Raw genomic sequence first — 72089 nt, forward strand, 5'->3', positions numbered from 1 at the left:
AAAGCATGAAAACCACCAAAACCCTAAACATACCTAAACATAAAACATGAAATAATTTACATAATAAGCAATAATAACCCAAAATTCTAAACGAACACAAACAATAATAACATAAAGTAACCTAAACCTATAAAAAGAAAACCTAAACAATATTAATATGATAAATCTAAACTCTAAATAAATATACAAAACTATAAATATGAAAATATAACAATAATAATGTAATAACAATAATACAACAATATTATACACACCCTAAATAATAAAAAGAACATGCGACAACAATATTAAATAACATAACAATGAATATGACTATAAAATCTTAAATGATACAACAATAATAATTTTAAACCTACAATAACCAAAAAAAATAATGATACAAAAATATTCAAAAACAATTAATCAAAAACCCTAATTAAATATAAACAATAAAGATGAATAATATAATAAAAATACAAATACAATAAATCAAAAACCCTGAAAAACATTACAATACAATAACAATATTCTAAAATCCAAGATTAAAAAAAAAAAAAACTAACACGATAACAATAATCTAAACAATAAACATGAATAAAAAAATAATAAAAATATTAAATGATACTATAGCAATAAATCAATATGCAAAATGTGTGTGTTTGTGGGTGTATGTGAGATGCATGAGGGTGCACAGTGTAAGGAAGTGTGTGTGCTGCGTGTGCGTTGTGTGGGAGTATCGTGAGTGGTGGGTGCTCACGGCTGCGGATTGAAGTTGGCCAGAGAACTGGACGAGGCCGGAGAGCTGGGGCTGGAGATGGCCGGAGAACTGGACGAGGCTGGCGAGCTTGTGAGGCGCGTCAGTTCTGCCGTGAAGGATGCTCACGGCTGTGGGTCTGCGGTTGCTGTAGCTGCTATAGGTCGCAATGGTCGTGGGGGCCAGATGCCGGAGCTGAGGCCGGAGCCGTGGTGGTGCGTGGGTATTGGATCTCCTGCGGTTGCTGTAGCTACTATAGGTCGCAATGGTCGTGAGGGCCAGATGCCGGAGCTGAGGCCAGAGCCGTGGTGGTGCGTGGGTATTGGATCTCCTGCGGCCGTGCGTTCAGCGGCTGTGAGGTGGGGGAAAAGGTTGGGTTATGTTCTGGTAAAGGAGAGGAAGAAGCTGGCGGTGGGGAGGCTGGTCGTGCTGAACGAAAGTGTGGTGGCTGCGGGCTGTGAAAGGTGTATGAAGATGGAGAGTGAGGGTAGCCGGCTGCCGTGAATGGAGATGGAGAGGGAGAGGGGGAGAGAGAGAGAGTCGCGTGAAAGAGAGAAGAAGCCCAGCGGTCGTGCCTTGTGCTCATGCTCCCTTTCATAAGCCAAAGAGTCCCTAAGAGAACCCTAATGAACGTGTGTGTGCCGCAGCCCTTGTATTTAACTAACTTGCATGGGCTGCATGGGTCCAAAAATGATTTTTTCTGTCGCTTTTATTCCTCTAAAAATAAAGAAAAAATCTGGTAAGAAGTGAAATTAAACTCCCAAGAATAGAAGGGCATGGAATCGATAAAAATGACTCAATTAAAAAAAATAAAAGGAGCTCCAAAAACCGAGATTAACTCAAGACTCAATCAGATCCTTCCATTCCCGGGATACAAAGTCAACTTCTTATTACGCATGATTTTTTCAAAAAGATCTGGTTAAAATTGGGGTGTCTACAATTATAAGTGATGTTTTTAGGGTAATTAATTATTTTATTTAGTATTATTTGAGTTAAGGGAAGGTTTATCTTAAGCTATTGCATTTTTTGCCATCACTTCCATAACTCTCTTCCCCAACAGTATACGCATAAGGGTAGAGTTGTAAATGAAAGAAAAATTGTCTACATGTCTGAAATTTTTGTTTGTATAGCATTTTACTAAAATTCATAAAAATTAATAGCATGTATGGTTTTCATTTTGATTGATTGGCCCATCTCCACCTCCAATTTTATCAGTATTTACTGTCTAGCGTAGCTAATTTTCTTCTCAATTGCTCATTGGCAATGAAACAAATTTTCAATTACTATAAAGTTTGCTTATTACTAATCTTTCACCTAATATCTACTAATTTAAACATCATCTATTCACTAAAAGTATTGTTTTAAGTAGTTAAACACTCATATTTAATTGCTATGTTTTGAAAATCTGTACCACATTATTTACAACAGTAACTACTAAAAATGTAAATCCTATCCTCTATTTTGTGCCTCTCATTTGTGCTAAGATATGCTTAACATAGTTATGATTTCTACAATCTCTAACTAAAACTAATTAGTATAATTGCTTTATATTGAGAGTGATGGTGGGCAAGGTAAATGGTGGAGACGATATCCAAATTATGGCAAGTTCCACTCAATCATATGTCATCCTACCGAAAGTACATTGATTTTAGAGATAAAATTTTAATTCTCACATGAGAAAAGAGGATTTGATGCAACTCAATGAAGTAGAGGTAACTTTTTTCATTGCTATTGTCACTTTTGATGAAGTACAAAGTGAAACCCCTATTATTGTCCTTCAAAATTCTGCAACAATTTAATTAACTGATGGAGCATTATTAGGCATAATTTAAAGGGGATCTTGAAAGTCTACTTTTGGTTATAATAAAGGGCAAGGATGATATTGTTGTTCTCCTTCGATGAAATTTACGTGCCTTTCGGCATAGTACTAAGAATAAGAAGACTTATTGGAACCAAGACTCAAAATTATATCGTAAGATGAAATTCACGAAGAAAATCATTCAAACCACTTAAATTTTTTTCAAAAGACAAAAAAATGCAGTCTTTCTTGAAAGGAAGAATGTATAGATCCCTTTGCACAAATTCAAGATGTCACGCCCTGTGAAATTCTACCGCTCTGATACCAAAATATAACAATCTAGTACCTGAGGTGGGCACTAGGTACACCTATCCATGACTCATCCCACACAACACAACAAAAATAAAAATAAAATACTCCAAATACAATACGAGAGTTCTACCAACACTACAAAAAATAAGTTTATTAGTGAATAATCAAAATTATCACTAATAATCACAAAACTGCCACTAATAGTATTAGTGACGGTTTTCCAAGTATTAGTGACAGTTTTGAAATAGTTGTCATAATTGCGGTTACTAATAATTATTAGTGACGAATTTTAAAATTCATCACTACTAATAGAGTATTAGTGATGGATTATAACTGTCACTATAAATTCTACGTTGACTCCATTCAAAATCGTCACTAATAGTAAACTAGTAGTAACACAGTTCAAAAGCATCACTAATTTTAGAGTAATAGTGATGAATATAGAATTTGTGTCTACTAATCTGCTATTTGTGACGATTTTGAACTTCGTCACTACTAGTTCAATATTAGTGACGATTTTAAAATTCGTCACTACAATTATATTATTAGTGACGAGTTTAAAATTCGTCACTACTACCCTGATAGTAGTGACGGTTTTGAAATTCGTCACCAATACTTAAAAATGGCATTTATTAGTCACGATTTTGAAACCGTCACTAATAATTTAAAATTATTATTATTTTTTTAATCATTAATTCTTGTAAAAATCTGTAATTACATTTTCGCATACATAACATTAAACCATAATTACAAAAAAAAAATTCATAAATTATTAAAAATTCTAATTCAAATACAAATACATTATTGAAATTCAATTAGAATACAGAAATTTCATATGTTCAAATAATAAAAAAATTCAAAATTCAAATTCAAATATGAATACATTATTCAAATTCAAATTAAAATAAAGAAATTCCATTTGTTAGGATAAAAAAGTATTAAAAAAATAATCAAAAGCTGCACCTGACTGTAGTGCATGGCATCGTACTAATGTTGTGACAATAGCAAACCCTACAAATTAAGAATTATAAAAAATGTTAGTATATGATTTTTGAACATATATGTATATGTATTATAAGTATCAATGATTTGATAGTAAAATAATCAAACATTCGAAAATAGTTAAAAAAAAATGATACAATTTGATGATAACAGTCATGTTATCATAATTATCTCTATACATGGTTTTATTTGGAAAAATTTTAACGAAATTTCGGCAGCATGTTTTCTGTAAATTGGACATTTTCCCATAAAACTTGTACCTAAAATTTGGTTGCTTTCAGCAAATAAATCATTTCAATCATGCAACAATCTAAATCCACTACCAGCATACAATTCATAATATACTGCATCAACCATGCAGTTGGCGTTCAACACAAGCATGTATTCCAGTAGTTCAATTTACAATTCATATAACATAATACCATCGTCTCTTATATTGTAGAAAACATAATAATAAAACTTACAATTCCTTTTACTTCTCCACATTTGATTAGATTTCTCACAAGACCACGGATATCACGTTAAGCTGAGAAATTCACCACCCCAACGTTCAATCTTTACTGTCTCCACTAGTTTCTAAAACAAAGCACAAAGAATATTGTGAGATCAGTTGAACTAAGATCCTAACATGACAAAGTATAAGAAGAAGCACCTTATTGTTGCGAGGAGGAGCCACGTTTGTAAATTGGACATTTTCCCATAAAACTTGTACGTGAAACCTGATTGTTTTCGGCAAATAAATCATTTCAAGTATGCAAAATGTAGAGACTCGGAAAATTAAATTAATAAAGTAATAAAAGAAATGAAAGAGAAGGAAAAGGGGAATTTTAAAAGGGAGAAAAATAAGGCTTCGTTGACGAACCTAGGGTTTTCATTGATGAATGTCCCATAAATTTCAGCAACGAAGAACATGTGTCTCGTCAATGAGAGATTGCCGAGAGAGTTAGGGAATTTCAGGTTCATCAACAAAATATCCTCCCTGTCGACGAAGTTCCTTTATTGGTTCGTCGACAAACCACTTAAATTCGTCGACGAATGCTGGGGTATAAATATGCAAATTCGTCATTTCAGCTTGCATTCTCTCTCTCTCTCTCTCTCTCTCTCTCTCTCTCTCTAGATTCACAAAACCCTCTCCTTCTCTCTTCGTTTTCAATTTCGTTAGAGCCTAGATTGACAATCGAGAACTGTCACGGGGTTCCTGGGAAGATTCTCTAAGAATATACTTTAAGAATTTTTAAGTTAACTTGGAGTATATGGAGTTCAGAGATTTCTAAATAATAAATGTTCTAAGAGTTGGGTTATTTGATTTGGTAAAATGTGATTTTTAGGCTTTTGGGTTATGAATGCTGAGGAGCGTCAGATTTGGGGTGTTAGTGGACTTTTCAGTAAGTCGGGTAAGGGGAATAAATTATAGCAGTTTATTTCTGACAATTATGAGTTGAGAAATATGAAAAACGGTATTATGTTATTTTACTTGAAATTTATTTGTGATATAAATATCAAATGAAATTTGTGTGGCATATGATTTATACTCTGAATTGTTTAAAACTGGGTTAAATGATTTACCCTGGGAAAATGAGATTATGAAATGATGAATATGTGATATGAGATTTGAAATGGGGAAAATGATGAATGTGGAATGTACTGAAAAATGTAAATCTTCTGAAAAATGATGAATATGAGATATGTATATGATATTATGAGATGAAATGAGTCGTGAATACTGATTATGTGAATATTTCAATGTTAATACTGCAATGTAGACTATGAAATGTGGAAAAGAGAAATAAAAATATTGCAACGCAAATACTACAATACGAATATTATATGAGTATTCTAAAAATGTGGATATTGCATGGATAATGTTGTAATGAGAGTAATGATATGTGAATACTGTTATGAGAATATGAATGTATGTATTGTAATGTGAATACTACAATACAGATATTGAAATATGGAAATGAGAAATGTGAATATTACACCGTTAATTCTGCAATATGATTATTGAATTGTGAGAATTGAAATGTGAAATTTCGAAATAAGAATACAAACATGTGATTGATGAAATGTCAATACCACATAATGATTGTCGGTATGTGGTAGTGATAACCCTGATGGATGGATATGGAAATCCTAATGATGGGTAGTAATATTTAGCACGTACCATTGCTTGTAGTGTTAGTGCAATCACACAGGCTCGTGGGACTGAGCCGTATAATAGAATTGTTGTGCCTCCTAAGTTTGGATCAGGACTTTTGGCCAGCTAGTCGTACTTTAGAGATGGGATATATGATGATATTTTACCTAACCGGGTCGGTCAATCGCAGTTAGGTCCAACTTTCGGGCCGCCCAACCCTATTCATAGGGGAAAGCATGACGTGGAAAGATATTCTCACGACAGCCATGAGTACAGACACGAATGTATTGTTAACTAGTGACACTCATGAGCTTGATATGGAAATAGAAATGAAAAGGAAATGATAATGGAAATGGAAATGAAATGAGAATGGAAACAAGAAAGAAAAATAAGAAATGAAATAGCGTGAGTTAGTAAATAATTAAAGAGAAGTAAAACACATTACCTGAGGGCTTACTGAGTAAGGTGAGTGCTCTGATAAGTATCAGTTGTAGATGAACTCGAGTTAATTGGGCTAGACTGCAAACGATATCATGGCAAAGGGAAGTTACTTGTATGGGTGGGTAAGCTTTCCTACTCTCAAGAACTTCGCTCGTAAACTTGGGTTACGAATGAATGATTTTGGAAATGGAAGTAAAAGCTTATGAAAGCTTGTGTTTTATACCTATATGATTATGATTATATAAAATGGTTTATTTTCTCAAAAGATATTATTATTGAAATGAATATATGATATGATATAATGAATCTCATACTATCACACACTGTAGATAATTTATTCCTTCTTACTGAGATGTGTCTCACTCAATCATTTAAATATTTTAGGAAATTGAGATAGACCTAGTCCAAGATAGAGGGGAGCAGGTGCCCTGAGTAGTCAGGGTGAGTATTTTGAGCTAGGGAGGTTTGATTTCCCTAGAGTTTCTGTGGTTGACTTGTATATGTGGATGATAGTACTCTGGTATGTGTATTCGCTGTGGTATGTATGTATATATATATATGAAATGACTTCCGCTGTTAGGATTACGTATATGAGTATGAATGTATACTCGATACCTACTTTCGAGTCGGGTTATGTACTATGGTATTCATGGTTGACGTGACCGATATGTGGTTATATATATATATATATATGTTGATTATATGGAAAAAAAATAATGGTATGAAAATCGGGGTGTTACACAACAACCTAAATCCACTACTAGCATGCAATTCACAATATACTGCATCAGCCATGTAGTTGACGTTCAACACAAGCATGTATTCCAGTAGTTCAATCTACAATTCATATAACATAATACCATCATCTCTTATATTGCAGAAAACATAATAATAAAACTAACAATTTCTTTCATTTCTCCACATTTGATTAGATCTCTCACAAGACCACGGATATCACATCAAGCTGAGAAATTTACAACACCCCAACGTTCAATCTTTACTAGCCCCATTAGTTTCTAAAACAAAGCACAAATAATTTTATGAGATCGGTTGAACTAAGATCCTAACATGACAATGTACAAGAAGAAACACCTTACTGTTGCGAGGAGGAGCCACCGTTTGTAAATTGGACATTTTCCTATAAAACTTGTACCTGAAACGTAGTTGTTTTCAGTAAATAAATCATTCTAAGCATGCAACAACCTAAATCCACTACCAACATGCAATTCACAATATACTGCATTAGTCATGCAGTTGGCGTTCAACACAAGCATATATTCCAGTAGTTCAACCTACAATTCATATAACATAATACATCGTCTTTTATATTGAAGAAAACATAATAATAAAATTTACAATTCTTTTCATTTCCCCACATTTGATTAGATCTCTCACAAGACCACGGATATCACATCAAGCTGAAAAATTCACAACACCCCAACATTCAATATTTACTGGCTCCACTAGTTTCTAAAACAAAGCACAAACAATTTTGTGAGATCAGTTGAACTAAGATCCTAACATGACAATGTACAAGAAGAAGCACCTTATTGTTGCGAGGAGGAGCCATTGTCTGTAAATTGGACATTTTCCCATAAAACCTATACTTGAAACTTGGTTGTTTTCAGTAAATATTACCTCATTTCCCCACAAAAAAGCACCCCCCCCCTTTGCAACAAAACATAAATTCCACTACCAGCAGCAATTCATAAATAATGTATCAGTATTGCCAGTTGGCATTCACAACGCAGGATTCAGCAGTTCAATCTACAATTCTCTAAAATCATATCATAGAATCTTCATTGCATAAAACATTATAATAACAACTTATACTTCCTTCATTTCTAAACATTTGATTAGATCTCTCATAAGCCCACGAATATCACATTAAGTTGAGAAATTCACAAAACCCCAATGTCAATCTTTACTCTGTCTCACTAAGTTTCTAAAACAAAGCACAAAAAAATTTTTGTGAGATTAGTTAAACTAAGATCCAACATTGACAATGTACAAGAAGAAGCACCGCTGTTGCACCAGGAGGAGCCCACCGTCTTTAAATTGGACCTTTCCCATAAAACTTACCTGAAAATTGGTTATTTTCAGCCAAATAAAATCATTTAAGCATAAAACAACTTAAATCACTACCCAGCATTCAATCATATATACTGCATCGCCGATGAGTTGGCGTTCAACAAACAATGATTCATCACATACACGTCTGAAACACCTTATGAGATCGTACTACATTGCATTATCTAAATGCCTGTATATGCAGCGATGTGTATACCCATTACATATGACAAAAAACGTCATACCTTACGAGATTTGTTATTGCAGATGGTTGAATTTTACTTTCCTAGTGATGTTAGAGATTTATAGGAAGCATTAAGGATGAAATTAATTATTCATTTATTCACCCATCTTTCAAAACTATACAGGACCAATGGTAATATTTAGCACACAAAAAATGACTTTGTCATGTATGAGATTTCTAATGACATTTCAGCAGCATGCCTCCTATAAATAAACATTTTCCTATATACGATATATATTTGTAATGGGTTATTTTTTAAATGCGTTGTGGATATGGATATGTGGCATGTTGTAAGTGTTTCGTTTTGTTGAAGTTGTTATATAGAAACTCTAGTATTATTTGAGGTAAATTTAGTTATGTTTTCGCTGCGTGCATGTACACAGATTATGGTATCAGATACAGGTATATTAGGGAAGGGGGAGAAAACACGTGGCACCTGGGCCCCACTTGGCAGGTTTCGGGGCGTCACAAAGTTGGTCACCTTGCCTTTACCAAGACAAGAAGCATAAAGTGGTGCCCTTGTTGCTGTTAAAGTAAGGGGTGCAATGGAATCTCAATGTAGTTGGTCTTAGAGAGTGGATGTATGCTAGATTAAACCACTATAAAAGCGTTTGAATCTCTCTTCCTTACTCTTCTTAATTTAATTGCTATGTTTGTTTACTTGCTTGATTAGTTTAAATTGTTTTAAATTTGGCACAAGCAAACATCAATTTTTTTTTTTTTAATAAAATCAATTTGATAAGGGGAAAGTAATTGTATCCATAATGACAAAGGTGACCTACAATTGAAGGAGTAACCTCTATGTAACGACAAAAGTAATTCCTTTATATTGAATACTAAACTCCTCTAGAACAAGCCTTGAAAAAGAAGGATAGGGGGGAAGAAAGTTAAATGTTTGACATCAGTTATATCATATCTTCGAAACTAACTAGTATTGAAGATGAGAGGCTATCAAGGGTCTCTTAGCTCTTCCTTTGTTACTTGTTTGCTTGCATAATGGGCAAATATTAGATGTTTGTTGGTGCAAAATCCTAGGCCAATTTTCATATCAGTAGTCTGACACCATTTTGTGGGATGTTTCATTTCGAGAAAGTAGAACATTCACTTTGATGCACCTCCCTGAAAGAAATAATGTTAAAACTAATGTCTTTGTGAGTAGAGACTATTGCAAAATATACTACTAATTGAGTGCAAAAAAAATAATTAGAGAGAACTTATCAATTGAGGTGTGTGTAGCACTACGCTTGGGGTAGATTTCGGCCCCTCTATTATGGTGTAGAAGTGTCATTGGCATCCACCTTATGATACAATAGCCCTTCGATTGGCTTGCACTTGTTGATTTGGAGACAAGAATAACTCGAGGCAATAATCTAAAGAGAAAAACCTCAATAAACACGGTGAATGGTGAATATGTACAAACACAAACTGCAACTAATGCAGATTGTAGAAAAAATAGCGATTAGAACACAATGAATGGAAAAAATATATACGAACACAAATGATCTGAATTGAAATCATAGATTTTGAAAGCAAAAATAATTCAAGAAAAACACAAAGAATACTGATGTCTATTTTTAGCAATTAAGACAAATGACACAACGTCTAGAAAAATAATGAGATGAATATCAATAGACAAGGAAAAGACTAAAATAGTAAAATGAATAGAAACTAAGCATATGTAGGGGGTTTGCCCTGTGTGTGATGTAGGTGTGCTTTGCACCCAATTAAACGTTTCAAGATCAGGCTCTCCAAAAATGAATGCGCGGAGTCTCGCCTCATGCACCTGTGGAGAAGTCTGGGTAACCGTCCTAAACAACCAACATGGGACAAACCATATAAAGGCTTTTGAAATACTCTACACAAAAACTCCAATGAGCACTCCTTGTCAAACTGTGATATGGTGACAACTAGATTTGATTGCCCATCGTAAGAGAGGTCTTTTTACTAGAGCGTAATGTGGCAACAATCATATTAGCCTACCTTTCATAAGTAAGATCTCCTTGCTAACTAAAGTGCGACATAACAATGAATAAACTCATTCCCCTCCACAAGTTGGGACACCTTGTAACGACCTACTAAATTCTATAAATATTTTATATATTTCCAATAATAAATACTATGACATTCCACCACATCGATACCATCTACTATAAAAAATAAAAATAAAAAATAAAAAAATAAAAAAACAATCAACCTATGCTGCGAGAAACTTAATTTATATAACCATAATCATAAATGTACAATACAATGCCAGAGTGCTAGATTGTTCCCAAAATACACATATACAACTAAACTAGAGCTACACAAAAATACTCCTTCTCCAAAAACACTCACTCTTTTATCAAGGCAAGCGGCAGCATTGTAGCTCCCTCTATCTGCGAGCCCGATCTGCTCGCCTAGCTGGATCACCTAAAAAATATTAATTTAATGGAATGAGTCAACGCTCAGTAAAATGAAATATGCTATTGCTAGTGTGTGGCAAATGAGTTACAATTCTATAAAAGTATGATTCTATATAATCATGTATAACTGAATCTATAAATAAGGTACAAATAATATAAACCACCACCTATATCCATGTTGCTTAACATATCCATATTTTAAGTTTCTACTCATAATACTTCTAATGTATATAAGTATATTCTCTGTTTCTGTAAAACTGTATATACATAATAATAACTGAAAAACTTCCCTGGATGGATAAATGTATGTCATGATTTAACCCCTCATGACAGGATTGTGTAGCCCGTAGGCGGGATCTATCACTGGCTAGCCTACCAAGATAGACTACTATACTCCGTCAATCAGATCGGCCCTCCTCAACCCATATCTGATGGGGAGCCTATCCACAACATAGGCACGATCGACTTATCTACCACATATTATTTGAATATGTGGTTGCACTCTGAACTGTATATAGCTACGGTACCGTGCTCTGTAAACTGTATCTGTAATGGTCCATCAGGGTCTGATACTATATAATACATCTCTATATACAACTATATGTTTTACCATGATTTTGTAATAATTGAATTAACCATGACGTTGTAGTAAACTGTAACTATATTAACTGTATTTCTTAAATAAATTATAAATTTGTATGTCATGGTATTGTAAAACTGTATAATCATGGTATTTTAAAAAATACTATAAAGCACGTTCCCTGTCTGTATATTGTGTAAAACATAATCCTAAAAATTACTATAAAACATGTCTCTGTACTATATCTATATTCTCAAGCCACACGGTAATTTAGAACATATTAAACATAATTGATAAACCATATAAATTTCTGCTATAAATAATAATCTGTTAAAACGTATAATTTATACTAAAAACATACTAGAATTGCCTAGCATAGTATATTTCCCTTACCCGATTCCTGCTAAAATCCCCTAATGTGACGGGTCCTACACCCACTGGCTCCTTACTCAACACCCTGAAAATCAAATATCTCGAAACAAAATATCACTATTTCCTTGCGTACTACATTTCCTACAACTGTTGGAAAGCCAAACTTTGACAAAAAAGACCTTACCCTGAATTTAGAATGAAATCCAACTTCGTCCCACCAACGATCCGCTCCAGCAGACTTAGGAAGAACTTCCCCAGGAGCGTCACAGTGGCCTCAGATCGTCGATCTAGTGGTCAACGATGCCAAAATCGAGGAGAGAGGGAGAGGGAACCGTAGAGAGAGAGAGAGAGAGAGAGAGAGAGAAGAGAGAGTTTCGCTGAATTTTTGTGTAAAAATCCTTGTTTAACAGTATTTATATTGTGAACTTTGTCGATGAGCACCATCTCCTTGTTGACGAAATTCAAAACTTGTAAAACAGCCTCTCGGTATCTTCTCGTCGACAAAACATGTCCTTATCGACAAGGCCCTCTTGTACCCTCGTCGACGAATCCCCTATGTTGGTCGACGAGGCCTTGATAAAATTTCTTTGGTTATTACATTCTCCCCTCATAAAATTTCATCGTCGAATTTTACTATTCATGCAACTCATCATCCCTTAAAGGAAAAACGATCTACTTATTTTATTACTTGCTCTCACTTATGGCGAAGGAATACCGTGGTTACATGGGTAGTTCTGGGAGATTACAATTATAAAAGAAAATTCTCCCAAAACCAAAATACTACGTATCATATACTCTACATTACAATTACATTGTATAAAACAAAATTATCATTACTTAATTTACACATCACTGCTATAACCCACTAAATAGGTGGGGGTATTTCTATCTAATCTCATCTTCAACCTCCCAAGATGTTTCTTCTATCATGTGATTCCTCCACAGGACTTTTACTAGTGGTATCTTCTTACTGCGCAATTCCTGTTCTTTTCTATCTAAGATCTGTACTGAAGCTTCCTCATATATTAGAACATCACTGAGCTCCAATTCTGCATAGCTGATAATATGGGAAGGATCAGGGACGTATTTTATTAACATAGCATGAAATACGTCATGAATCTTGAATAAAGATGGTGGTAAAGCTAGCCAATAAGCAACTGACCAAATCTTCTCGAGTATCTCAAATGAGCCAATAAACCTAGGGCTCAACTTACCCTTCTTCCCAAACCTCATAACCCCTTTTAACAGAGCTATTTTCAAAAATACATGGTCTCCCACTTCAAATTTCAGTTCCCGACGGCGAGTATCTGTGTGGTTTTTCTGCCAACTCTATGTTGCATTAATTCTATCTTGAATGAGTCGAACTTTATTGTACGCCTACTGTACTATTTTTGGTCCCAAAACTCTCATCTCCCCAAACTCACTCCAGTATAAAGGAGAACGACACCTCTTGTAAAGACCCAAAAAGTTAAAATGATTGAAAAAAATAAAAATAAAATAACGAATAAATAAATAAAAGGAATGGCGTGGGAAAAAGAAAAAAATTAAATTAAAGAAATTAAATTAAATTAAGATAAATTAAATAATTAAATAATTAATAATTAAATTAAACATTTTTACATTGGATTTAAAAAAAAACTAATTAGAATGATATATATAAGTAATTTATTATAATATATATATCATAAGATATATATATATATATATATATATATATATATATATGATTAGTATAAGTTAAAGTAATAAATATATGTAAAGTAAAAGAAGGAAGAAGAAGAAAGAAGAAGGAGAAGAAGTCTGCAGAAGGATCAGAGAAAATTTCATGCCCCCCCCCCCCTGAAAGTGTTTCCTGCATGCTCAGCCACCTCCGTCTCCGTCTCTCTCCTTCTCTCAATTTCTCGGTGAGTTTGCAGCGGATCGGGAAACGAAAGGTACCGTTGGATTCTTAGTTCTGCTGCCGACATTTCTACTGGAGCAGATTTGTCGTGGGAACGGCTTAGGCACTGCTCCTGGAAAAAGGTTTTTTTTTTTTTCCCATTTTCTCAATTTTCCTTTAAACATGTTGTTAAATTGACGATCAGGTACCACCACCTTGTCCTAGTCGTTGTCGTTGTCATTTTGGCGTAAGTAATTTTTCAATTAGGATTTTTTAGGCCCTACTCCAAAGCAAGAGTAGGATTTGGGAAGTTTGGCAATTTGGCTAAATTTAAGGGTATATTTATTTATATAGGAATTATGGCTCTAGGAAATATTTAAATAATATTTTATTTAGGAATAATTTATTGGAGTTGGGAATTTTTGATTCAAGGTCCGGGTGAGCACCGCAGGTCTTTTTCGGAGTCCTTGTTGGCGTAGTTCAAGAATCAAGTAAGGGAAAATTATATATTAAATCAGATTTTATGAAATTATAGGCAATAATTTATGTTATATTATATGTATGTTTTGGTGTGAATTATTAAAATGCCTGCCATGAAATTTATGTTTTCTAAGCCTAGGATTGTTGATATAGTTATGTATGTGTGAAAGTAAACGAACGAAAGTGAAAGGAATTTTCTAAGGAATTATGTAAGAAATGAAGTGTATTTTGAGTATATAAATGTAAAATGTGGGTTGACCTATTTTACAAGAATATCTATGAATTTTACTGTTAAATTGTGTGGCATGAGAATCTATGCAAATATATGTTAAATGTACGAGATGCAGGTTAAGTAAGTAAAGCAATGAGAATAAAATGTGATATGGACAATGTTGCCTGTGTATGTTAAATGCAACCATGTAAAAGTACGACAGCTGAAAGCCGGGTTAGCAGATCTAGCTCATTTCTATGTGGACTAACTGATGACAGTTAAAAGGAGCTGTGTTAGATTCTAACACATTTCTATGTGGACTAACAAATGAAGGCTAAAGAGCAGTTGTAGTACAAATGAATGAAATGAAAATGTTATGAAATGAAATGACAAGGAATGACAATGCAATGAAATGAAATGTGAAATGTGAATGATACAAATGGGAAAGAGTCACTTAAAGTGAACACAAGGAAATGTTAAGTTATGAACATGAAGAAATGTGAATGATCGAATAATGATGGAAATGATGTATTATGATATTAGAAGTATTTATGTATGTAGAACATGTTACGATTGGGCGAGGCATACTCTTCGCCTGAGGGCTTGCTGAGTAAGGTGAGTGCACTAGTAGTTTCAGATGTGGCAGTAGCTGCATAACGCACTAGGGCAGAGGGAACCTGTCTTTGTCGGTAAACTATTGTTGAATGCGTGAGTACGAGATCAGTTTAACACTTTAGGACTTACTAAGTAAGACGAGTGCCCTGGTATGCTTAAATCGTGACCTTCGGGTTGCTAAATGTATCAGAGCAGAGGGGTACTACTTGTATGAGCGGGTAATCACCCCTATCCTTGGGTAATCTCGTGGGTAAACCTTTGCATGTGATTGTTAGGTTCAGAGAACGATTTCAATGTTATATGATGATTTGCAAATGAAAAAAAAAATGATATCTATTTATCTCATGTTGGCCACACGTTGTTTTAATATATGGTTTCTTCCCTTACTGAGGTGTGTCTCACCCGAATATGAATTTATCTTTTTCAGGATTTCCTCGAGATTGAGCTTAGAGAGCTTGAGATTTTATAGCATTTTTGGTAAATAGAAAGAGAAAATGGTATATTTTTATGTCAATTTTGATATGTATATTTCATGTTTTATAATTTATGTTTTAAGTTTTATAAGATATGGATGGTTGTGAAACATACTGGTATTAGTGGATAATGTTTTGGAGACATGTATATATTTGAATACTGGTGGATGATTAATTTATTATGGTTGGTAGTTAGAATTAGTAAACTCTGGTATTATGTTATATGGAGATTATGATGTATGTTTTCCGCTGCGTATGTTATGGCTTATGGATCTATCAAGATATTATCAGGTATAACGCGCCGGACCCGGGTTAAAGGGTTTGGGACGTTACATTGTGGTGTCAGAGCAAAGGGGTAGTTACCCCCGATCCTTGGGAACTCTCGCTTTTGAATGATTGTGGCGAAGTAAGACTCTCCACCCGGGGGCTTGCTGAATTGAGGGACGGCAATACGTAACGCCTCAATCTCAGTGAGTGCTCTAATAGGTACCCGTTGTTGCCATGGGCGCAAGGCCCCTAAAGGAAAGTGACAACGCCCAAAAGGGGGGGGTGCGTTACCCCTCCTACCATAGAGCACTTCATAAGGAGCCATGCCTATGCTAGCCTGATAGTTGTTGTTGTAAGCAAACTCTACCAGTGACAAATACTAAGTCCAACTACCCTAAAATCTAGCACATAAGCTCATAACATATCCTCCAGCACCTGGATTGTTCTCTCCGTCTGACTGTCTGTCTAAGGATGGAAGGTGGTGCTGAATGCTAACTGGGTCCCCAAAACCTTTTGCAAGCTCTTCTAGAATCGTGACGTAAAGCGAGGATCACAGTCTAAAACTCTGGATACCGGCACTCCATGGGGTCAAACAATCTCATGTATGTAAATCTCTGCTAACTTGTTCATAGGGTAGCTAACTTTAATGGGCAGAAAATGAGCTGTCATTGTCAGCCTATCCACAATTACCTAGATGACATTCTGACCATCCGGCGTTGACAGTAGTCCAGTAACAAAATCTATGTATACATGGTCCTACTTCCACTAAGGAATGAAAAGTGGCTGTAACTGACCAGCCGGCCTTTGGTGCTTAGCCTTAACCTGTTGGCACGTTAAGCACTGTTGCACAAATTCTGCTATTTCCCTCTTCATACCACTCCACTAGAAATACTCTCGTAGATCCCTATACATTTTTGTACTGCCAGGATGAACAGTGTACAAGGATCTGTGTGCTTCTTCTAGAATCGTCCTTCTGATGTTGTCATCCGTAGGCACACACAGTCTGGTGCAAAATCTCAAAACCCCATCGTCAGAAATGCTAAATTCCTCTCCCTGACCATCTTGTATTCTGGCTATTACTTCTGCTAATTCTGAATCATCCTCCTGAGCAACTTTAATTCTTTCATATAGTATAAGCTGTACAACCAGACTGGCAATAAGCACCTGAGGATCATCCTCCGCTAGTTCCACACTGAGCCTTTCCAAATCTATCTGAATTGGGTGCTGAACTACTGCTGCTAGCTATGCTACATCTTCTGATTTACGGCTCAAAGCATCAGTCACCACATTTGCTTTACCTGAGTGGTAACTGATGGTACAGACATAATCCTTGATGAGTTCCAACCACATCCTTTGCCGCATATTCAATTCTTTCTGTGTAAAGGAATACTTTAGGCTCTTATGATTGGAAAATATTTCACATCTCTCACCATACAAGTAATGTCTCCAGATCTTCAGTGCGTGTATAACCACAGCCAATTCTAGACCATGAGTAGGATAATTCTTTTCATATTCTTTCAATTGCTTGGAAGCATACACTACCACCTTACCATGCTGCATCAGTACACAACCAAGCCCTCTCAAAGACGTGTCACTGTAAATCACATACCCATCACCTCCTGATGGAATCATCAGTACTGGTGCAGTGACAAGCCCCTGCTTTAATTCTTGAAAACTCTGCTCGCATTCTTCATCCCACACAAATCTAGCATTTTTCTTGGTCAAACATGTGAGAGGCCCTCATAAGGTTGAAAACCCCTCAACAAATCGTCGGTAATAACCTGCTAGTCCCAGGAAACTTCTGACTTTTTATACATTCTTCGGCCTGGCCCAATTCACCACTACATCAATCTTACTGGGATCCACTGAAATACCGTCTCCTGAGATCACATGGCCAAAAAATGCAATCTTCTCAAGCCAGAACTCACACTTGCTAAACTTTGGTATAGAGTTTCTCTTCCCTGAGTGTCTGCAGAACCTGTCTCAAATGCACCTCATAATCCTCAAAACTCCTCGAGTACACCAGTATATTGTCAATAAAAACTACTACAAACTGATCTAGATACTGGTGAAAAACTCTATTCATCAAGTCCATGAACACGGCTGGGGCATTCGTTAGACCAAAAGGCATAACAAGAAATTCATAGTGCCCGTACCTATTCCTGAAAGATGTCTTCGAAACATCCTCTGCTTTTACTCTCACTTGATGATATCCTGATCTGTGGTCGATCTTGGAATACACTTGAGTACCCTAGAGCTGATCAAACAAATCGTCTATATAGGGTAGATGATACTTGTTCTTAATAGTAACCTTGTTTATCTCCCTGTAATCAATACACATCCTCATAGTCTTGCCCTTCTTCTTTACGAACAACATTAGAGCTCCCTACGACGATACACTGGGTTGTATAAATCCCTTATCCAGCAAATCTTGCAACTGATCTTTTTATTCTTCCAATTCAGCTGGAGCCATATGGTAAGGAACCTTAGAGATCGACGTTGTCCCTAGAGGCAAATCTATAGAAAAATTCACCTCACGTTCGGGAGGCAACCCTAATAGCTCCTCTAGAAATACATCGGGAAATTATCGCACGACTGGTGTACTACCAAACTTCGATTCATTTCCTGTCACTTTTTTCAAAAGCTACAAACCCTTAACTTCCATCCAGGAGCAATCTGCTCACCTGCACAGCGGATACCAACTGTGACGGTGCACGAACACGTGAACTCGTAAACCTAAATTCTTTCTCACCAAGGGGTCTAAAAACTACTTTTTTCTAATGGCAATCAATACTGGCATAATTAATTACCAGCCAATTCATACCCAGTATTACATTAAACCCGCACATCTCTAACACAATCAGGTCAGCTAGTAGCACTCTCCCCTGAATTTCTGTACGATAGCCTCTGAGTTCCCTTTTACACCTCATCACTGACCTAGGCGGTGTAGCTACTTACAGTTCTCTATCTAATAACTGAGTCTCATTTCCAGATAATTTAACATAGGATACAGAGACAAATGAATGAGTAGCACCTGAATCAAATAAAACAATAACGGGATGTGATAAAACAGTAAGTGTACTTGTCACCACATCCCTAGCAGCCTCAGCATCACCCGGCGTTAATGCGTAGACCCTCGTTGGGGTTACATTCCTCTACTAACCTCCACGAGGCATCTGATATCCTCCCCGATAGGGCCTGAGGGCTAGAACCTGATCAGGTGGTCTTGGGCATGAACGTGGTCTCCCACAATGACAACAAACATCTTTCCAACCCGGTACTCCCCCAAATGTCGTCTCCCACATGTTTGGTATACCGAAAAAGTCGGCGTACTCTGATTCTCATGAGGTCCTGTCGTCTACCGTTGATCTCCCCTATCACGACCTCCTCTCCAAGGGCCCCTACTGGAACCAACTTGAAAACTCTAAGGCGCAGGCCTCTTCCTCTGATTCTGGGCTGCTATACCTCTCTGTATCTCACTCTCAATAATAGCAGCTCTGTCTACAACCTTTGCAAATGTCTGAGCCCTGAAACCAATCATCTGCTTAAACAAGTTCTTCTGCAGACCCTTTTCAAACTTTCTTGCTTTTTTCCTCTTCTTTTGGTGCTATATGTGGGGAAAAACACGACAACTCGATAAATCGAGCTACATACTGAGATACTGTCATCTGCCCCTGTACTTGGTGCATAAACTCTGCAGGAAAATATCACTCGAAGAACAGTTCCTTGAATCTGTCCCACGTCACTGGCACTGGAACCGGTCTCTCCTCTTCAATCAGACGTGCTGATCTCCACCAGCGCTTCGTCTCCCCTGTTAGTCTGAACATTGCAAATACTACTTTTTGTTCATTCGTACAAGGAAGCACAGCCAACGTCTCTTCGATGTCCTGGACCCAATTCTCAGCTACAACCGGGTCATCTCCTCTAGTAAAGGATGGGGGTTTCATCCGCGTAAACTACTCGATCGTGTAACTACGCTCCCCAAAGCTCCTGGCCATCTTAGCTATCACCTGTTGAGTGATGCTACGTAGTACAACATCTGTATCTCCTCCACCTATGCTGGAAGGTCCTGGTCTATCCTCCCCATCATTTGTGCCACTGCTTCCTGGGTCCATCCTGAAAACAAAGATCACACTTTAAAACCTTATCTCCTGCACAGACCTAATCTATTTTATTCCACTCAAATCCCATATTCATAACTAACTACCTTCCCTGATCTTAATTCAGAATCCAGTTCTGCAACCTAGACACACGACCCGATGATAGTTTACTATGGTTTTCCTAAATTCGTCACCCTAGGAAAATCACAGAAACCACCACGGTAATCCTGTACCCAGACTACAGAACAAACCTCAAATCTTTTCCTATACTCTAGTATTGCTTCCGCTTCACTTTAAAGTCTACAAAACTTAGTAACCTAGGCTCTGATACCAAATTGTAACGACCTACTAAATTCTATAAATATTTTATACTTTTCCAATAATAAATACTATGACATTCCACCACATCGATACCATCTACTAGAAAAAAAAAAACAATCAACCTATGCAGCGAGAAACTTAATTTATATAACCATAATCATAAATGTACAATATAATACCAGAGTGCTAGATTGTTCCCAAAATACACATATACAACTAAACTAGAGCTATACAAAAATACTCCCTCTCCAAAAACACTCACTCTTTTATTAGGGCAGGCGGTAGCACTGTAGCTCCCTCTATCTGCGAGCCTGACCTGCTCGCCTAGCTGGATCACCTAAAAAATATTAATTTAATGGAATGAGTCGACGCTCAGTAAAACGAAATATGCTATTGTTAGTGTGTGGCAAATGAGTTACAATTCTATAAAAGTATGATTCTATATAATCATGTATAACTGAATCTGTAAATACGATACAAATAATATAAACCACCACCTATATCCATGTTGCTTAACATATCCGTATTTTAGGTTTCTACTCATAATACTTCTAATGTATATAAGTATATTCTCTGTTTTTGTAAAACTATATATACATAATAATAACTAAAAAAGTTCCCCAGATGAATAACTGTATGTCATGATTTAACCCCTCATGATAGGGTTGTGCAGCCCGTATGGTAGGATCTATCACTGGCTGGCCTACCAGGATAGACCACTATACTCCGTCAGTAAGATTGGCCAATCCCTCCTCAACCCATATCTGATGGGGAGCCTGTCTACAACATAGGCACGATCGACTTATCTACCACGTATTATCTGAATATGTGGTTGCACTATGAACTGTATATAGCTATGGTACCATGCTCTGTAAACTGTATCTTTAATGGTTCATTAGGGTCTGATACTATATAATATATCTCTATATACAGTTATCTGTTTTACCATGATTCTATAATAACTGTATTAACCATGACACTGTACTAAACTGTAACTATATTAACTATATTTCTAAAAAAAGTTGTAAATCTGTATGTCAGGGTACTGTAAAACTGTATAATCATGGTATTCTGAAAAATATTGTAAAGCATGTTCCCTGTCTGTATATTTAGTAAAACATAATCCTGAAAATTACTGTAAAACATGTCTCTGTACTATATCTATATTCTCAAGCCACACAGTAATTTAAAACATATTAAACATAATTGATAAACCATATAAATTTATGTTGTGAATAATAATCTGGTAAAAACGTATAATTTATACTGAAAACATACTAGAATTGCCTAGTATAACATATTTCCCTTACTTGATTCCTGCTAAAATCTCCTACTGTGACGTGTCCTACACCCGCTGGGCTCCCTATTCAACACCCTGAGAATCAAATATCCCAGAACAAAATATCACTATTTCCTTACGTACAACATTTCCTACAACTTCTGGAAAGCCAAACTTTGACAACAAGACCTCCTTACCCTGAATCTGGAATGAAATCCAATTTCGTCCCACCAACGATTCGCTCCGGTAGACTTAGGAAGAACTTCCTCGGGAGCGTCGTGGTTGCCTCAGATCGTCAATCTGACGGTCGACAGGGCCAAAATCGAGGAGAGAGGGAGAGGGAACTGTAGAGAGAGAGAAGAGAGAGAGTTTCGTTGAATTTCTGCATAAAAATCCTCATTTAACACTATTTATACTGTGGATTTCGTCGACAAGCCACATCATCTCGTTGACGACGTCAAGAAGAAGGTTCGTCGACGAACACCATCTCCTCGTCGATAAAATTCAGAACTTGTAAAATTACTTCTCAGTATCTTCTCATCGACGAAATATGTCCTTGTCGATGAGGCCCTGTTGTACTCTCGTCGGCGAATCCCCTGTTTTCGTCGACGAGGCCCTGATAAAATTTCTTGGGTTATTACACACCTAGCTGAAATGTAATACAATAACAATTAGATTTGAAAATTGTAAGGTCATTATTAACTTTTCAAATGTCATTGCGGAAGCAGGGGCAACTCTTTAACAAAAGCCACCCTTTGACTAACAAAGCATACTTGACATGCACTTACAAGATGATGATACATGATGTGACATAATTGTTAGGAAAGTAACAAGACAACTAACACAACGGATAAATCTTTCCCAAAAAATAAATTTGTGATGAGTAAAAATAACCAACCAACAATAATAATAAATCACACACCACAATAGGAACACTACGATTTTTAACCTGAAAAACCCCTCCAATGTGAAGGGTAAAAACCACGGGGTCTATGAGACCCAATAAAATTTTCACTATAATAGAGATAAAAATTATAGTAGTACAATCACAAAAAAAATTCTCACAAATTTAGAGAAAAAGGATTTCTAAAAGAATCTCGATAAAATAAGAATGAGCGGAAAGAAGTTATACGAATGCAGTTACTGTCAGTACTACAAAATCAGATCTTCCAAAGCTTTAAAACAGATCTCCACCGTCCAAATTGAAGGTCGACAAATCTCAAGTGTGCTCTCCAAATTTTAGTGAAATTAGACCACAAAAGACATTCTGATCGTTGAGTTGATAAAGACTGCACCATACAATACTTTTGCCTCACACACTGCCACACACACTTTTTTTTTTTCACTGCTGTGGTGCCTCACACACAGTCGCCTCTTTTAATTTGCCCTAATGGGCTTCCATGCACATGGGCCTCTTTTTTTTTTTTTTTTCATTTTTTTATTTTCTTATGTGGGTTGGACTCAATAAGAATATGCTCTCGGGGGGGTGTGATGTGATAATTTGCACACCATTGCATTGACATGCCATTCTCCTACCTATCGGGTAATCAAGTTACTTTGTTATTTTGAACACACTTTGTCAAATTGTAGACAAAGGCAAGATCCGTCTCTCCTTCGTGAGGAAAGAGTCCTTATTGGACGTGAGTTATCATCTATTAGATTTGTTTGCACCCTAAAATTAAGTGATGTCTTCTTGCTAGAGCATCGTATGCCACGATCAAAATGACCAATCCTCTTTGAGCAAGAATTTTTCACCAAAGTACTATGTGACAACTATCAAATTCAAGAATGTGAAATTCTAAATGGTAGTTCGAAAATCTCCTTGGAGAAAAAAAATCTCTCACTGCTTAAAATCTTGGGCAAAAATCTTAAAGGGCCAAAAGGCCAATTAGGGATAAAAAATCACCTTAAGGGCAACAAACTCCAATATTTACCGGAGTCATCTAAGCTCTTTTATAACTCCTACAAGTAGTGAGCCTAGAATGAGAGGATTTGTTTGAGTCTTTAAAAGTTTAAACAAAATGTACATGGGCACACAAAGTCCAATGCCCACTAAAATCCCTCACCCTTTAAAATAGACCAAGAAAAATTCCCGGGGTGAGACCATGATGAGAGAATATATGTGAGATTAGTAAATGCCTCAATTGCTTAAAACATCAAGCAAGATTCTCATGACGACAAGCCTAAAATGGAGAATTGGCGAGAGCCCAGTAATATTCCAAGTTTCTTAAAAGAATAGGCAAAATTCTCACAAACATAAGCCCAATGTGAATATTGGTATGGTCTTATAAACACAGTAGGGGTATGAGCATAATCCGGTTTAAGCATAATCCGGTATAAGCATACCTTACGTTGCCATAAGCCTAGTATAGGCATGAGCGAGAAATGGGCATTTAGCTTGGTGTGAATAGTATGGGCATTAGCCATATACGGCCATACAAGCATGCTTGAAATAGGACATGTGCTTATAAAGAGAGAAAATTTAGAAAAAAAAAAAACACTCTTTAAACCTAAAACCATTTAGCTCTTGAGGTGAGGGCTACAGATACAAAGGAAAATAACTATATTCATGATTGTTAGGGCAATCCCTTACAATCAATTATACATGAGTAATCTTTTTATAATGACAAGAGTAAATCTCCTATTTAATTGAGTACTAAACTACCACAAATAAGCACATATAAAGGAGTTAGGAGGAGAAGGAAGGTTTGGTTTGCATAATAGAATTGGGTAAGAATGAAATATAATGAAAATTTAAATGGAGGGAAAGCCAAATCAAGTAAAAATTTTGATTACATCCCCTCTAATTTCATACCATTTTTGGGTACCAAATGTGTAGTAAGAGATATTATATTTTGTAACATCAATTATCTTCTAACTCTAACACAAATTTAAGCATCGAAAAAAACTTAGGACTTAGGAAGCCATCAAGAGTTTCAAACTTTTCTTGTATTCCACTGTTGAAGATGTAACAAACGAATAAAAGACACTATTAGTGTAAGAATCCGGGTCATGGAAACAAGTAATTAAAATTATTAGAATAAGTAAAAAAAAATTATATATTGGTTTGGCACGGGGCCCACTGCACAAATGAATTTTAATCTTCTTATAAAGTCATATAAAAGCATGACCAAAGAAGGAAATGAAGAAAAACTCCGGGTTTGGACTTTGGATCAGCGAGGCTCAACTCAACCATGCTCCAATCCATCAACGTGCAGGTTGGTGGAGCCCAACATTCGCGTGGGCCCAGCCCTTCCACCCACTCACCCTGCATGCGCACGTTAGTAGATTTTATCCATTTTTATACCAACCTCGGCGGGAGCGCAATTTAGCCCCTTTCCCTCGATCGAAATGGGTGTGCTCTTCACCATAGTTCAGGGACGGGCCGGGCATAATGTGGCCGGTTTATAACCGACACGTTTTCATTTCAACCCAAGCCAATCCTTTCCCCCAGTCACCGGAAAAGAAAAGGAACAGAAAAAGTAAAAGCGCTTATGTATTTTTTTACATTCCCATAATACCCTCCGATCTCCCCTGTATTCAATCCCCAATCCTCCTTTTGTGATTTGGCCTTCTCTCGTTCCGTCGGGCTTCATGGAGCTTCAGGAGAGCCTCCCCGAGAGGAAGGGGCAAAAACGGAAACTGGAGGAAGAAATTGAAACTGACAGGGAGAAGTCTCTGCCGGCCGGCGACGCGCACCAAGCCCTACTGTGCGAGATCAGGGCGCAGGTGAAAGTCCTCAACACTAGTTTCTCTTGGAAGGAGGCTGATCGAGCGGCGGCGAAGCGAGCCACTCACGTCCTGGCCGAGCTTGCCAAGAATGGTGAGTACTTAACTATCCGATCTTGTATTCTGAGCAATAGTTTGTCTGTAATTGCTCTCTTTGATTCCTAGGGTTTGTGCTTGTTCTCAATTTCAGTATTGTTTATTATCTTTTGTGTTTACAGAGGATATTGTCAATGTTATTGTTGACGGTGGCGCCGTTCCGGCACTGGTGAAGCATCTTCAGGCCCCAGCGCCGCTGAACGATTGTGATCGTAGTCCGAAGCCATTTGAGCATGAGGTCGAGAAAGGAAGCGCTTTTGCGCTAGGGCTTCTTGCCGTGAAGGTCGCTTGATTTATTTATTTTTAATAATTCTTTCAATTTTTTTAAAAATTAGTTAATAATTCTTTGTGGTGTTCGGATATGGCCTTATGCATATGCACTGATGTCTTGACTGCAAGGAAATTAAACATTTAGTAGTAGCCCGCTAATTCCAGAGGATGCGCATCTTATCAGTTGTTTCCGCTACAATTTATTGTTTTTAGAATCAGTAGATTATTGGTTATTTTGAAAATTTTTCGTTGAAACTGTTATTTAGTCAAACTGGAAAATACTGGAAGAAAGAATGAATCTCAAGAAACATGAGCTTGGGTAACATGTGAATCATTCTAAGATTGTGATATACACTGTTTTTGGATATATTTTCTTCATAGTAAGAAGATTGATAATTTTTCTAAAGATAAAGCATAAACAATCAAGTTTTCCTTGAATTACAATAGAAGTTATTCCTGAGATGTTGGGTTATGTAAGAAGTAGCTTCAATAGATTTTGAAATAAATCAGGAAGTTAGTTGCTTGTGCCTAGGTTTAGTAGTTCTGTTGTTTTCTTTAATTTCTGTAGTTTGCAATTACTTCTGAATTTTCCCCTTATTTTAGATTAATGGTGCTATTTACCAAACTTTACTTAGCTGGTCAAGAAAAACCATGTTTATCAGTCTAGCTGAAATGAGGATTTTAAAATGGATGAATAACAAGATGGCCAAAAATATAGAAATGATTGTACTAAGGGAGGAGTTAGTGTAGCAAAAATTGAATATAAGATGAGGAAAACTAGTTTAATACAGTTTCATGGTTTTAAATAGCAGTCACAGGTCTCTTTGGTAGGTGTTGGGAGGTTGTGGAGATGTGCTCTTTTTACTGTTTTGTGGAGGATTTGGTTGGATTGGTATGCTTATAACTTCTTGCAAGAGATTGTCTCTTTCTTACTTCGGTACAGGGTTGGATTTTTGGCATCTATTTTTAGTGCGGGTTGTTTCAAGGGCAGGCTTTTGCTTTGATGGTGCCAACCGTGATTGGGGGGAATTATCGCGCTGATTTTTTTTGTTCATTTCTTTTCATTTTCTGTTTTGAGGACTCCTTGTTCCCTTCAGCATACTTTTTTTCTCCTTGCCATTCTAATGAAGTTTTTTTTTTTCTATATGACAAAAAAATAGTGGTCACAGGAAGCATACTGTAAGTGTAACTGGCGGTGGAAAGCATAATAGAGAATGTTGCAGAATTGGATTGGGTGTAACAGTCTAACAGCAGCGAAGTGCTTTTCAAGCATGCACTGCACTGTCTATATTGGAACATTTGCATATTTAAGCACCTAACCCTTGATGTTATTTTAAATGTCTTTTTGATCCTTTAGTTCAACACTTCAACTGGTTAACATTGTTTAGTAAGTATAATAAATTTTATATTGGCTCTGAAATGCTATTGATGGAACAATTTTAGTTCCTTTCCAGCTTTCAATGCTTTATAATCTTCAATATAAGTGGAACATTGATTAATCATATATGTGGTAAATAAATTAATGAAACAAAGTAGATTCTCCTTGTAATAATTATATGCACCATCAATCTGTTAGGCTTATAAGTCATACAACAGACTAAACAAGCTACATTATTTAATTAGTTAAAGCCTGAAAAATGTGATAAATTTAAACCAGAAATAAATACTATATAATTTAAGCTATAAAATCCCTGTATCATAAATTTCTAATCATAAAACTTATCATTAGAAAATAAATTATTGAAAGCTTGAACAACACAAAAACTAGAAAATTAAGAAGATTTAAGTTGAACAATATACAGGAGAATTGTTGAATTACTAATATAACCAAAATGAAATAAAATTTATTTAATGCAAAATTGTCAATATTTTCTTAATTAAAAAATAATAATTTGCACATATTGCAAGAAATAAGGTTCTGTATTTTTGCCATTCTCATTATAATTTTCTTATCCCCTCCTCTTCATATAGCGAATCAAGATTGATTTACAAAAGGAAAGATGAGAGTAATCGGGGAGTAGTAGTGAAATTGATTGAAAAAAAAACTGTTTGTTGTAACTGTCCTGATCAGCCCTGGGCATATCTTGCCCTTCCCAGACCCCTGATAGCGTGGGAACCTTGTGTATTGTATGTTAACATAATATATTTTCTTTTGGTCCCGTAGTGGCTGCAGGCTAGTGGCCATTGCGTGTTTGACAATACATTTTATTCCCATCACTGTAGCACTGTCTAACAGTGCATTAGGACTCCAAAAATCCATCTGCCACAATTATTTAAAACCATGGATGATTCAGAAATATGTGACAAAGATTATTAGATGCTAGGAAGAATGATTTGATTCACATGGGAAAAACTGGGAACAGCTAAAATAAGATTTAGTAAAATTTAATTTAGTAGAAGAGATAGCTTTAAGCCAAGATGAATTAGAATATGGATCCTCATGTCCTACCCGAAATAGTTGTGATGAAGGCTTTGTTGCTGTTGTAGTGGTAACAAGGCTGATTAAAGTGATCGTTATATAGAGTACTACATTAGCCTCAATAACCATGAGAAGTATTTACTCTACCAATTCTACAATCACAAGTTCACAATGTTTAGCTATCCTTTCTTCCTTCCTTTCATTCCTTTTTCTTTTTCTTTTTCTTTTTCCTTTTTTGGTTAGAAGGGGGAGGGTAAAGCCCCCCAGAGATGGGATGAGTCAAACTCAAGACCTTGGGAGTTGGGATCCCTATTCACAACGTTGAGTTCAGTTAGCTCTCAAGAACCCATAAAGCATCGACTATGTTTAGTTTCTGCTTTTGATGAGCTTGAGATTTTTTCAAACAGGTCTTGTCGTGGCCATAAAACCAATGGAATGAATCTAAAAAACTATAGTTTGCTAGAAAATTAGATAACATGGGACAATTATTATGCAATACCTCTACATGCTCAATCAAATAGAAATGAAAGTGGGAATTAGATAAAAAAGATCTACTATTCATGATTCTGAATGGGAATGAGAAGTTCCAGAATTTTGCAATTTCAGATGGCTTGCTTACTATGATGGTGGCAGGTGGGATAAAATATCATTGTTTTTAGGATTTTACTCTCCCAGTGGTGAAGCCAGGATTTTTTTTAAATTTTTTTTTTTTTTGTTTTGTTTTGTTTTGTTTTTTTTGGGTGGGGGTTGGGAGTGAATTCTATGAAATTTATATGTTCCATGGTTTGATACATTTTTTCACTTTTTATGTACAATTTGGTAGTTAATTAGGCTGTTCTTTGGAGCTACATTATAAAATTTTATATTAAAAAATTATTTTCAATATTTACTTACTAAAAGTTATATATGATTATAGATATTAAATAATCATAAATATATTTGTAATAAATAAAAACAAAAATACTTGTAATACTAATTATTTGCTTACAAGTACTGATTTTTCTATTTATTTACGAGTACTGGTTTTTTCCTTCTTTTTTTTTTTCCCAACATTTTCTAATGTTAAGAAGTAAGGGAAAATACTAGTATTTGAACATAAAAATTCAAATGCAAAATGGAAGCATTTGGAATATAGAAGTGATCCCAGAATGCTGCTTCATTATTAAAGGTAAATGGACAATGTATATATTCTCTATGCAGGAAAAATACCTACAAACATACACATGCTGCAATAAGATAAAATAGAATAAATTTGTCAAAGGAGAAATTACAGGGAGTAAACATGTTATCAAAATGTTGTTTTATTTTAATGTTAAGGTCAATATCTTAAAGAAGTGTTTAATTTTCTTCAGATTAGTCAATCACTGATGAGCTGTTTTGCAGTTCATCACAATGTCATTATTGTGCACTGTAAAGGGGTTGATTGAAGTGTTAAGGTTTTGGTGGAAGAGAAAGGTTGGAAATAGGTAGTTTTTGGTTTCTAATGTAAGAGGAAAAAATAAAAAATTCTCTTTCTGTAATCTAGTAGTAAAAATATTATGGGAAAACTCAAGTTTAATACTCTTGATGGGGTAAGAAGTGGGTTTGGGCTACTCCTTTTATGTAGCCAGAGCAGAATATGTGTTTCAACCGAACCACACACACCCCCCCTCCTTTTCCTTAGGAGGGGGAAAAGGCATGTGATGTTAGTGGAGAAGTCTCAAAATTATCATTTACTTTTTTAAACCTTACTTTTTTTTTTGGGGGGGGGGGGGGGTGGTGGGGTGGGGGTAGGAAGTGGAGGGCTGCTTCCACCCCACCTAGTGGGACATAAGACCTGTTGTTGTTGTTATTGTTGATTTTGTGAAAAGGGTTTTTCTTCATATAGGTACTTTTGGTAGGTTCGTACTCTTCCCCGTTTCAGTTTCTGACGCATCCATCAGTTTGCATCTTGGCTGCTTAACCCTAGCTATTTCACGTCTTCTGAGGCTCTATTTTCATGCACATTGGTTTCTGATGGGCAGTTTGGCAGCTGCCAGTGACTTTGGCATCTATCTTTATTTGTCTATTCTAACTTTGACAACTGAAACAATGTGGGTGTAACCAATCTTGTCAACATCTTTCCTCGTTCTCTTTGTGTCAGCATGATTCCTTTTACTGTATTTGCAGACTTTGTTTAATAAAACATTGATAGATAAAATTTTTCCCATGGAATTGGTTTTATCTATGCTATGGGTAACTCAGGTTGTTGTGTATTTTGTCATCTTCTCTGTTAGCAGCCAGAACATCAACAACTCATAGTTGATAATGGTGCCTTGCCTCATCTTGTGAATCTCTTAACGAGGCACAAGGGTGGATCTAGCTCTCGGGCGGTCAATAGTGTAATCCGAAGAGCGGCTGATGCAATCACTAACCTTGCCCATGAGAATAGCAGCATTAAAACCCGTGTTAGGTTAGCTTACCTGTAGAGTTCCTTGATTTTCAAGTTTAACATCTTCTGCTGTATTCCTTTTTAAGATTATCTCGGTTGGTACCCAGGTTGGAAGGGGGGATTCCACCTCTAGTTGAGTTGCTTGAGTTTACCGATACAAAGGTTCAAAGAGCAGCTGCTGGGTCCCTTCGAACCTTGGCATTTAAAAATGATGAAAATAAGAATCAGGTAAGAGGCCTTTCCTGTGGAGTTTTACTTTTTATGGGCTAGTTTGAACTTATTCGATTTCATTCAATGCTATGGCTTTGCAGATTGTGGAATGCAATGCTCTTCCTACCCTGATTCTAATGCTCCGCTCTGAGGATGCTGCGATACATTATGAAGCGGTAGGGTCGCATCAGAATTGATCTTATGTAGTTTCCTATCAGAATGTCATGAGGTGGAAGTTCCTGTTTTTGCATCATATAATTTCTCACATATCTCAGGTTGGTGTAATTGGAAATCTGGTACACTCATCCCCAAACATAAAGAAGGAAGTTCTTGCTGCTGGAGCCTTACAACCTGTTATTGGATTGCTGAGGTATTACTTGATGATGTTGTTTTATTTTTTATTTTTTGTTTTAAATTCAACCTGGTTGTTGCTCACCTTGGTTCAGCAGAATATGAGTCTTCTTTTTATTTATATGAATCTGTCGTGCTGTAGTTATTTAATGGAAAAAAAATTGTTATTGAGTTTTCTTATATCATATGTTGGATAGCAGTTCCTGCTGCTCTGAGAGTCAAAGGGAGGCTGCTTTGTTACTAGGGCAGTTTGCTGCAACTGATTCAGATTGCAAGGTGGGTTGGAGTTTTAAAGTTATGCATTTACTTACATGTATGTACCTGCATGCATGCATGATGCACACACATAAATAAGCTGTTATATCACATGGCTTACAGCATTCATTATTTTGATTGCCAAGAAGAGGTAAGAAAGAAGTTGAAAAGTATTTAAAGTTCAAAATTTTCATGTGAAATTTCAATTTCCTTTCAGTTAAACCTTCAGACTTGTTAAGGTTGTCTGTCTGAGGCTGATCCTTTGCCGTTATCCTCTCAGCCTTCCTATATTTCACTTTTTTTTTTTTATAAAAATAATCTTGTTCCTTTCCTCCTCCTCCTCCTCTTCTTCCATTGTGTTTTTTTCAAAGTGAGATTCTTGCAGGTTCACATTGTACAAAGAGGTGCTGTCCGGCCTTTGATTGAGATGCTTCAATCTCATGATGTGCAACTTAGGGAAATGTCAGCTTTTGCATTGGGGAGATTGGCACAGGTTATATTTATTTAACCTTCTGTTCTCATTGCTTATTACAAATATTGATATGCCTGCTGTCATTGTAGTGAAGGAATATGATTTTGCATCATACAGTTTGTACTAAATGGACCATGGTGCTCCTTTAGATACGTCAACTAGAAATGATTGCTTATGTCAATCCTAGAACTTAAATAATATGAAATTGATGGGAAGAGGGAGGAATGGGCCTACCTGGAAGTCTTATGCATCGTTTAGGAAATAATCAAGATTTTGATTTTATTTTCCATTTGATTTAGTTGTTATTTGCTTTATTTTGATTTATTAAATTAGGTATGTTCCTTTAGGGGAGGAAACTAACCATCTATATTCATAGATGCGTCATAAGCCCTTTTTGGGTGGCAACGTGGTGTTGAATTTTGAAAGAATTGGAATATAGGGTTTCATACCTGCGTGTCTCATGTGTGCGGTTCGACATCGATTTGTATTAGGGCAACATATGGTCATTACTGCTGCTGCAGTTGGACCAGCCCAACCAGCATACCCCTACCATTTCAACCCTAATGCAGACAGAAAGCTGCAGTGAACACACCCATGCTCTATCAAACCTTTGTTCATCCTTGAAGAGAGGGAATCTCCACAATCCAGCTCCACTCCACACGAACGACATTGACTAGCCTTCATAAGCCTCAACTGTGACCAGATCCAACAAACAACAACTTGGTGTCATCGTCCCTGTGGACCATCACAGCAGCTGTTGAAGCTCCATTGAAGTCTTGCTGTGTTTTTTGGCTCAACCATTGTTAATTAATCAGTGATCCGACCTCATAGCCTTCCTCGCCTTTGTACAACTGCATCATTGGCTAATCCTAACCACAGCAACTGCTTTGTGAGCCCTGTGGTGTTGTCTTCTCCATGCTTTGATGAATGTAGCGCCTTCATGGGAATGGCAGAACACTTATGAAGAGAGACAGTAGAACATGCACCGAGGTCTTTTAGATAATCCTACCCCCTCCCTGAATCAGCTTGGCCTCTGTTACTTTAAAGGGTTGGTCTTAATGAGTGCAGCAGAACCAAACCGGTCTAGCGAATATAAACAAAGAAGCTATGATGACCAAGGACCAAATTGAGTCCGTTCATCAAGACGTGACCGATGTGAAGGATTAGGGAGGCCATACTCACAGCCAGCCTCGTAGAGCAGTCTCATGCAGCTACCCAACTTTACCCACCAGACCATAGTTGTTAGAATCTTATGATTCATGATTCGATTCATGCATTTTGTATCAGTTCTACATCAAATCAATTTAAATCTTACTAGCGTATCTAAAAACAACTGAATGATTGCTGAATCTATTGATTTACTTCATCAATCAAGCAGATCGATCTGAATCTATTCATTCACTCCATTGATTTATCATATCATGACAAATCTGACAAGTTTAAAACCCCCAAAACAACATTTTTTTTATTGCTTTTATTTTTACACGGTTACCTTCCATTCCTTGTCTATATCAGTTTTCTGCTAAAAAAGAGGTGCAAACAGTACTTTAGCCTTTAGGTCTTATGTTGTTGTCACAGAACTTTTCACTTTTGGAGGTGTATAGTGTATTGCCATTGAGAAGAAGGGGCAGAGCATCCACCTTCTGTTTCATTGTGTTGTTAAGATTCAAAAATTGGTTTTAGTAGTTTGTTCAATTATTATAATTTTTTAGGTTAATTATTTACTTATTTTTAATTCAAGAAAGGTTATTAATGAAATATTATTTATTTTACTTGTTGATAGACACCAAAATTTCAGTTTTTTATTATTTTTCTCAGTTCCTTCCCTTAAACATCATAAAGTTAATTTTTTCTAATTAATATTTCTTGACTGAACTCATTCCCTTTGCAATTTGTTTAGGGAAAGGGTACACATGAAATATGATTTTTTTTTATTGTCAAAATTTAAATGTATTTTTACTATTTTGTTTTTTCTTTTTTCTTGTGTGTTTTTTTTCTTTTCTTTCTTCGTATATCAATATATGCATGTCATTTAGAATTGATTTCAAAAGTTAGTATCCAATCTTTCGATTCGATTCATGATTATCGATTCTCAACTCTATGGAAATTCGCTGGGTGAAGTAACTCTCTATTATTTGTGAATTTTTTAATGAAATTCGTTGTCTATGTGTGGTTGTAAATAAAGGAGGTTGTTCTTCTTGCATCTTCTAAGACCTTCTTCACGTTACTTTTCTTACCAATATCTTCAAGAATAAGGTTTATGCAATGAGCTGCACATGTTGTCCAATAGAGATTGGACCTCTTTTGCATTAATAATTTTCCTTCTGCCTTCATTGAAGCTTCATTATCAGTCATTACTTAGACGACATTCTTCTCTCCAATTTTTTTAACCACCTCGTCCATTAATAAGAAATGAAAATATAGATTTAATAATTAACTACTTAATTAAAAACATATAAGTCTATAATACTATTTGCATATACAATCAAAATTATAAAATTACTTGAAATAACATTTAGCTGTTCGGCTTGGCACATTAGAGGCATCAACTGACTTATGAAACATGGTGCCTCTATTGCTGTAAACTAAAAAGTTTGTTATGTGTTTTCTAGTTGGTCCTAACCAACCATCACACATAATGGTTACACCTCTCTCCTTCCAAATGCTAGCAAAAGAAGATATATTATCTTTCATTTCCCGATACTTTTGCTCCAAATAAATTTCAGATATCTCATAGCGTGATGGACCCTTCACCCCCTTTCCAATCTCTGCAACAACATCAAGCATAAGTTGTATAAATGGAGAATCAGTTACATTTGCTGGAATTCGATTATAAATTAGGAATTTTCTAACTACTTTTCTTAATTTACTTTTTAAACCTTTCTGTAACTTAGTGTTTATTTTTGATGGTTTGACACTCTTGCTTCTTTCTAAAATAGGATCTATTGCCCTTAATCTAGTTTCAGGGGCATCGGGATTGATCCATTGTTGTCCACTACCTCCAGCTTGTCGAACACTATGAGATCGAGCTCTACTGAAACTACTGGCACCACCAGTACTAGTGCTACCTCCCTCTTCATAAATATTATACCCTCCAGTTGTTCTTGCTCGAAATCTATGCCCTCTTCCTATTGTTGCTGTGATTGTATGCTCTCTTGTCAAGAAAATCTCATTCTTTCTTCTTTTGAGTCTTCTTCATCGCTCAAATTCTCAAAATCTCCTCTAATTGGGCTTCTACTTCTTGCTTTTTTTGTTTCTCTTTTCTTCTCAGTATACTATTGTAGATGTTTCATCATTTGTTCTCTTATTTGTGTTGTCACATTTGAGCATCCAGCCACTTGATCTATTTTTATGTGCCAAGTGTTGTTTCAAGCTTGCAATGTCTCCTTTAATTATCTTTCCACACACCTTACACATAATAATATGTTTGTTACCGTCCATCGGAGTACCAAAATGCCATCCAATGTCTTCATTAGGTATGTCCTCATTTCCTTTCTCACATGGCATCTTGATAGATTTGATTTGATGATTTGTACCCAAAATACGTAGAAAATAAAAAGTTACAGTCCTTATAAAAGAAATGAAAGATATAATATAATTAGTAAATAGTAAGTACTATATAGTCCTTCTAATTTTAAATATTTATTACATAAAAATAAAATATAATCTTTGATTAAAAATAATAAGTAATGTTTATTTTAAATCTTTAAATAATTAAAATTTTAAAATATTGGATATTTTATTTATTAATAAAATAAGTCATAAAATAAAAAAATATTAAATATTTATGTACAATATATTTATTTTAAGATCATTAAATTTATTTCTCAAATCTTAGCAATTAGGAATTTAGGATTTTAGATAAACCTCATATAATATATAATATATAAATAAAGTTAAACCTGATATAATATATAAATAGTATGATATATAAATAATTGAAGCTATATATAATATATAAATAAATCTAAAATTGATATAATAAATAATATAATATAATATATAAATTATATACTAATTTAATATTTAAGTAAACAATAGGGAAAAAAAAAAAAGAAACCTGAAAAGTAAAGATTAAAGAGTGAGAGATAAAGATGAAGGAAATTAAGGAACTAAGGATCACTGAATAAGGGTGTGTGCGCTCGAGCCTAGAGGAGTCTCGAAGACTCGTAGTTGAAGGAGTCCACCGACTCCATTCTAGCTCTCCAAGACAGCAAGACCTGATTCCCTAAAGTCTCGAGTCTCTCTCTCAACTTTCGAACTCTTGAAGACGGAGATGAGGCTGGCGAGTGGTGACGACTGGTGGAGGGAGCTGCTGCTGGCCGTAGACATACTGCCGATGATTCGCGGAGCTGCTGCAAGGCTGGCTTGCAAGGCTGTGACTGCTTGTGGCGGGCAGATCTTAGGCTTCGAAGTTCAAAATCAAAGAAATGGAGGAGGTGAACTGGTGAAGTGCTGGCCACCTGCAAGTCTGCAACGAACAATCCTTCTTATTCTTCACTCTTCAGCTTCCAAGTTCCAACAAAAAATCAAAGGTACGATTTTTATTTTAGTCTTTGGAATGGTAGATCTGCTAAGGATGAGTGGTTGGGAGAGGGGGAAAGCAGGGAATCGTGAGAAAGTTGGGTGGATTCAAAGGAGACTAGCAGAGTGGCCGAGAATTAGAGTGTCAGACTGTCGGCCAGTGTAATTGTCCGTAACGGACTGTTAGACAGTGTAACTGAGCGTTACGTCCGTTACGGTGGCGTAACAGTTGTTACGACTGTGGATTTTTTTCTCCCGCAATATCAGTTCGTATCGGTTTCAGCCTCTCATTTTCCGTTACATAACCGGCTAACCGCTGTTATTTAAAACCATACTCCTCAGGGTGCTCACTTAGTACCCAATAGGGTACTGGCGGAGTTAGGTTGTTCATTTGGTGTTCCCCAAAAGTAGTGTCTTCTTCTTCAAAGCATTCTTGTTTACAGGCAAGTAACCACTAGGGATTTAGTGATCATATATCTTAAGCTCGAGAACACCACCATAAGGACTGTTCAGATCAACCATAGAGCTATGGGAAACCATCTCCATGGCATCTCCATAATGGAATCCAAGTTAAACCTAAGTTCCCTTCAAAGTAGAACAACACACCAAAGCCATGTGTCACAATCACAATATTGTAAGGCTGCAATACCATGCATGAGTAGTTTGTACCTTCCAATTACTACTAGTTGTGTTCATTTGCAACACTTTGAGTCAGTGTTTTAAAAGACTCAATCGAGGTTTGCCTCAAGGCAAGGCATGCTTAAAACGCCTTAGAGGCTCAATATAAAATTCCAAATTCCAAAAAGGCTAACGCATTACTTGCCGAGGCTTGTGCATTTTTACAAAAGATACGCCTTTTCTGCCTTTTTAGTTACGCATTTTGGATGTGTGATTCTCGAGTTAGAATTTGTTTCAAAATTTTAACATGTTTATATGAAAGGAATGTCATAATATGAGTTGATTTATAAAACTCTTGAACCTCATCCTTTCCAAAATAGCTGAAAGTTATATCTTAGATCATGAAAATAGTTTGAACTTTATAATAGTATAGCTATCTCATCATGATTTAAGTCATGTACTCAAGTTAGCAATTTTTGAATGCCCACAAGTAGTTTGCAAAGTATATATAATTTTCTTTTTTACATTATGTTTGTGATTTTATTAATTTGTTTCTTTATTTTTAATATATATAATTTATTTACATATTTTTATCTTAAGGCTTACACCCCAATGCCTTAAGGCTTAAGCCTCGCTTCTTAATGGTTAAAACACCTCGCCTTACGCCTTCGCTTTTTAAAACTTTGCTTCAATTTGAAGTAGGAAGACAAGATTGTGGTAGATTACAATAGTAGCTTCTATCATTTGATTGCTTGTGCGACTATAGAATGGAAAGCGGATGAGATGATAGCTTTGTATAGGAAAGGGTTGAAGCCAACTATTGCCTACAAGTTGCATGTTGCCTCTTTATATTTGAGGATGCTGTGCAGCTTGCCACTCAGGTAGAGTAAGTGTGATCCTGCTAGAGCTACATCAGCCGTTATGTGTTGGTGTTGGTGCTGCGGGTGAGGAGCAAGCTCAGTAGTTGTTTTAAGGAGTTTAGACTGCTACTAATGCAGAGTGATTAAAGGAAGAGAAGTAGAAAAGAGAGGGAATAAGTAGAATGAAGAAAGAAGAAGAAGATACAAGGTGGGGACTCATGTTAACTTCTAGTTCAATTTCACAAAATATTCCAGCTACATGGCTTTATATGAAAGCATAAATTACAGGAAATTACAAATCCTCCCTCGAGAAACACACATCTAATACAAACAGACACCACAATGGTCACATACGCATAATTGTAACTAATAAACATGACAAATCATAAGTATTATGATTAACTCTCCAGTCAAGCAACCATGGGACACCCCAAAAGAATATGACAAATCTTGAGGGGGAGAAGATCAAAAACCCTAAACTTTGGACCTTCCAGTTGAATCACCCAACAAATCTTGTATGGATCAAGCTGTGATTCAACTGTAAAATTTAACCTCCTCACAACTTCAAAGACTTTGTTTTCTACAACAACCAAAGTTCAAAGCAAGTTATGGAAACCACACAGGTTTCAAATATGCTGGATAGGTCGAACTACGACAGTCTTTTCACTTTGCCACCTTCATCTAAGTCACTTTTGTGCCTCTGCCACAGTTACTTGAATGGCATCATCATCATCTGCTTTTCCTGTCATTGCCATATTTGGTTAGGATATTGTGCAGCTTGATGTCCAAAATCCTGACAGTTGAAGTACTTGATTGTTGGTTGGACCTTAGAAGTTGTTCTGAAGTGCTCTGAACTCTTTCAAGGGGTAGTTTTTGGGTGAATTGCTTTGACACAATTTGGAGACTGATTTCAATGCAGGGGGTCAAGGGATTGTTGTTTCCTAAACCCATTATGTTTTGTTAATTAGTAGTTATTATGTGTGTGCTTATTTGGATTTTGTTTATAATATTTGTGTCCTTTTTAGGGGTTTAATTGTAATTTCTTGTGACTTAGGCTTTCTTCTAAATAGGGTGTGAAAGCTTGGAACAGGCAGGGTTATTTTATTTTTATTTTTATTTTTATTTTTTTGTGAATTTGAAGTGGAAGTTAACAGAAGTTTCCCCCACCTTGTGTCTTCTTTCTCTCTTCTTCCTTCTTCCTTGCCCTCCCCTCTTCTTTCTATATCTCTCCCTATTTTCTGTCTGGGCTGTACCCTTATTGCTGCTCTGTGTCATTCCCTCACTGCGGCTCCGCATCACCTAGTTAACCCATCTACTCCGCGGGTGCGGGTGTGGGAGCAGCAAGGCTTGAGAAAGCATCAGATTAAGAGTAACTGCAGAACCTCTATATGATAATAGACCTATTGTGAATCTACATGCTTGAAATTTTCTTTGGATTAGACCTTAGTTAACTCATTTCCTGAGTGGAGGCAAGAGCGTGAGAGAGGCAAGGCTAGGCTAGGCTAGGCTAGGCTAGGATTCTGAAAGCAGTGGATTAAGAGCTCCTCTAAAGCATCTGTGATGATGATGATGATGATACATAGATTTATTGTATGTATGCATGTATGTGTGTCTATTCTGTCTTGTTTCATTTTTATGTAGAAATACATGATGGTATGTTTTGATCCCATGTGGCAGCTGTGCTTTCACTTAATTCCCTTTTGCCATTTGTTTCCTCTCGTTCTCCACTCTTAATATGCCTGCTACTCATGTACTTTCTCTTGTTTTGAGAAAAGCATAATGTGCTACTCTTTGTGATGTTCCAAATCATTTGCGTGTTTTGTCAGTTCCAGCATTTTCTTGACCCATGTGCTTCTGCAAAGATTGTAAATGTTTTGAGGACAGTTCCATGTACAACAAAATTTGTGATTGGAAAAATAATTGTGTACTTCAGAGAAACAAATTTTGTCAATCTCTTTTTCATTAAATTATTCCCAAAATTTTGGATTGAGAGGTCTTATGCCCTCTTCTCTCTGTGAATTCAGTTACGAAGAGCACATGAGAAAATTTTCCAAAAACATCCTCTTGCTTGCAATAGTTAGTCTGATGGCACTAAAAATGTACATTTTTTTCCACTATAGATATTGGTTATTGTGTCTCTTGCTTATATCATCTTGAAGTTTGTTTATAGTGTAATATTGTTAGTGATAAATTGAGGGATGCATTTATCTTTAAGTGAATTTACATTATCAGGACATGCACAATCAAGCTGGCATTGCTCATAATGGTGGTTTAGTGCCATTATTAAAGCTTCTTGATTCGAAAAATGGGTCTCTGCAACATAATGCTGCCTTTGCTCTTTATGGCCTCGCAGATAATGAGGTACAGCAGCAATCTTTATTAAAATTTTCAGCTCCTGGCATCTTTTGTTTTTCTTTGGTGTTGGTTCATTTCAACTTTTTCTTTCATTAAATATATACTTTTCCCTCTGCAGGATAATGTTGCTGATTTTATCAAAGTGGGAGGTGTTCAGAAATTGCAGGATGGAGAATTTATTGTTCAGGTATGATTGTCTTTATGTATATTTTCAATTGGTTGCTGTTCTATAGTTCTTTAAATTTTGTTTGTAAAATCTCTCATTATGAACATTTAATTGATGAATGTACTTAAAGGCAACAAAAGATTGTGTAGCTAAGACGCTGAAAAGATTAGAGGAAAAGATTCATGGACGAGTGAGTATTTTCTTGTGCATGCTGGTGTATTTTTTTGTTCTATGTTACAACCATTGAGATTTGAGTCCTCTGATTTTCTTCTGGTAGGTTTTGAGCCATTTGTTATATCTGATGCGTGTGGCTGAGAAAGCTGTACAAAGACGTGTTGCTTTGGCTCTTGCTCATCTTTGTTTGCCTGATGATCAGAGAACAATATTCATTGATAACAATGGCATGTCATTTCTTTCTAAACTTCTTAAGCTATTGTTCTGAACTTTCTTTCATTAGAGTTGTTCTTTTTTGTTATGTTTATGCTGGTTTGGAGTAGCTTATTGTCCATTGCCTTTTTATAGGATTGGAGTTGCTTCTTGGGCTTCTTGTTTCGACTAGCGCAAAGCAGCAACTTGATGGTTCTGTGGCTCTTTTCAAATTAGCTAACAAAGCTTTGACTCTTTCTCCTGTGGATGCAGCTCCTCCATCTCCAACTGCAAAGGTAGGCTTCTTTTATGCTATGTCACAAGAGCCCTAAAAGCTTAAGCTGTTATATTGCGAGCCAATGATGTACGTCAATATTCGAGACTCCCATGTGTGGCCTGATTGTACATGGAGATGGACAAACTATGAATGGCACCAATTAGGAGAATAACACCACAGTGACCACACAACTTAGGATGATTTAACAAGATAAAACAAGATGCAACATCCAGTATAATAGACTCCCAGTGCTATCAGACCCCACGTTTGGAGGGAACTGTTTCCATGGATTGGAACATGTGATTTTTTGGTTCGAGTGTAACATCATTACCATTGGGTCAACGCTCGTCCTCAACTTAAGATACAGCAGCAGCAATTGCCACTAAGCCTTAGGTACCACTATGTGGGGTAGGCCACATGAATCCTCTTCTGCCATTTTTGCATTATCTGGGGCAATATACTCTTTTAAGTTTTAACAATTGGAGGGCTGTCAAAGTATACCTTCCTCAATCATGTTGCCACCAACATTGACTAGTTGAATCCTGGTCTTAAATATAATTTAGCAAATTGAAGATAACACAAGTGACAAGAATTTAACCCCCACCATCTTGCAGCAATTACCAACAACAACAACAAAAAACCAAGCATTAAGTCCCACTAGGTGGGGTTAGCTACATAAAATCTTTCTGCCAATTTACATGATTGCAGAAAATTTTCTTTGACAATTTAACTGCTATTAAATCCTTACTATCTCATTCCAAATTCCCAAGTTATTTTAGGTTAATCCCTACCCCTTCTATTGTCATTAGTAGTAACTAGCTCACTCCTCCGTGCTGCATTATTTGGCCTAACTTGTAGTTGCCCAAACAAGCTGCCCCTCCCTTATCTTCTATACAATGCATAACTTACGACAAATATGTTCGTTCTTTAATTATCATTAAATATTATACCACTCATCCACCGTAGCTTTCTTATTTAGTTGCCCAACAATTTGATCCATATAGTATAGCTGGTCTTATAGCCATCCTATAAAACTTTTCTTTTATTCTAAGGGTATTCTACAATCACATAACATGCCCATAGCACTTCATTTTACCTACACTACTTTAACTCTATGCATAATATTTTCTTCAATTTCTCCTTCAACTTGCATAATAGATCCAAGGCATCAAAATCTTGTAGTGCTATTAATTTATTTGCCTTAAAGTTTGGCCTTTTCTTCAATATTCTCCCTACCACTGAAATTACATTCCATATAGGGCAAAGGACATTGACCTCCTTTGAGGTTTGGCAAAAAGACGATGACTCCAAGAACCTCCCTTGAGGTTTCAAGATTTCGAGGGACTTGAGGTTTGTCAAAAAAAATACAAACCTTGTATTTTACAAAAAGATAAGTTTTTTGAGGGGAAGTCTGTCTTTTTTAGCAAACCTCAAGGGAGGTTGGTGGCATTTCTAAAAGTCTTTCCATATATTGTCTTATTTCTACTTACCCTAAAAGCTTTAGATTTTAAAGCTTCTCTCCATGATTTCATGATTCTAATTTTGATTCTACTCCACTCCTTAATTCATCAATCAAGACAGTATCATCTGCAAACAACATACATCAAGGAACCTCATTTCATATATTTTTAGTAAGTTCATCCATCACTAGTGCAAAAGGACGAGCGCTCAAAGCAGATCCTTGATGTACACTTGTTGTGACTGGATTTTCCCTAGACTCCCCACCCATAGACCCCATGCTAGTTATTACTCTATTATACATATCCTTAATGACATCACTCCCCCCTCCCCCTCCGGGGCGCCCCCACCTTTTTTTTCCCCTAAAATCGACAATAGAAATTCCCCTGGGTACTATCCACCTATTGTAGACATAAAAGCCCATGCAATTAAGTTGGGGGCCAACAATGTTCATTATCAAACCTTAATATTTCCCAAAGCTGGATGACAACAAATAATAAATCTGATGATAATAATTATTATTATTATACTTGTGCACAAAAGCAGAAAATCAACAAAATAAAAATTGCAAGCACACACAAGAACAGGTAGATTAATATGGTTCGATAAGTTACTTGCGTCCATGGAGGAGGGGGATGCTAAACTTTGGCAATGAAGAAGAAGAAAGTACGATATCTCAATCTGATACAACTCAAAATTGAGGGTACAACAGATCCTAAGCATCTGGGTCAGGTTGGACATGCTATCGAGTATTGAACTGTCAGGTCTATCAACCTGAACCCTCCTACACCATCAAACTTCTATTTTTTTGGCTCCAATTGTTTTTTCCTTCAAATTAAATGAAGTTGGATTATGAAACCAGATCAGAATTGCTGCTGTTACCTTGAGAACTTGAGAATCACCATGACTTATTATTGGGTCCAGTGCGTGGTGCTAGATGATAAAATTTTTGGGTTAAGCACAATTATTCTGGTTTTAGTATTGAATGTGGCTTCTTCATCACACAAAAATGCTGAGGTTAGGACCGTGGTTAGACCAAACCTTGTAAGACCTCACAAGCAGGACTATAACTAAGTAATGGCAATTATTTTTAGTCATGATATGGGTTTTATTTGTGTGTTTATGGGCATAATATAAGTTTAGACTATGGATCTATAGTGTGAAAAAAGTATATGAATTTTGTGGTTTACAAAATCAATGTGCTTTTATCCAGATCCAACTGTGAGCAGTAAAATTAATTATGCTACATTATTTCATCTTGTATGAGAATTGGGTGCATATGATGACTGACAATTGTTACTGCAGGTCTATCTGGGGGAGGAATTTGTAAACAATGCCACTTTGTCTGATGTCACTTTTCTTGTTGAAGGTTGTGTATAATTCTTCACATAATTTCTGTTGAAGTAACTTAAAATTGTACACTCTTGAGAAATTTTCAACAAAAGTACCTGGAGCAATATGAGTTTGGTTAATGTGAATGGCCTCTTGAAAACTCATCAGCCTTTACTTTTTCCTCATCAGGGGAGCGGTTCTATGCTCATCGGATTGGCCTTCTAGCTTCTTCAGATGCATTTCGTGCAATGTTTGATGGGGGTTACCGGGTTAGTATTTATTTATATCCTTGTTTCTTGGTAATTCTTTTGTTTTGTGTTAGTTGCTTTACAATGGGCAATTTGAGATATTTATATTATCCTTTGTGCTGTGATTCTTTCTACCAAAGAAAACATATCTTCTTTCTCATGGTTTTGGTATTTGCAATATATATTCCCTTTTGTTCTTGTGAATTTCAAGCAAAGGATAATACAGATCGCATCATTCTGTGTCTGGTGTTATAATATGTTTATCCTCCTATGTATGAAAATAGAAACACAGAGATAGCCAATGCTTATTCCCCAAATACCGTCCTTCCTTCTTCTCTAGGAAAAGAAGTTCATGACCCGTGGGCCTTCTACCTCCCCGTGGCATTGCTCTGTCAGGTTTTCGCCCATTGCGGAAAATTCTCATATCTGAATTAATTCCTAGGGGTATATGTTGCAGGAGAAGGATGCAAGAGACATTGAGATTCCAAATATTAGATGGGAAGTTTTCGAGTTGATGATGAGGTTAAGGGTTTTTGTATATGTTTGTATATATTTGGTTTCACATTAAGCTACTTGCTCAATATATATTTTGGTTACTTTTTTCTGTTTACAGATTTATATACACTGGGTCAGTGGATGTTACATTGGATATAGCACAGGATCTCCTCAGAGCTGCTGATCAGTATCTCTTGGAGGGATTGAAGCGACTGTGTGAGTATACCATTGCACAGGTATGCTGAGAAGGTTGCTTTGAATTTTTCTAATTTGGCCCTTGCCCTTTTGGATTTACCTGATGACCACTTCTATTTTCATTGTCAGGATATATCATTGGAAAATGTCTCAAGCATGTATGACCTTTCAGAAGCCTTCAATGCTTTATCATTGAGGCACACATGCATCCTGTTTATCTTGGAACAGTTTGATAAATTGAGTGCTCGACCCGGGTACATACTCTTACTGATTTAGGATGCTCCAAGCCTCCAACTTCTCTCAACTTGGGCTATTTCTGTTTATTCGCTAAACTAGAATTTTAGTATGTACTTAAAAATATTTGAGGTAAGTCTAAAATTTTAAGGAGGCATATAAGGTTCCAAGGGGAGTATTTTATTATTAGAAGTGATGATTATCTCAAAAATGCTTAGAAGCTGGAGATCTTAAGTTTTGAGTCCAATAAGCATACAAATGGATTGAGGCTTAGTTGTGCCCCTGCTTCACAATCTCGGCTGGATCATTCCAGAATTTTAAACATTTGTTTGATCACTATCAGCCTCGTAGCCTTGAACATTTGTTTGCCTTCAAGGAAAAGGGACTGGCAGGGCCAAGATTAATCATGCTCATTAAGTTTGATTACTGCCTTTTATTGGAAATATGTCAGTGCAAATTTATATTGAATAATGAAATGATAGTTTTGTTCTGGATATTACGTGAATTTTGAATTTAAATTTGTTTCCATCTTTTTCTGAAATTATACATGCTACTGAAAATTTTGCAGGCATTCTCTTCTAATTCAACGTATAATACCGGAGATCCGGAATTACTTTGCTAGAGCACTCACCAAGCCTAACCCCCATAACTTGAGGCTGTAGATGACTGGTTTTGATTCTTCTGTCTAACCAAATACCAATGTACAGAAAGTGGAAGATCTCCTGGCCGCTGTTGAGCATGTGGAAGGATCTAATTTGGGGTGGTCTACAATATTTTTGCGATGCAAGCCATTGTGTTGGATATTGCATTTTTAACTTTTGGCCTTTCACCATCTAGATCTCTTTCATGTATTTGACATTGAATGACTAGATGTGTCCTCCCAAAGAAATCTTCTATGAATTAGCATTCGGTGAAATACGTATTTGTTGTATATCGGTTGGTGTCTTGAATGAGCTTTTTTATTTTGGCATTTGAGCAATTTCATAGGCAGACATTGCCACAAGCTGTTCAGAAGGAAGATATGGGGCAAAATTGGGCCGCCACATTTTAGCTTGTGGTTATCTTTTGTGACGTAAGTATGTTCGCAGAACTTGAACTTGCGACACATGAATTTGGATTTGCTCCCTTTAGCCGAAAGTCTGGTAGTTGTTTTTATTTTACCTAATTTATTTTTTGGAAGCTTCTCCATTTGTATACGGGCAGATGAAGAATTATATGGTAGTGCATGTGGTCAAATCTCCCGGCGGCTGTGATATATATATATTGGGTCTCCACATTTTAGCTTGTGATTATCGTTTGACATAAGCATGTTCGCCGAACTTGAACGTTGCTCCCATTAGGCGAAACTCTGGGAGTTGTTTTATTTTACCTAATTTATTTTTTGGAAGCTTCTCTATTTGTATACGGGCAGATGAAGAATTATATGGTAGTGCATGTGGTCAAATCTCCCGCAGCTGTGTTATATATATATATATATATATATATATATATATATATATATATATATATTATTTGCTTTAGTGATGGATCAGTTGATTAAAAGTATTCAAAAGGAGGTTTTATGATGTTTGTTTGCAGATGATATAGTATTAATTGATGAAACTAGGGATGGAGTAGAGACTGAGTTAGAATTATGAAGTGAAGTTTTGGAATCTAGAGGTTTTAGGATAAGTAGAAATAAAATCGAATATATAAAATATAATTTTAGTAATAATAGGAGGAATATTGGAGTTAAAGTTAAGCTTAATGGTGAAAAAATAAATAGCACTTGTAGATTTAAATACCTTAGATTTATTATGCAATTTGAAGGAGAAATTAAAAATGATGTAATGCATAGAGTTAAAGCAGGTTGGGTAAAATGGAGAAGTGCTTCAAGTATGCTATGTGATCGTAGAATATCATTAAAATTGAAAGGGAAGTTTTATAGGACAGCTATAAGATTAGTTATGTTATATATGGATCAGAATGTTGGACGACGGAGAAACATAATATTCAAAAAGAAAAAGTTGTCGAGATGAGAATGTTTAGATGGATGAGTGGTATAACATTGAAAGATAAATTAAGGAATGAACATATTTGTGGTAAGTTAGGTGTAACTCTTATAGAAGATAAGATAAGGGATGGATGATTTAGATGGTATGAACACATGCAACGTAAGCCATATAGTGCATCTATGAGGAAGAGTGACTTAGTTACTGTGGGGGGCAGTAGAAGGAGTAGGGGTAGACTTAAAATAACTTGGGAGGAGATAGTGAGTAAGGATTTAATATCCTTGAATCTATAAAAAAGAGATGGTTCATGATCGCATAAATTGGCAGAAAAGAATTCATATAATCGACCCAACTTAGTGGGACTAAGGCTTGATTTTATTGTTGTTGTTATATGTAACGCCCTAAAAATAATTAGTGCGGGAGGATGTAGTGATTTCAAAAATAAATAAGAATAATAATATTATTAATTATTGATTATTAATTAATTAATTAAATATTGTTAAAGTGGATTAATTAACTAAACATTATTAAGTTGGATTTAAACAAACCCCCACTCTTGCCGTCAGTTTTGTGCTCTCTCACGTTCTCTCGTTGCTCCTCTGTCTCTCTCTCCTACTTTTCAATTTCTTGACTGATATTCGCCCGATCGAATATCAAAAAATATCGTTGGACTCCATTCTCCACCATCGATATTTATATTGGAATGAATTTGTCGTAAGAGTGACGTGGCATATCTCCTGGAGTAAGTTAAACTCTCACTCTTACCTTAATTTCTCGTAAATCTTAAGCCCAATTGACAATCGGACACTACCACGAGAAGTTAAGGATAATTTTCTACAAGTCTAGAGGAGTGGATTTCTCGTGGGGTCGTCGTGGGTATAATCCCAAAATTAAGATAAGGGGGTTATTAAGGGGCTAATTATTATTTAATTAATGTAGATTTAGAAATACTAGAATATTGGACATTGTGAGGTTGAATTTGGGTTATTGAATTTAGGACTCGGATAAGCATTGCAGGTGTAATTTCGGGACCCTACAAGTATAGTTCAGGAAACCAGGTTAGGGTGTCATATATTATTTTAAATGTTAATTTAGAGTATAAGGAACTTAGGGAAGGTTATATGTGTATTATTTTGGAAAATGAGTTAATTAGTTTGGGGAAAACGCGAATTGCAGAATTTGAGTTTCGGGCACAGGGGGTGCAGGATCTGGGCTTAAACGAGACTCTCAATAAGTCAGGTAAGGGGAATAAATTATTACAGTCGATTTGAGAAATATTGATTAAGTTATTATGTGAAGATGGTATTATGATATTTTACCTTAAATTTATTATGATATAAATATCATATGAAACTTGTGTGACATATGATTTATATTGAGGCATGTTTAAAACTAGGTTAAATGATTTACCCAGTAAAATATGAGATTATGAAATGTGTATTGGTATATGAGATTTGAAATGTGACAAATGATGAAAGTAAATTGTACTGAAGTATATATATATTCTGAGAAATGATGAAATGTGGAATACAGAAATGTGTATTGAGAAACACTGAATAACATGAAATGTGACATGTATATGTTATTAAGAGATGAAATGAATTTTGAATTGATGAAATATCATTGAAGTGATGAAATGAGTTGAGGATACTGAAATTGTGAATATTTCAAGGTAAATGCTACCACACAGATATTAAATTATGAATATGGAAATGCGAAACATTGCCATGTAAAATTTTGTAATATGAATATTGAATCGTGAGAATTGAAATATGAAATTTTGAAATGTGCATATTGAAACATGAATATTGAAATGTGATTTCCGAAACATGGATACTGAGATATGAATGTTGAAATATGAATACTGAAATGAGAATGATGATTGAGAATACTGGGAAATGTGAACATTGCAAAATGCGAAAGCTGCAATGGGATCATTGAAATGTGATTGATGAAATGCCAATACCGCATAATGATTGCGGGTATGTGGTAATGATAACCTTGATAGATGGATATGAAAACCCTAATGATGGGTTGCGATATTGAGCACGGTACCGTTGCTAGTGGTGTTAATGCAACCACACGGACTCGTGGAGCATGTGGCGTGACAGTTGACTAAGCTGTATAGTAGAGTTGTTGTGTGCCCCCTAAGTCCAGATCAGAGCTATAGGCTGGCCAGTCATACTATAGACGTGAGATATATGATATGATATTTTGATCTAACTGGATCGGCCAACCGCGGTTAGATCCAGCCTTTGGGCCGCACAATCTCGACCATGGGGGGAAGCATGGCATAGTGAATATCCTCAAGGCAACCATGTGTTATAGACATGGGTATAATGGTTACTGGGGACACTCATGAGCTAGATGGAAATGAAAAGGAAATGAAAATGGAAATAAAATGAAAACGGAAATGAGAAAGAAAATGAGAAATGAAATTGTGTGACTTAATAATTTAAATAATTAGAGTGAAGTAAAACACACTGCCTGAGGGCTTACTAAGTAAGGTGAGTGCTCTAATAAGTATCAGTTGTGGCCGAACCCGAGTTATTTGGGTAAGATTACAAATGATATCAGGGCAGAGGGAAGCTATTTGTATAGGTGGGTAAGCTTCCCTATTCTCAGGAACTTCGTTGGTAAACATGAGTTGTGTACGAATGATTTTGAAAATGAAATTAAAAGCTTTTGAAAGCTTGTGTTGTATATCTATATGAATGTATATAGGGAATGGTATATTTTCTCAGAGGATACAATCACTAATATGTTTATATATTATGATATAATGAAACTTATACTTCCACACACTGTAAATAATTTATTCCGTCTTACTGAGATGTCTCTCATCCAAATTATCTAAACTTTTCAGGGAACATAGATAGGCCAAGTGATAGAGCTCCAAGACAGTAGGGAGCTGGGACCCTGAGGTATAAGGTGAGTTCTCGGACTAAGGAGGTGTAATTCCCCTAGGGTTATTTTTGTTTTTTGGGTATGAGATGGTAATGTATATATATGTATGTTGATACTCTGAGTATTGTATTATGGTAGGTATGTATTTATTGTCTTCTGCTATTAGGTTTTATAAATGAAATGACTATTTACCTAGTACCCAATGTGAGTCGGGTCATATGGATGGTAACAGGTTGGTTGACGTGGCCAATTTGTGAATATTGGTGATGACGTGTGATTGTTTATTATTGTTTATTGGAAAAAAAAAATTGATACGAAAATCGGGGTGTCACAGTTTGGTATCAGAGCTTAAGTTGTTAGGTTTTGCAAACTTTAGTAAATAACGGAGTACAATACCAGAGTATTGGAATGGATTTTGAGGAAAATAGGAGATGGGTAGATTGAAATGTAAGTCAATCATTATGAAGGATGAGGTGAGAATTTAGGATTCTATCTTGCAGCCTAGAGATAGGGGAATCGGGGTTGTTTTTGTGTTTTTCTTGAGGTGGCGATTTCAGGAAAACCATGGATACTATTGCTGGGTCCTTTTTCTGAGTGGTAGGATTGAATCTTAAATGAGGATTAAGGATATGGAGATAAATGGTCGTAGAAGAGTAATTTATGAATTATAGCAGTGTATTGGTTGTGTGATAGTAATTGAGTTCTGAGACTGGTTGTTTCCTTTTCAGGTTAGACCCCAGGAATAACAACATAAATACTGAAAGTAGTGGTAACGAGGGGGCTTTTAGCATAGGTGGCAGTGACCTTGAATAGGTGTTGTGTAGTGTAGGCCAACAGGTCATGGCTAGGATTGTGTGGAATTATAGGGGACAGAACTGCCCACTAGCTGACTTGAGCTGCACTATCGAGCAATTTATCCATATGAATCCCCCGACTTTTACGAGGAGAGCCGATCAAATCATTGTGAAGGAATGGATCCAAGAGATGGAAGATATATTAGCAAGTCTCTCCTATGTAGACGAGCAGAAAGTTTTGTATGCTATTTTGAAAATGACTGGGAAGACCAAGCGTTGGTGGATGTCGGTAAAGCTACTTGAAGAACATAGACAAAAACCAACAACCCTAACATGGAGTTGTTTTAAAGAAATTTTCTATGATCAATACATTCACTCTTCTACTAGAGATGCTCAGGCAGAGGAGTTTATGAACTTGAACTAGAGGAAGAGATCTATAACTCTTGAATTTCAGGCAGGGTCCAGTCGAGGGCAGTGAAGGAGACATGATAGTAAAGGGGGACGAGGACAAGGAGGAGGAGATTAAGCAGTACAGGGTAGACAGATTCCCCCTCCTTTTCCTAGATGTTACAAGAGACACTCGGGAGAGTGTCGAGTGTCGAGTGAGGGAGTTTGTTTGTTATCGGTGTTATTAGCCTGGACATATTGCGAGAAACTGTCAGGCATCACCATCGATAGCGGCTGCTTCTCGACCATATAGAGGAGGCTATTAGGAACCTCGAGGTAGACAACAGAGGAATACTGCTCTAGAGCGAGTTTATGCACTGGCGCCAGGAGATGCTGAGGCAGCAACGGATGTGGTGACAGGTACTATTTCAATACTGTCATTTAAAACTATTACTTTTTTTGATTTAGGTGGCGATTCATTCTTTTATCGCCCAGGAATATGTGAAATTGTGTGGGTTTGAACCTCAGCAGATAGATATTAGTCTGTCTGTTGCTACGCCGACTGGGGCTGTAAGGATATGCAGAAAGATACTCAGGGACTGTCTAGTGGGTATTCAGGGGAAGTCTTTGTAAGCTAATCTGGTGGTTTTTGAGACGCATGGGTTTGAGATAATCTTGGGGGATGGATTGGCTAGCTGTCCACTATGTTAGCATTGACTGCAATTAGAGAGAGGTAGTGTTCAGACCTCCAGAGGGACAGGTGTAGAAACCCAAACCCATAAAATAAGGAAAATAAATAGAGAAAAGGGTAAAAGGGAATTACGGCAAGGTTCGTCGACGAAGGCAGTATGTTCGTCAACGAAGTCCCTTCAACTCTTCATCACCAAAATTCAGAGCATTGTCGACGAAGAGATTCTGAGCGAAACCAAGGAAAATATTCGGATGGGGTTCGTCAACGAAGGTAGAGCTTCGTCCAAAAATGGCCTGGCTGGTCCGTCGACGAAGTTGACTTGGTCAAAGACCCTACAAATATCATTTTTGAATGCTTAGGGGGGAAGAAAACTTAAAAAGCTCTCTCTCTCTCTCTCTCTCTCTCTCTCTCTCCCTTTCTCTACGATCCTTCATCATTCGTCATTTGTTTCAATGATTGGAGGTTTCTGCGTGGATTAGGGGAGGAAACTTTACAGTTATAGCGGATCAGATCGTTATTTTAAGGATTTTCGGGATTTTCCCTAAAATCGAGGTAAGGATCTGATTTCGTTTTTGGTTTGGTATATATGTAGTAATCAAAATTGTAGTGAAGTATTATTCTTCGATTTTTAGGTTTCAAGGATTCCGTGTCATTATTTTGGAGCGATTTGTTCGTATTTTAGTTTTCGGGATTAAGGTAAAGGGATTTGTTTACATCAGTATTTTTAGAAAATTGAATCACTAGAAAGATAGCTTATGTCCTTATGCACATTTTGATTGCTTGTCTGCAAAATTTTACCGGGAATAAGTGTTGTTTCTTACGATTTTATGGTTTTTGGCAAAATAGGGGTTTTGGTTTATGAACTCCAAACTTTTCAAAACTACTTTAATTGTTTTAAAACTAAAGTAGGAACTGCTTGATACCCTTTGTTTGTAGTCCAAATGGTATTTTTTTCGAGTAAAACACTGTTTATAGTAGATTTTGACAAAACGAACGTGACGTATGATATGAAGTGGAACATACTGTCACGCCCCGAACCCGAAAATGGGACCCATGGGTGAATTTAAGTAACCTAACCTGTCTCTGTATCAATTAAAACATACATGATACAACATACAAAGAGGGTCCGACCCCGTGGGGTGAACGGAAGCCCTACGTACATATATACAATCCTCCATACTCATCAAAATACGCAGCGAAATACGGTCTTTCTATACATAATACTGTACCATACTAGAGTCTATACCATACAAGGTTATACATTCCCACAATACTATACATACTACATGTGTCTACAAAATCTATCACAACAACCCGGTTACAAAACTCGTACCTATTAGGTACTAGTAGTAGCTAAACACACCCCCCGCTTCCGGATGCTAAGATGCTAGTTTCGGCTACCCAAAGGACTTGAAAAACATTTGTATATATTCGGGGTGAGACACCTCTCAGTAAGGGAGAAAACAGGTTATATCAGTGTGTGGCATATTAGTGTCATTTTCATACTTCATAACACATACATACGATACAGTTTGAAACACATACGTACAGTTTCAAAACAAGTTCCATACATTCCAATACAATTCCATACAGTTTCAGTATTTTCACAAAACTATTCCAGTTCATACGATACTCAAATACATACATACATACATATGGTCAGTGTTGTCACACTACTCACAACTACACAAGTCACCTAGTCTCACATCCGTTACGTTCCAACACATTCAACTACGAAGGTTTTCGATTCAGGCCCAATAGTGAATCCATTGCTACATATGCAACTACACAAGGTAACCTGGTCTAACCCCGATTACGTTACCATGTGCAAACTACGCTTTGTCAACCTAGGCCCACTGTGGTCCGTTGCTACATTTAGTGACCATCCGAATCATACTGGTGATATTTCGCACCCTGGATATAGATCCGGCCACTCTTGGTGATATTTCGCACCCTGGATATAGAGCCAGCCACTCTCGGTGATATTTTGCACCCTGGATATAAAGCTAGCCACTCCTGGTGATATTTCGCACCCTGGATATAGAGCTAGCCACTCTTGGTGATATTTCGCACCCTGGATATGAAGCTAGCCACTCTCGGCATACGGTAATTAGCCGCCTCTAGCCGATTTCACAAAATCTGGAATCACTTTGGAACTCACGTCCCTATACATTTCAGCGTACGGTAATAAGCCGCCACATAGCTATTTTTCACAAATATTTGGAACAACATATATACATACACACCTACCACACTTATTTGGTTTACGACAAATCATATCGTTTACAATTTCAAGTATACAGTTTATGCAAACATGGATTACGGTCACCTTAACAATACAGTTTAAACAACATAAACGGTTTTCCAATCAAATAAGAGATGATACCCGAAATCCCCTATTTTCCCGAAAACTATAACCCAAAAATCTCGCATTTTTACTCGTTAGATTTCCCCAAATAAGTAGTCAAAACATACATGTGATCGTAGCCTACAGGCTTACCGATCCCGGCTTCAAAAAATGAACTGATATAAACAGAATCCCCTTACCTCAACCCGAAACCAAACCACGAACTCCTACGGCCCTCAAAACTACGAACCGAGACTCCGAAATCTACAAACCATAATACTAAACATGCTTATGATCCATACTACTATACATATACCGAATCAGAAATGAAAATCGAGCCTTACCTTGATTTTGGCCCGAAACCCAAAAACGCTTGAATCGAGATTCCAATCCAGTAGAAACGTAGAGATTCCTTCGCTGATCCTCGCTGTCACTTTGGATTCATGAATCCAACAATAAACGGTGAAGGAATCAAAGAGAGAGAGAGAGAGAGAGAGAGAGAGAGAGAGAGAGAGAGAGAGAGAGAGAGAGAGCTTCGAAATCTAGAGAGAGAGAGAGAGAGAATATCCAAAACTTAGCCAAGAAGAAACCCAAATATCCCTTTTATAAGCCTTTGATCCGAGGGACTTCGTCGACGAAAAGGTGGCTTCGTCGACGAAAAACTCGGCTTTTCATCAAGTTGTCGGCGACCTCGTCGACGAAGTCTAATATTTCCAGTTTCTCCGCCTCTCGACATTTTCTCATCGACGAACCTCTGAATTTCGTCGACAAAATCTGTAGAAATCCATTTTATATTTTCCAGGTTCTTACACATACTGAACTGTTATATTTGTAAATGAACTGTGAGAACTGGAATCCATTCTGTTATCTAAAAATGTGAAAAATTGGTGTCAGTTAATTACTGAGCTTTATATGTAAAAAGGGTTGAACCAAGAGCGTTTGTGCCGGTTAACACCACTGTCTGACAGAAAGAAAGAATGCATGAAAGATTGTAAGATTACGATTGTGAAATTACTAGAACTGCACAGGTTGTTATGTTTTATTGTAAATTATATATATGATTGATTGGGATCATAGCTTGTTACTAAAGGAGTTGAAAGACACTCCGAATTGGTTGAAAGATACTCCAGTTTATCTAAGGCTTTAAATAGCTTGAGGCGCGGTTCCATTGCTAGTAAAGGTACAGTGCAACCACATATGTGAATCAGTATGGGTATCGAGATAGTCGGCTTGCAAAAGTGTTTGGGACCACTGGTGAAATAATGGACCAGGTGGGGGCAGTCAGACTATATATGTGATGCTTGACAGTGCTTGCACGAATGGGGCTCTGTTAGAGTTATCAGTGCACAACCCATGCCATGCGGTAATTAGGCATATTACTGAAAGTTCCAAAGCTGGTCATTGTCTTAGATATTCATATACATGATTTAAAAACTAAAATGGGAAAAGTCACAGGGTTGAGTACTGTGTGGAGGGAATTGTATAGTGTATGGGTCTGTATCCTACCCTAACCTCGGGAACTCTCGCTTGTAATGATGTTGTATTATGTTTATATATCTTGCAAAGTACTGTTCTGCAGATGTGATAATGTGCAACTATTTTTAAATTGGACCAAAATCATGTAGTCACGTGCTGATGTAATATCTTCCACCTTACTAAGAAGTGTCTCGCCCCAATCTTACAACCCTTGTTTCAAGTCCTAGAGGACGTTAGTCCTAGTCTTCTAGAGGGACTTTGGCGTGTAAAGTCTCGTTAGTAGACGTAAGTTTTTGTATCAGTACTAGGTTGTTAGCCTGGTTGAATTTTTGTGGGTTGTAATATAGTTTATGTTTTAAGTATGGATCTTATGTACTGAAAAAAAATATGAATAGAACTCTGGTATATGTCTAATAGAACCCCGTAAGAATGTTTATGCTTTTCGCTGTGCATGAATACAGATATGTATGAGATACACCCGTTTTTCCCTGTTTAGGGCGGGTTGTTTATGTATGCTTATTAGATATAGGTATAACGTATAAATAGTAGCACTTTGGGTTCGTATAAAGGACTGGGGCGTTATAGTATGGTATCAGAGTCATAGCCAGCTGGAAGTGTGATGCGAAGGCACTGCCTGGTTATGGATATGCTCAGAGCTTAGGTTGCTAGGTTTTGTAGATTAGACTATATCAGAGTTTAATATGTGAATAAGATTATTGAGTGTAACCTTGTATACCTAGAGACAAAAATCCATTGACAGACTTCTATGCTTTTTTGGATCATTCGAAAGGTTCAAAAAATCAAGGCAATCTATTGGCGATTTTGTTTCTAAGTGGAAGGGTAGAACTCGAGTCAGAATGAGCATGTGAGTCATTAGGGTACGTTAGTATTAGTACTAGGAATAATATTATGGGAAGTGAGTTTTTAGTGTTGCAGTATTAGTTGGTTAAGCTTCTAATTGATTTCCCAATTGCTTTTCATGATGGAATCTAGAGATAATGCTGCCCATGTTGGTGGTAGTAGTAGTGAGGAAGCTGGCCTTGAGGCGGGCAGTGACTCCACGAATGTTTTGCGAGACTTCATTTAGCAGTAGATGGCTAAGGTGGTTCATACGAAGGCTGAGTTGGGTTTTTCTATTGATCAATTTGCTCGATTGAAGCCTCCTGTTTTCATGGGAAGTGCAGATCTGATTCGAGCTGAGAATTGGATCGGGGAGATAGAGAAGATTCTGGACGTCCTGAACTGTACTGAGAAGTAGAAAGTGGTCTTTGCAACATTCAAGTTGTCAAGTGAAGCTTAGAGGTGGTGGAAATCTGTAAAGATGCTTGAAGAGCATTGGCTCATCCCTGTAGTAGTGACATGGGCTCGGTTCAAGGAGTTATTCTTTGAATGGTATTTTCTAGCCATGGTTAGGAATGCAAAGATGGAGGAGTTTATGAGTCTAGAGCAGGGGCAACTGACAGTTCCGCAGTACGCTGCCAGTTTTTAGGAGCTATCCCATTTTGCTCCATTCATGGTTCCGGGCGAGGCAATGAAGGCCTGGAAATTTCAGAGGGGCCTGAGGAAGGAGATTCGCAAACAAACGACTATCTGGAAAATGCAGGACTTTGTTACTTTGGTTGACAAAGCCACCGTAGTAGAGGAGAGTCTATAGGAGGATGTAGGGGTCTAGATCTCGAAGAAGAGACCTGCGCCTTCCAATTCTTATGGAGGGGCAAAACAGGGCAACTGGAAGAAGAAGAATCATAGTGGTGCTTCTCAGAGTACCACGACCACTTCTATTTGTTCTACGTGTGGGAAACCTTACGCAAGACAGTGTTGGAGGATTATGGGGGCTTGTTTACGATGGCAAGATGGGACATCAGGTGAGGGACTGTAATCTGTCGAGGTACAGCGGAGCTCCACTGCACCCTTTTAGAGGTGTTGTACAAGTGCCATGAGATGGACAACAAGGGTGTACTGCCTTGGCTAGGGTATATTCCTTGACTCCAGGTGATGCAGAAAATGCTGGAGATGTGGTAACAGGTAATATTTACATGATTTCCAATAAAGTTGTTATATTATTTGACTCGGGAGTAATGCATTCCTTTATCTCCCGGGGATTTGTTAAACTAGGTGGATTGGAGATACAATAGTTGGGTTATGAGTTGGTAGTGGCTACGCCATCGGGACCGGCAATTGTTTGTAGTAAAGTAGTCCGTGATTTTCCAGTAGTGATCTAGGGAAGGGTACTACCTGTTAGCCTTATAGTATTTGACATGTATGACATCGATATCATCCTAAGGATGGACCGGTTGTCTTCTAGTTATGCCAGTATCTACTGCCACATGAAAGAAGTGATGTTTAGACCTCAAGAGGAGCAGGAATTCAAGTTTATAGGGTCGTGTGTGCGTTTTGCACCATGGATCCTTTCGGCTTTGCGGCCTGGTAGATTGCTCCAGGAGGGATGCCAAGGGCATCTGGCGTTTAGGAAAGACACGCAAGCAGAAGAACATAAATTGGAGACAATTCTTGTAGTGCGTGAGTTCCCGGACGTGTTTCTAGAGGACTTGCCATGATTACCTTCAGGCCGTGAAGTGGAATTCGTTATAGAGTTGGCTCCAGGTACGGCGCCGATATTGAAAGCTCTGTATTGTATGACTCTAGCTAAACTAAAAGAGTTGAAAGAACAGCTTCAGGAGCTGCTAGATAAGGGCTGCATTCGACCAAGTGTTTCTCCTTGGGGAGCACTTGTACTATTTATGAAGAAGAAAGACAAGTCGATAAGGATGTGTGTCACGCCCTGAAACCCAGAAATGGGACCTAGGGGTGAAAATGTAATCTAACCTGTCCCTGTATCTATTAAAACATCCAAAGATACAGTACAAAGGATGAGGGTCCGACCCCGTGGGGTTCCTAGGCACCCTAAACACATCCAACACAACAGAATATACACAGCGAAAAAGGTCATTCTATATATATATAGTACCATACCAGAGTCTATACAAGAGCAAAACACGGCTCTATCAAACAACGTACAACTGGGTGCCTAACATATCCCAAAATGGCAACCCATCAAAACACAGTCCTAGCACTTACCCAAGTGCTAACCGCAGTACACCGGCCACTACGCTCCCTATACCAGGATGCTAGTTCCGGTTACTCGAAGGACCTGTAAAAATGTGCATACAACAAGGGTGAGACACCTCTCAGTAAGGAAGAACACAGTTTATATCGGTGTGTGGCATTTGAGTGTTATCATGATGCAACATACACACAGTTAAATGCAGTCTGGTACTAGTTTACACAGTGCATACATGCACACATACACATGATCAGCGATCCTAGTGTTGTCACACCCTTCGGCCCAAAGCCAGCTTGCGACATACGGCGTTGGCCCGTAGCAAACCCGCAGACACGGCGCCATCGGCACATGGCTAGTCCCCGACTCCCATGGCATCATATCGGCGCTAACTGGTGGATCCACACCCTTCGGCCTGATCTGCCGGTATAGGCTCATGCCCTCAGATATAGAGTCGGACACTCAGTACCTGGAACAATTCGGAACCCCGTTCCTACTAGCATTTCAATAGTCACACACACATGCATGCTCATATAACCAAACAAACCACACCCAGTAATCTAAATCATGGTTTTCCAAACAAATACAATTTAAATAAGTCAAGGCACGGCCATCCCAATAACACAGTATAAATCACCATATACGCTCATTTTCAACAAAACCCGGGATGCAGTCCGTCGCCCCCATTTTCCCAAAACTATAATAATGAAAAACCCATAGTTTTCCTCGTTAGATCCCCCCAAATGAGTAGCCAAAACACACATAAGACCGTGAACCACAGTTTCACCGAGTCCGATTTCAAAAATAACCAATATAAACACAGTTTCCTTTACCTTTTCCCCAAATAGAAATTCCCGAACTCCAAGACCCCTAAACAGCGAACCGAGTTCCAAAACCTACAAATCACAGTACATAATATACTCATAAGACTATTTCTTACAAAACTACTGGATTAGAATTGAAAACTGAGCCTTACCTCGATTTTACGCTGAAACCCGAAAATCTCCGAAACGGGATTTCGATCCGTGGAACATGTAGAGAATCCTTCCACGATCCTTGTGGTAACTTCTGATTCACGATTCTAATAATGAACGGTGAAGGAATCTAGAGAGAAAGAGTGAATCCCAAGTTCCTAGAGAGTGAGATAGAGAAAAACCATTACTTCACTACTAAGCAACTCAAAATATCCTTTTAAAGAGCCTTTGACCCGGGTGAATTCGTCGATGAATCGGCATCCTCGTCGACGAGTCCGCCATTGGCTTTGTCAACGAGATGGTGGCCTCGTCGATGAGGTTGATATTTCAATTTCTCCAAAACCCTCGGCATTTCCTCGTTGACGAGAAGGACTAAGACTTCGTCAATGAAATCTGGCTTCGTCGATGAGGCCTGCTCTTTTACCAAAATGCCCATCTCTTTAAATATTTAAAAACCATTATCAAGAGTCGAGTTCTTACAACCTCCCCTCCTTATAAAAATTTCGTCCTCAAAATTTGTACTCTCTCATACATGAACTCATTCTCACAATCAAACACATATATACCAATCTAGAGAAAAACTGGCGACCACTACAGCGTAGCGTCATCATACACTTACCCATACATACCCTCACTTATGGCGGAGGAATACCGTGGTTACATATACAACTGTCTCAGGAGTTCACAATACACACACTCCCGACGACTAACCATCTATCCCAACCCATAGTAGGATCATGTACAAGTGCTCAAAACAACTGTGGATACTTCCGACGTATTTCCGTTTTCAGTTCCCAAGAAGCTTCCTCAATCTCATGGTTTCGCCACAATACCTTCACTAACGGTATCTCTTTGGTACGAAGCTTCTAAACTTTACAGTCTAGAACCTGAACAGGTATCTCCACATACGCTAAAGTATTCCCAATTTCCAACTCATCATAACTAATAACATGTGAAGGATCCAACACGTACCTCCTCAACATAGTTACGTAAAACACATCGTGGACCTCGAAAGTGCTGGAGGTAATGCAATCCTATAGGCTACCGAACCTACTCACTCAAGAACCTCAAATGGTTTGATATACCTTGGGCTCAATTTGCCCTTCCTCCCAAATCTCTTCACCCCTTTGATCGGAGCGATACGCAGAAATACCTTACCTCTCACTTCGAACTCTAACTCACGGTGGCGAACATCTGCGTAATTCTTATGCCAACTTTGAGCTGATCTAATCCTCTCCCAGATCAAATCCACCTTCTCAGATGCCTGCTACACAAGTTCAGGTCCTAACACCTGACGTTCACCAACCTCATCCTAACACAAAGGAGATCGACACTTTCGATCGTTCAAAGCTTCAAACGGTGTCATCCCGATACTAGACTAGAAACTGTTATTATAAGTGAACTCTACAAGTGGCATAAACTGTATCTAGCTACCACCGAAGTCTAACACACACGCTCGCAACATATCTTTCAATATCTGTATCGTCCTCTCCGATTGTTCATCAGTCTAGGGGTGGAACGTTATACTAAAAGTAAGCTTCGTCCCTAATGCCTCCTGCAAACTCATCTAGAATCGAGAATAGACCTCGGATCTCGATCTAACACACTAGACATCGGTACCCCTTGCATTCTCACAATCTCATGCATATACAAGTCCCCCAGCCTACTTAAAGGATAGCCAACTTTCATCGGTATGAAATGAGCAGATTTCGTCAATCTATCAACGATCACCCAAATAGCATTCTACCCATGAAGTACTGGTGCCAATCTGGTCACAAAATCCATGGAGATATGCTCCCATTTCCACACCGGAATAGGCAAAGGATGCAACGGCCTTTCCGGCCTTTGATGTTCAGCTTTCACCTACTGACACGTCAAACACTGCTCCATGAATTGAGCAATCTGCTTCTTCATACCAGATCACCAGAAGGTCTTGCGCAAGTCTCGATACATCTTCATATTACCAGGATGTACCGTATACATAGAATGATGTGCCTCCTCTAGAATCGTCCTTCTGATCTCATCATCGTTTGGAACACATAGTCTGGTCTCAAACCTCAACACACCTCCCTCAGAGATGTTAAACTCTGCAGCCAGTCCCTACTGTACCTTTTTCCTAACCTTTGCCAACTCTACATCACTAGCCTGCACAACTTTTATACGCTCAAACAAAGTTGGTTGGACCACCAAACCAGCAAAATAAGCATGATGATCACCAACCACCAACTCTACACCCGAGCTCTCCAAATCTTGTCTGATGTGACACTGAGTTACAATTGCATATACAACCGTAGGTCCTTAATTCCGACTTAACACATCAGCTACCACATTAGCCTTCCTCAGGTGATAACTGATTGTGCAATCGTAGTCCTTAATCAACTCTAACCACCGCCTCTATTTCATGTTCAACTCCTTTTGTGTAAAGAAATACCTGAGACTCTTATGGTCAGTGAAGATCTCGCACTGCACCCCGTGCAGATAGTGTCGCCAAATCTTTAGTGCATATACCACTGCAGCCAATTCCAGAACATGCATAGGGTAATTCTTCTTATACTCTTTCAATTTTTGAGAAGCATACACCACTACCTTACCTTACTGCATAAGCACACATCCCAAACCTTTCAGAGACGCGTCGCTATAAATCATATACCCACCATCCCCCGAAGGAATGGTCAATACTGGAGTAGTAATCAGCCGGTGCTTTAACTCCATAAAGCATTGCTCACAATCACTGGCCCACTCAAATTGGACTCCTTTCTTGGTCAATCGTGTCAAAAGTCTAGACAGTTTAGAGAAACCCTCTACGAACCAACGATAGTAACCTGCTAGTCCTAGAAAACTCCAAACCTCCTACACATTCTTCAGCCTCACCCAGTCGACCACAACTTCAATCTTGCTAGGATCAACTAATATACCATCACCAGTAACCACATGGCCTAAGAATGCAATATGACTTAACCAGAATTCACATTTCTTCACCTTCGCATACAGTTTCTTCTCCCGCAGAATCTGTAACACTAATCTTAAATGTTCCATGTGCTTTTCCGTACTCCTCAAGTATACCAAAATATCGTCAATGAATACCACCACGAATCAATCCAGGTACTCATGGAAAACCTTATTCATTAGATCTATGAACACTGCTGGAGCATTCATCAACCCAAAAGGCATGACTAAGAATTCGTAGTGGCCGTATCTAGTTTGGAAAACAGTTTTTGTGACATCCTCAATTCTAACCCTCACCTCACGATATCCTGACTGCAAGTCGATCTTCAAAAAGACTCACGTCCCCTGCAACTGGTCAAAGAAATCATTTATACGAGGTAAAGGATAGCGATTCTTCACAGTTACCTTATTAATCTCACAGTAATCAATGCACATCTGCATTGACTCGTCCTTCTTCTTCACAAACAGTACTGGAGCTCCCCAGGGCGAAACACTAGGTCGAATGAATCCCGTAGTGCCGACAGAATCTGTGGCGCTAGATGCGCACACGATCCCACGAATTCGTACTCCTGCTTCCTAGGAGGTCTGAAAACTACCACCTTCCTACGACAGTCGATCACAGCATAACTGGAGAACAACCAATCCATCCCAGAATGACATTGAACCCCGACATGTCATATACCACAAGATTTATCGGTAGTAGCTTTCCCTGAATTTCCACTGGGCAATCTACCAACATCTTCCTACAGAAAGATACACTCCCAGATGGCATAGTAACAGATAACACCTTATTCATGTCTTGGGTTTCAAACCCACACCGTCCCATAAAATTCACAGATACAAAAGAATTGGTTGCACCCGAATTAAATAAAATAGAAGCCTTATTCAAAAGCAATAATAAGGTACCTGTCACCATGTTCCCTGCATACTCAGCGTCCGCTGGAGTAAAAGAATATACTCTGGTCGGAGCTGTATTCATCTGAACGGTTCTCCAAGGTGTCTAATTGCTCCCTTGGTTCCCACTGAATGCAGGCACATCTCGCTTCGGTGCACGACAATCACGAGCCATGTGACCAAGTCGACCACAATTATAACAGTTACCTTCAAAAGACCGACACTCACACTCGTGTCGTCTGAGGCACCTGGTACAACGACCACTAGTCTGGCTACCCTGAGAATCCTAGCGCTCGGTATTCTGGCGGTAGCCCGAGCCCTTGTTCCTTTTCCTCCACGATCCCTGTCAAGATCCTGCCTGAGAATTGGAAGGTACTGTCCTCTTCCTCGATTCCTGATCCACCTCATCCTCTCGGATACCGGTCTCAATCATCATGGCTTTATCTACCAACATCGAGAAATCACGGATCTAAATCATACCCACCAGTCTGCGGATATCCTTCTTCAGACCCTTCTCAAACCTATGAGTCTTCTTAGACTCACTTGAGATCAAACATGGTGCAAAGGAGGACAGCTCTATGTACCGAGCCACATACCCCTGCATCGTCAAACTCCCCTGAGTCAGAGCAGAAAATTCATTTGCTTTCGTTTCACATACTGAAGCCGAGAAGTATCTATGGAAAAACACCTCCTTAAAGCGGCTCCATGTCATCTTCTCAGGACCACCCCTCTACTTCTCCAGCAGATTCACTGCAGTCCACCATTGACCCGCCTCCCCAGATAGATGGAAGGTGGCATAAAGGACTCGCTGCCTATCCATGCAGTGCAGGACCTCCAAGATCCTCTCAGTCTTTTCCACCCAATCCTCTGCTATTGTTAGGTCAGGTCCTCTAGAGAAAGTCGGAGGATGCATCCGTGTGAACCTCTCAATGGTGCACCCCGCAGTAGTAGGAGAGCGCTCGCATCTCCTCACACTCTGTCCGATCTCCCGTAACACCTACCTTGTCAAACCTCGAGACACAGAAGGAGACTCATCACTCGCAGTCTCCTCGGAGCCACTTCCCAGGTCATTATCCTTGGGCTCCATTCTGCATCACAATAGGAATCTATCAGTATCCCCATAACACATACAGTTAACACAATGATCTACACTAATCGTGTTAACTACTCCCTGCCAGGTCCAGGTCTGTTCTATCATACCAACACAAAAGTCATCAATGAACTACCCTGCTTTTGTTGGAATCGTCATCCCAGGAAAAACACGGAATACCATTGATAAATCTCGGTCTAGCAACCGAACAACCCTCAACCAACTCTACCCATATCCAAAATCCTATACTCTAGTATGTACTCACAGCTAAGCCTAACCAAATCTACAAGACCTAACAACCTAGTTAGCTTTGATACCAAGCTGTCACACCCCGAAACCCAGAAATGGGACCCCGGGGGTGAAAATGTAATCTAACTTGTCCCTATATCCATTAAAACATTCAAAGATATAGTACAAAGGATGAGGGTCCGACCCCGTGGGGTTCCTAGGCACCCTAAACACATCCAACACAACAGAATATATGCAGCGGAAAAGGTCATTCTATATATATACAATACCATACTAGAGTCTATACAAGAGCAGAACACGACTCTATCAAACAACGTACAACTGGGTGCTCAACACATCCCAAAATGGCAACCCATCAAAACACAGTCCTAGCACTTACCCAAGTGCTAACCGCAGTACACCGACCACTATGCTTCCTATACCAGGAAGCTAGTTTCGGTTACTCGAAGGACCTGTAAAAATGTACGTACAGCAAGGGTGAGACACCTCTCAGTAAGGAAGAACACAGTTTATATTAGTGTGTGGCATTTGAGTGTTATTATGATGCAACATACACACAGTTAAATGCAGTCTAGTACTAGTTTACACAAAGCATACACGCACACATACACATGATCAGCGATCTTGGTGTTGTCACACCCGTCGACTTGAAGCCAGCCTGCGACATACGGCGTTGGCCCGTAGCCAACCCGCAAACACGATGCCATTGGCACATGGCTAGTCCCCGACTCCCATGGCATCATATCGGCGCTAATTGGTGGATCCACACCCTTCGTCCTAATATGCCGATATAGGCTCATGCCCTCGGATATAGAGTCGGACACTCTTTCCTACGTGGTAGGTGATAAACACACGCCCTCGGATATAGAGTCGGACACTCAGTACTTGGAACAATTCGGAACCCCGTTCCTACTAACATTTCAAGGCCCCTAAGCAGCGAACCGAGTTCCAAAACCTACAAATCATAGTATAGAATATACTCACAAGATTGTTTCCTACAAAACTACTGGATCAGAATTGAAAACTAAGTCTTACCTCGATTTTATGCCGAAACCCAAAAATCTCTGAAACGAGATTCCGATCCGTAGAACTTGTAGAGAATCCTTTCACGATCTTCATGGTAACTTCTGATTCATGATTCTAACAATGAACGGCGAAGGAATCTAGAGAGAAAGAGTGAATCTCGAGTTCCTAGAGAGTGAGACAAAGAAAAACCATTATTTCACTACTAAGCAACTCAAAATATCCTTTTAAAGAGCCTTTGACCCAGGTGAATTCGTTAATGAATTGGTGTCCTCGTTGACGAGTCCACCTATGAGACGGTGCCTCATCGACGAGGCTGATATTTCAATTTCTCCATAACCCTTGGCATTTCCTCGTCGACAAGCCCCTGAATTTTGTCGACGAGAAGGATTAAGACTTCGTCTACGAAATTTGGCTTCATCGATGAGGCCTGCTTTTTTACCAAAATGCCCCTGTCTTTAAATATTTAAAAACCATTATCAAGAGTCGGGTTCTTACAATGTGCATCGAATACAGAGAATTTAATAAGGTGACGATAAAGAACAAATACTCGTTACCCAGGATCGATGATATGTTCGACTAGCTTCAGGGTACGTAGATCTTCTCTAAGATTAATCTACGGTTTGGGTATCACCAGTTGAAGGTGAAAATGGAAGATGTTCCAAAAATAGCTTTCTGAACTCGGTACAGCCATTACAAATTTATGGTTATGCCATTCGGCTTAACTAATGCACCTGTAGCATTTATGGATCTGATGAATCGAGTTTTCCACTTATACTTAGATCAGTTCATCGTGGTATTCATTGATGACATCCTAGTATATTCTAGGAGTGCTGCAGAACATGAAGTTCATCTGAAACTAGTACTGCAAATGCTTAGGGAGAAGAAGTTATTTGCTAAACTGAAGATGTGTGAGTTCTAGTTGGAGCAGATTGCATTTCTAGGGCACGTAGTGTCCAAATAAGGAGTATCAGTGGATCTGAGTAAGATAGAGGCAATAGTGGACTGGGTGAGATCGAAGAATGTTCAGGAGGTCAGAAGCTTTCTAGGTCTTGTAGGTTACTACCGACGATTCGTTGAAGGGTTCTCTGGTTTAGCAGGCCCTTTGACGCGACTCACAAGGAAGAATGTGAGGTACGATTAGACTAATGAGTGCTAGTTGAGTTTCCAAGAGCTGAAATGGCGACTGGTTATTGCTCCAATTTTGACCATTCCATCTGGGGATGGTGGATTTGTTATCTACAGTGACGCCTATAAGAAGGGTCTTGGCCTTGTTTTAATGTAGCAGGGCAGGGTGGTTGCTTACGCTTATCGTCAACTCAAATAATACGAGAAGAAGTTTCTGACACATGATATAGAATTGGCAGCTATAGTGTTTGCATTAAAAATATGGAGGCACTACCTGTATGGTGAAAGGTGCGAGGTTTTTACTGATCACAAAAGTATTAAGTACATTTTCACTCAAAAGGAGTTGAACATGAGGTAGAGTAAATGGCTTGAGTTGATAAAAGACTACAACTGTACTATTAGCTATCACCTAGGAAAAACAAATGTTGTAACTGACGCTTTAAGTCAGAAGTCTGTGGATGCGTTAGTCTCTACAGTGGGAGTTCAACATCAGATCTATATGGACCTGGAAAGGTTAAGCTTAGAGGTAGTGGAAGGAAATCATCAGACTGTTCTTGCTAGCTTGGTGGTACAGTCGACCTTATAGGAGAGAATCCAAGCAGCACAGAAGGAGGATCCAGAGCTTGTTGAGGTTATGGAAGAAGGAGTCCAGAATGGGTTAAAGCCAAATTTTAGTATCTCTGGTAATGTGATTACGCGCTTAAATTGCGTAATTAGGTGCTTTAATTCATGCATTGCAAATGATATTTTGTATTTAAATGCCTAATTACTCTCAATATTCTAACATTGTGTTCTATTTATAAAATTTGGGTTTTATTGAGTAATGTATGAAATTTTGGTGTTTTTTTATTGCAGAGCAACTGTTGGAAGCTAAAAAAAACCGACAGTACTTTGCAATCTGTGCGTAACTCTCTCGTCCAACCTTTGATTCAGATGATTCAAGATGCCTTAGAAAGATAAGAAAACAATCTACAATTTTCGTGTTTTGTGTTTTGTAAAATACTGGCAGCATCAAGGCCGAAATCAGACGTGAAGTTAGCATACGCCGTTTTATGGATTTTTTCGACAATTCTTCGTAATCTTGGCGTAACTTTCTCATACAAGCTCCGATTGAGATGATTCAAAATTCTGAGAAAAGATGAAAAAGAGCTCTATATCTTTTATGTTTTAAGCTTTGAGAGTTACGAGCTGTAAGAGGGTCGAAAGTGGGCTTGAAAGAGGAGGACAGTTCATGTACCTTTGAAAAAAAAAAGAAAATCAAAAAAATCAAAAAATGAGATGTGACCCAGCCATGCAGCCGGGTCATCTCATAAGGGCAGTGTGCGCTGGGTACATCCAAAGGAAAGACAAAAGAATGGAAAGAAGAAAAGAAAGGAAAGAAAAGCAAAGAAAGAAAGGACAAAAAGGAAAGGAATTGGAAAAGTCAAAGGAGGTTTCCTTGTGGAGAGTGCCGTGTGCAAGAAGAGATGTGGGGAGAGCAGCATGCGCTGGGGGCTGAAAAGAGGAAGAAAAGGATTTTTCTTGGGGAGAAAGAGAAGGGAGGCCAAAGCACATAGGGTTTCTTGGAAAAATTATTTTTTTGGAGAGCTTTCTTGTGGTTTTCTTTTGGGGGTTGCTGCGAAGATACACACATAGCCAGCAAGGGAGAGTTGGGAGCACGCGAAAATACTATCTTTTCAGAATCGAAAGGCGGCGAACAACTGCCGTGTTCGGGGTGTTCGTGACGCGCGACGGCGGTACGGCGAGTGTTGATCTTTTCCGTACACTCCAAATTAAAGAAAATATGGTGAAATCTGTTATGTTGGATTTAATTTTCGGAATGAACTAAATTTTTGAATTCTAGGAAAACGATGTAGCCAGTTTCAAACTATGTTTGCTCTTTGATGCTAATCTGAAATAGTTTTCATTAATGTTTGTTTGAGTTATTCTGTGCCTAATGCTTTTAATTAACTGGCCATTAATTAAATGATTTTAGTCTTGTGATTTGCTACCGAAAGGGGGGATTATAGGATAGATCTTGGATAATTCAGCGTAGGTAAATATAGAGATCGAAAGACTTATATGAACCGACGTAGCATTAAAAATCGAGGGTTTTACTGCGTTCTTGCGTTATTAATTTGCATACTCTTATGTTAAATAATAAACAAGAATAGGTTTCGATTGACTATCAAAAGAGGCTTTTGGAAAAATTGGCGATTTGCTAACAAATAGAGAAAACGAAGTTAAATTAGCTAAATGAGTAAAGCATAGTGAGGAACTAGGTGAAATCGATTTCCTAGAAGTTTTCACCATCATCAATTTGACACGCGGTATCCAGTTTTAAATTCTCCTGAATAGTTTATTTAAAGTAGCTTTGTTTAAATTTCGCAGTCTAAAATTATTAATTTTTCTAAATAAAATCAAGGTTAGTAAAATTTCGGTACTTGGTAAAATTAAGACATCAATCCCTGAGGACGATACTCTACACATCATTATATTATAAAACTACGATACTGTGCACTTGCAGTTTGTACCGGTCATGATGGGATTTTGAAATTCCATAATAGGGTATATGTACCAGATAACGCCGGGATTAAACAGATCATTCTAGAGGAGGCACACCGTTCGCTTTACACCGTACATCCTGACAGTACGAAGATGTACCGAAATCTGAGAGAATCTTTTTGTGTGGTCGAACATAAAAAGAGAGATCGCCCAATTTGTAGAGTAGTGCCTAACATGTCAGCAGGTCAAGGCAAAGCACCAAAGGCCAACAGGACCACTTCAGCCACTTGACATCCCCAAGTGGAAGTGGGAACACATTTCGATGGATTCTGTGACGGGTTACCTGCAGTGGTGCATGGGCAGAATGCGATATGGGTTGTAGTTGATCAATTGACAAAGATTGCACATTTCATTCCAATCAGAGTCAGCTATTTTATGAATCGGCTAGTAGAGTTGTATGTGCAGGAGATTGTACGACTTGATGGTGTCTATGTTTCTATTGTTTCGGATTGAGATCCACGTTTTACGTCTCGTTTCTAGAAAAGTATACAAAATGCCTTGGGATTGTAGCTCACATTCAGTACGTCTTTCCACCCACAGACAGATGGGCAGTTTGAGAGGACTATTCGTACGTTAGAGGATATGTTGTGGACTTGTGTACTGGACTTTGGTGATAGTTGGATATGGTATCTACCGCTTGTTGAGTTCGCATATAAAAAACAGTTACCAGGCTAGCATAGAGATGGCAACTTATAAGGCTTTGTATGGTCGTCGATGTCGATCTCCGTTGTACTGGAATCAGGTAGGTGAGCAGTAGATACTGGGTCCGAAACTGATTCAGTAGGCCTCTACAAAGGTCAAGTTGATTAGGGAGAGAATTAAGGCAGCTCAGAGTCAACAGAAGAGTTATGCTGATACTCGCCGACGGGAACTAGAGTTCAAGGTAGGAAGCATGGTATTCCTGAAGATTGCTCCGATGAAAGGGGTGATGAGGTTCGGGAAGAAAGGGAAGTTAAGTCCTTGGTATATCAGGCCTTTCGAGATCCTGAAAAGGATAGGTTCGGTTGCTTATCAAGTGGCTTTACCCCAAACATTATCCAAATTCTATGACGTGTTCCACGTGTCAATGTTGAGGAAGTACGTGTTGGATCCTTCCCACGTGCGGAATTACGAATCTCTAGAGATTAGTGACGGTTTATCATATGAGGAGGTTTTAGTACATATATAGATCAGAAAGTTCAACAGTTACGGACTAAGGAAATACCGCTAGTGAAGGTATTATGGCAGAACCGTGCATTGGAAGAAGCTTCATAGGAGTTAGAAACTTAGATACATTAGAAGTATCCTCAATTGTTTAGAGACGATTAAGTTAGTCAAGTAAGTGAATGTATATATGTTAGTGTGTATAGTGAGTAGATATGATCTTCGGGAGAGTTTTGTTTGTATATTGTAAGCTCCCAGTTTGACATTGTAACCATGGTATTCCTCCGCCATAAGTGATGGTAGGTAATAAACTTGGGTCGGAGTTGCTATATGGGTGGTTGCCGACTCTTCTATAGGACTAAGCTGTAAGTGTAGAATATGCGTGGTAACAACTAGTAAATTTCGAGGACAAAATTTTTATAAGGAGGGGAGATTGTAGAGACCCGAACCCGTAAAATAAGGAATATAAATAGAGAAAAGGGTAAAAGGGAATTACAGCAGGGTTCATCGACGAAGGCAGTATATTTGTTTACGAAGTCCCTTTAGCTCCTTGTCAACGAAATTCAGAGCGTCGTCGATGAAGAGATACTGAGCGAAACCAAGGAAAATATTCGAATGGGGTTTGTCAACGAGCTTCGTCTAAGAACTGCCCGATTGGTTCATTGACGAAGGTGCCGCTTCGTCGATGAAGTTGACTCGGTCAAAGGCCCTATAAATATCATTTTTGGTTGCTTAGGGGATAATAAAACTCAAAAGATCTCTCTCTCTCTCTCTCTCTCTCTAGAACCAACGAGTTCTCTCTCTCTCTCTACAATCCTTCGTCGTTCATCGTTTGTTTCAATGATCGAAAGTTTCCGCGTGAATCAAGGGAGGAAACTTTATAGTTATAGCAGATCAGATCGTCATTTTGAGGATTTTTGATATTTTTCCTAAAATCGAGGTAAGGATCTGATTTCATTTTTGGTTCAGTATATATGTAGCAATCGAAATTGTAGTGAAGTATTATTCTTCGATTTTTAGGTTTTGAGAATTTCGTGTCATTGTTTTGGAGCGATTTGTTCGTATTTCGGTTTTTAGGATTAAGGTAAGGGGATTTGTTTACATCAGTATTTTCAAAAAACTGAACCGCTAGAAAAATAGCTTATGTCCTCATGCACATTTTGACTACTTGTCTACAAAATTTTACAGGGTATAAATGTTGTTTCTTACAATTTTACGATTTTTGGCAAAAATAAGGATTTTGGTTTATGAACTCCAAACTTTCCAAAACTACTTTAGTTATTTTAAAACTAAAGTAGGAGCTGCTTGATACCCTTTGTTTGCAGTCCAAATGGTATTTTTTCGAGTTAAACACTGTTTATAGTGGATTTTGACAAAATGAACGTGAC

General features: G+C 37.7%; 1 protein-coding gene across 2 annotated transcripts; it reads left to right on the forward strand.

Annotated features, from left to right (window-relative positions):
* The first annotated feature begins 25112 nt into the window (after positions 1-25112).
* On the forward strand, positions 25113-45989 carry LOC131151880 (ARM REPEAT PROTEIN INTERACTING WITH ABF2). 2 transcript variants are annotated; one of them, XM_058103342.1, is made up of 19 exons: positions 25113-25539; positions 25664-25824; positions 30489-30661; positions 30748-30868; positions 30952-31026; positions 31126-31220; positions 31402-31477; positions 31842-31949; positions 40163-40291; positions 40404-40472; positions 40582-40641; positions 40729-40852; positions 40974-41113; positions 43858-43921; positions 44074-44153; positions 44590-44654; positions 44746-44863; positions 44952-45076; positions 45625-45989. In XM_058103342.1, the coding sequence occupies exons 1-19, from the start codon at positions 25311-25313 to the stop codon at positions 45716-45718; spliced, it is 2106 nt and encodes a 701-aa protein (XP_057959325.1). In that variant the 5' UTR covers positions 25113-25310; the 3' UTR covers positions 45719-45989. The 2 variants fall into 2 exon arrangements, with proteins under 2 accessions (XP_057959325.1, XP_057959324.1); XM_058103341.1 differs by having other exon boundaries at positions 25144-25539; positions 31399-31477.
* Positions 45990-72089: the final 26100 nt, after the last annotated feature.

This window comes from Malania oleifera, chromosome 3 (assembly GCF_029873635.1).
Source record: "Malania oleifera isolate guangnan ecotype guangnan chromosome 3, ASM2987363v1, whole genome shotgun sequence".
NCBI lineage: Eukaryota > Viridiplantae > Streptophyta > Magnoliopsida > Santalales > Ximeniaceae > Malania > Malania oleifera.

What these genes read in the sequence shown, in the direction of transcription:
- LOC131151880 (XM_058103341.1), top strand. Translation starts at nt 25,311, where the DNA reads ATGGAGCTTCAGGAGAGCCTCCCCGAGAGGAAGGGGCAAAAACGGAAA. An exon ending in TGTCACTTTTCTTGTTGAAG is followed by an intron (nt 43,922 to 44,073) that starts GTTGTGTATAAT and finishes TTTCCTCATCAG; the next exon opens with GGGAGCGGTTCTATGCTCAT. An exon ending in TGTTTGATGGGGGTTACCGG is followed by an intron (nt 44,154 to 44,589) that starts GTTAGTATTTAT and finishes TATATGTTGCAG; the next exon opens with GAGAAGGATGCAAGAGACAT.